Source organism: Canis lupus, chromosome 20 (assembly GCF_011100685.1).
Source record: "Canis lupus familiaris isolate Mischka breed German Shepherd chromosome 20, alternate assembly UU_Cfam_GSD_1.0, whole genome shotgun sequence".
NCBI lineage: Eukaryota > Metazoa > Chordata > Mammalia > Carnivora > Canidae > Canis > Canis lupus.
In genome coordinates this window covers 17,557,718-17,628,795 of record NC_049241.1, presented here as the reverse complement: position 1 = coordinate 17,628,795, position 71,078 = coordinate 17,557,718, and the positions used below count along the sequence as shown (strand labels likewise).

Genomic DNA, 71,078 nt, shown 5'->3' with positions numbered 1-71,078 from the left:
ATACTGTGGCTGGTAACTTAATAACAGAACAGACCAGGTACTGTTTTATGAAATCCCCAAATTCTAAAAGCTGAGATTAACCTTTATCAAAGTGTCCTAGTACTTGGTCAGTAGCCCTCTTTATTTTTCAAAAAAAAAATGTCAGGGCTCTGAAATATTTCTTTCTCTAAGCACCTGTCAAAAGTCAATGGAGAAAAAGAGGTTATAAAAGCAGATGGTTGGATCATATTTGTAATCTTAATGACTTTGATAGTTTGCTGAAAAGTATCTTGCTCTTGTTAAAGATTGACAAGAAAGAGTGCACCAAATGCTAGACATCTGGAAGTCAATATAAAAGGAAGGAAAGACAAATGCTCCTGGTAGGCTCTCTTGCCTTTTTAAGATACTGTTTGTTTCTTGTGGAAAGACTTGTAGTCAATAGGTCACTGTTAAATGTGCACTATAGCTTTTATTTTCTCTCATTTGTGAAAAATGAAGTGAGGTCTGATAGTTTACAGGCAGCCTAAATTTCTGGTGAGATAGAATGATAAACTTTGCTGGCAGAAAAAAAGGGAATAAAATAACATTCAAACACCTCAATGATCTCTTCTGTCTTCTGTCCTTAAGTCTTTCTTGTGTTACAGAATCAGATAGTTTTCAGAGAAATAATGCTTGGATTCATAGGTTTATTACGTGATAATGGTAGATGTTGTTATCAGTAGCTACAACCAGAAATGTATGTAATAGTAATGCCTAAGGCTTAAAGAATACTTCATTGCTTTTCAAGCTCTTTTAAAATCACAATAAAATGGATATACCCTGCAAAATTGTAAGGGCTGTGGGGTGCACACTCTCCTGTTTTATAGATAAGAATACAAAAGCTAAGAGAGGTTAAGTGTTTAATCCAAGGTCATCCAGATAGTCAGTGGCTAGCTGGGAACAGAATCTGATTATTTTATTTCTTACTCAGGGTTCTATTTCACTGCACTAACTCTCAGGACACATAAAATGACATCTATGTGGATGAATCCAAAGTGCATAAAAACAAAAATCTTAAGAAATTGTTTTCAAATCTTAACAATCTTTAGCCCATGTGAATATTGGCAAGCCACAATTTCTTTTTTTGTTTAAATTTTTAGAAGGGAATTTTCATCACATTGACCCAATAGAAATCATATTTAAGTTCATAGGACTGTGATTTCATTTATGTTTCCAAAACCATGGTGAGCTTCACACAAAACAATTTTTCCATCTTTTAAGTCTTGCTAATCCACTTTAAGCCAGGCAAGAGTCACACATCATTTTGACTGCTGTGATCACATACAAACCACCTCTGCTAATCTCTTCAAAGGGGATTTTCCTTTGCACAGGCATACTGCACAGCATGGGACTTACAGGCAGTACCTGCAAAGTTTCCCAGGTTCATTTATAATTCAGCCTTTATCCTAAGACTATAGCACGGAAGATCTCTTCCAAATAATTCCAGGCCCTTTCACTGCTGCCTTCTCGTTGTCTCTCCAGCTTTTTAATAACTGATGAAGTCGAGGATGCAGGCATTACAGAAAGGATTAACTGTGATTCACATCGTTTACTTGCAAATGGGAATAGAAAACTACCCTGATATTTGACACATTGAGTTTCCAGGATGTAGCTGAGAGTTTTGGTTGTTGAGTCTTCTTAGCTTAGTAAACCCTACATATATATGTAAAAAATCATAATTCTCTCATGTGTCTCTGAATGCTGATTTCCATTTTAGATCAGGTACTTCAAAATCTTAAGCATGATTTAGATAGCTTTTAGTACATAATGAATGGCATTATAAATAAATTTGAGTGAGCAAAATATAAGCACAATATTTCTTTAACAATTGGACAGAAAGCTAAAACTGAAAGAAGTTTATAAATCCCGACTTGACACACTTCATCTTAAGACAAACAAACCTTTACATAATTTATAAACATTCCAGGGGAAAAAAAGACAAATGTTGAATTGGTGAATTCCAGGATATGAATGTAAAAGCTCATTTTGCTATATGATTTGTAATGATATTTTGTTAACTGTGAGATTTAATTATCCATAATTATAGTTCAAAAGATTTACGTTTATAGTCTTGTGTGTTAGAACTTTGGAAAAGTTTGTCATTTAGAATCATCTTTATATTCAGGGTAGTATATCCCACATGACTCACTTCAGATCCGGTGGTAATTCAGTAAAGCATGCCGTAAGGAACATTATGATTGCGCATCCTTTTGTTGTTGTTTGGAAAAATTAATAGGTTTCTAATTTTAATCTGGTCCTTCTGCTGAGAATTGGTACTTGAAATGCTAAAAAATAAGGCAGAAGGTCACTGAACATCCTTTCTAGAGGACCTAAAATTGTATCATTAGAAACTCTTATTATTTTCTAAATATGATTATGGGGGAAAAAAAGTCTCAGCAAGAAGGCTGCCTGTGGAGAAATCCCTAACGCTTTGACAGACTTGTGGTGGAAGATGCATGAATTGTTAGGTTATTTTCTTTTTAAGAACGTATCTTAACTATTCTAAGAACTATAACTGGATTAAAAAAAAGGATAATGATTTGTGTCTTATCAAAAATATAAATTGCAATGTTTTTTTAAAGACCTCTGTCTATCGATGAATCTGTCTGTCTTTCTGTCTGTCTAGTATCCCTAAGAAGGAGATAAGCAGAATCTTCACCTTGGCAAGATAAATAAATAAATAAATAAATAAATAAATAAATAAATAAATAATTAAATATCATCTCATATTCTTAAATTCTTAATCCATTTATGACCAGATTTTAAATATAGAATGTGGGATATTAGAAATGTTAATTTTCTGAGACATTCATTTAATAAATAACACAGAAATACCCTAATTTCTTTAAATCAGCGGGTTTCTCCAGAAAGTAGGAGGAGAAATCACAGACTTGCAGTTCAAGCCTTAATCACTCCCCTGCTTGTTTCTTTGTGGTCCAGCCTTAGAATAAAAGGCTTGGTACCTTCTGAAGTCCTTTCTAGCTCTGTGATGTTTTTCACTTTCAAATGTGATGTGAGTCTAAAGAAGATAAACATGTCACGCTTTTAACAGGTGCTTTGTGGTAAGTGCCACAGTGATTTTACTTCACTATCAATTCTCCTTGGCTATCCACACTGACCCTCCTCCTTCCAGGAGGCACAAAAGTAATAAAATACATAATAACTTTGCTATTCTTCACTATGCTCTCACTTTAAATTGATACTCCTATCAGCAAATAGCTCATTGGAAAGTGATATTACCTTTTGGAGAAAGGGTAGAACCATGTGATGTCAAAAACTCAGTTATTACTTCCCTTGAGCTGCAAGAATGACTAGTAACTTTAGTTAGTTTCCTATTTTGTGTTTGGATGTGGTATTTATCACTAGTTCCTTTTTGCGAGGGAAAAATCTCTCGGAATAGAACAGCAATTCCTTAGAAAACCAGGTCAGGGATCCCTGGGTGGCGCAGCGGTTTGGCGCCTGCCTTTGGCCCAGGGCGCGATCCTGGAGACCCGGGATCGAGTCCCACGTCGGGCTCCTGGTGCATGGAGCCTGCTTCTCTCTCTGCCTGTGTCTCTGCCTCTCTTTCTCTCTGTGACTTAAATAATAAATAAAATATTAAAAAAAAAAAAAAAAGAAAACCAGGTCAGGTTAGTTTGGTTGAAGGATCAAAGAGAAGAGCCAAATGACAGTGGAGGGGTGGCATAGGATGTACCTCAGTTCTTAGTTCTGTAGCTGGTAATTCTCCAGAGATTGACAACTGATATCTTGATTTTGAGTGCATCTCTCTGGCTATATCCCCACACATCTGTATTCTAAACTTCAAGCCCCATTAGCATGTAGAATACTAGGTAGAGTCCTGATGAAAGTTTATTTGGCACAGTGTTCATCCTGTTATGCACAAGTGCATAGAATTAAAATAATAATTTCTAGTTGATTTCATGCTTCTGTAGCTTAATGGTCTCCAATGCTACTAGTAGATCCATTATACATATTTTTGTACAGAAAAGATGTACTGAAAGAAAATGTCAGCTTTTGAATAAACCTGTGTCCAAATTTACTCCAAAATGAAATTGAAAAGAAAATTGGAACTATGACTTTTAGAAGGATTTACTACTCTCTCCTTTCTGGGTAATTTGATACCACGGTATTCATAATGATCAGTGAAGTACTAAGGGCAATTTTGTGCTCATCTCTACACCAACCTGACATCTCCTGTTTTTACTTTAAGTGCAATGAAATGTAATTAGCCAACAGCTTGGGGCTTGATTAAAATGTCACATTTTATAAATTTATGGTCATCTTCTGTGCCTTCCTGAAAGGGAAAGACTCAGAATTCAACTCAACCTACATGCTGGGTAAAGGTATTCATTCATTAAAGAAAAGGGAAATGAACTCCCTGGTGGTATTCAGGAGTTTCTATGCACTTCCTTATAAAGTACATGCAAATGATTTATAAAAACTAAGCTTGAAAACCTTTATGTGGATTTTGATTGTTGATTTTTTAAAACAAAAGGCTTAGAATGTATTTCCTTAAAGATATATTGATTACTTAAGTCAGTAATAGTATAATAAAGCAAATAAGAACTAATAAGAAACTAACGAGAAAATTAAAACAGGTTTCTGATGACTCTGACTCTCCTACTAAGCTTTGCCAGGAAACTTGGCCGAATCTTCCAAAAATAGATGGAGTGGTATACCTTCCACTCCTTGACCTTTGGCTATACCATGAGACGTTAGCCAATGGAATGTAGGCAAGCGACAGTGCCCGCTTTGACAGTGCTGGGCTTTAGGAAGACTTGTGCATTTCTAATGGCTCCTCCGCAATCAAACGAAAAGATCTGTCAATCTCAGACTGACCTACAGCTTATTAGAGAGTTACTCAGACGATTTCTCTCTACATCAGCCAAACCACCACTCAACCGACTCACGGTTGTGTGACAAATAATTGCTGATGGTCACGGCTAAGATTCCATGGTTTGGGGTTAGGCAGCAATATAGTTAGCAATATATTTAACTGATACAGAAATGTAGGAAACCAATATGTAGAATGAACTAAATAGTGAACTAAACAATATGCAGGATGAACTAGTAGTGCTTGTCCAATTCATGGATAAGAATTGTGCCATCCAGCACAAACAAGTAAATTACTGATGTTGAGGGAATACACGTTTTAATAATTTAGTGGACTTTTCTTAAAGCAATGCATTTGGATCTTAGGGGTGCTGAAAGCAGAAGTTCCCTCTATCAAATATTTTTATAAAGTGAGCACTTTTGAGATATTAGTTGTTAGTCTAATTGATAAATAGGACAACTTATTAAAGTGAGTAGCAAATGACCTCATGATTTCCTTTTATCAGTGCCATGTTATATTTGTCAAGGTTCTCATTTGAAGACAATGGAATCTTTTCCTAGATTCAGCACCAAGGACTCATTACAGGACTTAAACAGATGATAGAATCTTTGGGAAAACTGAAGAAACAAACTTTATTTTGAGCTTCCACAAATGATTCTCAAAACTCGTTATAATATGGGGCCCCTAAGGAGGTTGCTGCCTGAGCCCGGACCAGGAAGGTGCTGTCTTACCAACCCCAGAACCACGCAGCCCAAGTGGTGGGCCACAAAGGTAACACAATTGCCTTTCTCTCCATCTAACTCAGTGCTAAATCAGTCTTCCTTTGGTGCATCTGATGCATTGAGAATAGAGCTAGAAGGAAGTCAGTAAATATTTGTAGAGTCGTAGAGTGACTACAATGTGCCAGTCCTTGCCTTAGGCACTGGAAAGACAAAGGAAACAAAACAGAGACCCTTGTCCCAATGGACCTTCCACTTATGGAGTGGGAAATAAATAAAAATATATAGTGTATTGCTTGGCGGTAAGTACTGCAGGAAAATAAAGGAAGAAAGAGATGAAGAGGTAGTGCTGTCAGTAAAGGCATACAACTTAATTTTTTGTTTGTTTGAAAATGCCTCACATTCAATGTGATAGCTGAGCAGAGTCCCAAAGGAAGCAAAGGAATACACCATGCAGAGACATCTGGGAGAAGAGCATTCCAGAAAGAGGAAACAACAGGTTCAAAAGCCCTGGGGAGTGTGGAAAAGAGAGCTGGGTGTTTAGGAAATGGGAAGAGGCTGGTGTGAAATGAAAAATGCTGAGATTGGAACACAAGGGCCTCAGAGAAAGAATAGAGAATCAGATTGTGTGCGTTCTCACAGGACACAGTAAGGATTTTTGTCTTTTACCGTGAGTGACATGGGAAGTCACTGGAAAGTTTGACCAGATGTGTGATTTGAACTGACATGTTTTCACCATTTAAAAAAAAGAAAAGGTGAAATCCACAGATTATGATTATCCATTTTGAAATGAACAATTCAGTAGGATTTTACCACACTCACAATGCTTCATAACCACTACCTCTATCTGGTTCCAAAACTTTTTATCACCCATAAGAAAACCCCATGCCTACTGAGCAATCATTCCCTACTGCCCATCCCCCTAGACCTGGCAAATACCAGTCTGCTTTCTGTCTATGGATTTGCTTATTCTGGAAATTTCATGTAACTGGAATTGTACAATATGTGACCCTTTGTGTCTGGCTTTTTTTTTTTTTCTTAACACAGTGTTTTTGGAGTTCATCTACATTGTAATATGTATCAGCATGTCATTCCTTTTATGACTCAGTAATATTCCATGGTATGTATATACCACATTTTGTTTAACCACTCATCATTTGAAACATTCATCAGTTGTTTCCACCTTCATCTACCAATATTCGTTTCATTATCTTTTTTTCCAACGCTTTTGAGTATATATCTAGAGGTGGAGTTTCATGGTAATGTGGTAATTCTGTATTAACTCTGAAGAACCATCAAACCTTTTTCAATGCAGCCACATAATTTTATACCCCTACTCTCAATGTATGAAGGGTTTGATTTTTCCATACCGTCACCAACACTTGTTATTTTCTGTCTTTTTGACAATAGCCGCTTCAGTGGATGTGAAGCGGTATCTCATTTTGCTGCATTTTTTTTTTTTTCAAAACGAAATCTCCCTGGCTGTTTTCCTGAAAATAGACTGTATGAAGGCAAGGGCAGAGGCTATATAGTATTTGTAAGAATATATATTCTTTTCAATAAAAACCACTGTGGTAGAATGGAAAATGAATTTGCATTGTCTGTTGATGTATTAATATACAGAATGTAAAAACATGAAGCTATATATTTCCCTACAGGGAAAGTCATGTGTAATGAAAAGTAAAAGTATTAACACCCTTAGAGAATGGTCACAGAATCTTGTGCACTGCATGTTTGAATGAGGTCATGCAGTTCCAGAAGATAAGGGCTATGCTTGGGAATGAATTTACAGCTTTTTATCAGTCATTTTCCCTTTAGTTGTAAGAAACAGAAAAACTAAATGAAAACCAGATTCAGTAATAATGGAATTGTCTCCTGCAACTATTACACCAGGGGAGCAGCACACATAACTCAGAGAAGAGGCTTAAGTGATGTCACCTGGGGACCCAGTCTCTCAATTTCATCTGCATCTAGTTCTCTTCAAGTGTGTCTATCACTGTAGCATTTGCAACATTTATTCTGTCTCAGCTTTAAGCACTTCAGAGAAGAGGGCAACTGTATGGCTCAGTCGGTTAAGCATCTGCCTGTGGCTCAGGTCATGATCCCTGGGGGCCGGGATTGAACCCCATATCGGGCTCCCTGCTCAGCAGGAAATCTGCTTAGCCCTCTCCCCTCTGCCCATGCTCAATCTCTCAAATAAATAATAAATAAAATCTTTTAAAAATAAAATAAAAATTAAATTAAAAAATAATACTTCAGAAAATATGTGGATAGATAGATGATAGATATAGATATCTTCACACACATACTACCTACTTGGCAATCCTAAGTAGTGGCAGATCTCAGATACTATATGTGGTCTTATAAATGCAAGTGTAACAAGTAATGGGTTACAGAGAGAGAGGGTGCTGATTCTGTTTACTGAAATTCAGGCCAAGACAAGGACAAAACAGTGATCAATTGCTGTAGAACAGATAACTTCAGACAGGATGCCCCTGGAATCTCATTTGTTCTTTTTTTCCCCAACAAGTTGAAGGTCAGTAAATTGAATCGACATAATTTTGTTTTTTTTTAATGTGTCAAGATTGTTCCAGCTTTGGGCTCTCCAGTACCAGAGCCAGTGGCCATATGTGGCTATTGAACATTTGCAATATGGCTGGTGCCACATAGAGAAGAGATAATACTTAAGAGATATATTACTGTATATTATTACATGTAATATAGTTTACATTTCACCAGTTGCCTTTTACTTTTTTAATTAAGTTTCCAGAAAAAAAATTATATGTGTTGTTCTTATTGCATTTCTGTTGGACAGCACTTTCTAGATACAGTCTAGAAAAAAGGCAAAGGCTGTGTCCTGTTAGACAGTTAATTCTAATGGATAGAAGGAAACAATTAACAGTAGACCCGCTGAGTGAATTATATGATACAATAGAAGTTGATGACGAGTTCAGGGGTGGGAAAAAAATCAGAGTGAATAAGAGGGATCAGGTGTGATGGGGAGATAGAATGTATTTTTCAAACTGAGTGTGAGGACAGATTGCTTTAAGAAATTGGAACATTTGAACAAAGAATCCTGCAGTATGAAGAAGAGTTTTGTGGGAAGTAGGAATAGTAAGTGCAAAGACCTTAATATGGAAGCTTGCTTGACTTGTTTGAGGAGCAACAAAGGGACCAAGGAGTGGGGCGAGATTAAAGGGAAAATAATAGGGACTCAGGTCAGGGGTGTGCGAGGTAGGACAGGTTATGGCATGTTTGAAGGCTTAGACATTTGAAGACAAACTCAGAATGAAATGGGGATTCACTGGAGAGTTTTGAGAAAGGAATAGCCCAATTTGACTTACATTTTAAATGGATTGCTCTGGCTGGTGTCTTTGGGTGTAAATCAAGAGACCAAATTGCCAGCTCAGCAGAATTCTAGGTGAGAGATGGAAATGGCTCAGACCAAGGGGCTGGCAGTATAGATTCTGAGAAAGGTCAGATTGCCAAGCTATTCAAATCTCCCCCAAAATTATTTTCAAACTTATGATAAACTAGGGAGATTCTAAAGTTATTAGCAGGTTTCTCTGCCAAAACAATATGGACTTATTTCTTGCCCCCGTTGTGTACAGATTTGAGCTCTGTGCCTTTTGTCCCCATGTAGGCTTTGAGTTATTTATATGTTACTTAAATAGGTTCAAGCTTTTCTCTGGAAAACAATTATCCTTAGGAAGTGGGAGCTTTGCATGTTTGATTATCAGATACGCATTTCGTGTTCACCGTCTTTCTGGAGATTCTATTTTCTGTGAAACCTCAGATGGATGGTAATAATAAATGTTTGTTCAGCAGCAGCTGGTCCCAGATTGTTCTCCTGTCGTGAACATATTTTATTTATTCATCTTCATTTTTTAACCTCTTTTGGTAGCCTTTGCTTTTCTCTAGGCATTATATGAGAAATAAAAATATGTAGTGCTTAATGTGTTCACTTTCAAGTTTCTCTCACTGAATTAAGTACAATTGTATTTATACTAAAAGCCTCACGAAACCTGCTGTGCATCACTGCAGATTTAAATAAGAACCTGAAAAATGAAGAAAAGATCTTCAAACATTGCATAATGTTAGGACAAGTGCTCCACTTTTTAAAGTGCCTTTGTAGGGAGGTCTTTAATGTTGACTTTGTACTAAGAATGTTGCTTTCAAAAGAATTTGTCTGGTGTTAGATTTGAAAGAGTTAGGGAAAGAATGGAAGAACCCATCCCCATAAAGTCTACTATAGCATCAATATATTTTTTTGGACTAAGTGAAATGAATAAAAATTTTTTAAATGGACCATAATGTTCTGTTTGTGCTTTTTTTAATGGGTGTCACACTTTATCTGGTGATCGTATTATCCAGATCAGTCTCAGATAATATTTAGTAACCCAAAACTGAATGAAAGTTATTTATTCTAACGCCTGTGTGACTTAGGGTTTTTTTTTTTTTTTCCCTGACTAGATTGATCTGAGATTCAGTATGAGTAATTCAATTGTTCAGATCCGTTAGGAATTACCACCAAATAAACTAAAAAGTTAAAAAGAGTTGTTCTTGTCTCTGGTAGCTTGCCTTTTGAAGATAAAATCTGAACAGTTGCCAAGGCTATGGTCTTCGGTGGCAAACAGATCTGTATTCTGACCCCAACTCTCTGACTTCTCAACTTTGCAACCTTGATCAGTATATTCAATATTTCTGTGCACCTTGGTGGCTCAGTGGTTGAGCATCTATCTGCTTTCAGCTCAGGGCGTGATTCCTGGGTCCCGGGATCGAGTTTGCATCAGGCTTCCCGCAGGGAGCCTGCTTCTCACTCTGTCTCTGCCTCTCTCTGTGTGTCTCTACTGGATAAATAAATAAAATCTTTTTTAAAAAAAAGTATATTCAATATTTCTGAGCCTCTGTTTTTTCAACCCAGAGCCAGAAAAGTTTACCTTAGTGTTGCCATAAACAGAAAGGGAAATACCATTTGTGCATCAGCTTTGGATTGCTGCCTCACAAATTACTGCAAACTTAGTGTCTTGACACAACACCCATTTTAGTATCCCTTCACTTCAAGCGTGTGTGATGATTTTGGGTTCACCTGGGTAATCTCGACCACTGTGGCTACTTTCATGCTAACTGCTTACGACCCTTCATTACATCTGTCAAGTACACTTTGCCACTTATTAGCACGGTCTCGGAGGTAACACCAAGGGGCAGAGTCATGGGGGACAAAATTCTGTCTCCCATATTTTGCAAAATACTTAGCATGCATTGTTTGAAACAGAATGCATGCTGATGATTGGTTGTTTACAGCAACAATGAGGACAACACACTTAGGGTGTGGGTGTCTCCACATTCTAAACAAATGTGCGATCCTGAAGTAAATTCCAAGGCACCTTACCTAGCTACTATGACTGTTTTTAAGATGCTTTGTTATGAAGTTGAATGATACCAGAGTATTGCAGTGACAACTTTATTTACCTAAAGTGCAGAACGGAAATTTGAGAAAAGGTTAACCCTTCTCTGAGGTTTGTGGGAACTGGGAACTGAGCGGATTGATAATAAGATGGTGTTATGCTCACAGGAAAGGAACCTTTTGAAGGAGCCCTTTTGTTAGAAATCACTGGATAAATGTGACAGGAGGCATTGGGATGGTGACAGCAGCGTTTGCTGGACACAGCAAGGAAAGGTAAGGGAAAGGGCATTCCAAGGAGAGTAGTTGAAGAGAGGAGAAAGGAGGATTATTGAGCTTTACGCAGCGTGAAAAGAAGTAAGGATAACAGCAGTGTGTACATAGAAATCAGATTGATTAACCAGATGTTTATTAGTATTTATACAACAGCACTTGGAAGAAAATTAAACACACAAGAAAGTGAAACTCATCATACAGGAGATGCTATTGATGGCCACTCTTACTTCTTTATCACTCTCCATCCCCAGGATTTCTCAACTTTGTCACTGTTGACATTTTTGTGGCCGGTTAAAATTTTGTTGCTGGGGCCAGGATTGGGGTGGTTTTGGACGTTGTAGAATGTAGAGCTGAATCCCTAGGCTCACCCACCAGATGCCAGTAGTCCCCTCCCTGTCCTAGTTATGAGGACCAACAGTGTCTCCAGGGGTTGCCAGATTGCTCCTGGTTGAAAGCCATTGAGCTAGATCAGTGGTTCACACACTTGAGTACATCAGAATCACCTGGAGGGCTCGTTAAACCAGATTGCTGGGCCTCAGCCCCAAAGTTTCTGCTTCAGTCTTGGGTACTGCTTGAGAATTTGCATTCCTTGTAAGTTCTCAGGTAATGCTGATGCTACTGGTCCAGTTACCATACTTTGAGAACCAAAATACCAAAAGCTTCCTGCTGCAACCAACTGACACTGTCCCTGAGAGTTTTCTCTGGCACTCTGCCCCCTTGAAGCAGGCAGAAAGTATTAGAGAATCAGTGACCTGGGAGTAGCCAGTTAAGGGTGGCAATTAGGTAGAGGAGTAGATAAGTACCTCATGTCTCTTAACTCTCAGGTATGGCTCCTCACAATCTCCCGGAGGTCTTCCCAGTGGCATACAGCAAAAATCTGTTCACTAACTAATCTCTACTGGCTTCTTCCCTTCTCTGTTTCACTTTTCTCCTCCTCTACTGGCACTTTCTGGTACCACCTTCCAAATAAACTACATTTGCCCAAACCCTTATATCACAGTTGCCTTCTTGGAGAACCTAAATTAAGGCACATATTATAACTATAATTTCTAGGTTTTTGTTTTGTTTTGCTAAGGACTGCTAGCTTTTTCCTCCTTTCAGCTCAGAGATTCTCAACGGGGAGCAAATTTTCTCCTCTCTGCCACAGGATATTGGCAATACATCTGGAGACATTGTTGGTTGTTACAAAAGGTGGATGATAGGTACCACTGGCATTTAGTGGATAGAGGCCACTATAAGAAAGAATTGTAGGAACAGGACAACTTCTACAAGAAAGAATTATCTGGCTCCAAATATTAGCAGTGCCAAAGCTGAGAAACCAGGTTCTAGCCTAAAGGATCCAAGGAAGGTGCATACCAGAAGTATGCAGTTACTCTCTCTGGAATTACAAGCTTAGGTTCAAGTTCAGAGATAGATACGATTCTGAGACTGTAGCCCTTCATCTACCTGAGAAATAGTAGGCTCATTCATTCCAAAGTACTTTTTCTTTTCCTGTGAATTGGAGTATTTTTATTCTGTACGATCTTTGAACGTTTTAAAAAAATCCTTCCCGAAAAGTAAATGTTCAGTTTTCAATAGATACACTTTTATGAAGGATTAAAAATGCAGTTAATATGTTAATACATATTTTTGAAAGCCTTGCCTTTTCTATTTTTCTTTCATTCTCCTTCTCCCCCTTAAGGAAAATAGCAGCTGCCTGTTACGTATGTTGAAAGGTATCCCAGGTCAATGTATTATGCAACTGTGCATGTGCATTAGAACATCTTATAAGAGAAGAAGGTGATCGCCAGGTTGTTTCTATAGAAATATCAAATTAATTTTTGGCAGAAGATTGAATTGCCATTGCACAGTTGGAAATTGGTGTATTTGGATAACTGCTTTCAAGTTTTCTCATCTGCTCAAATTGTTGTCATTCAAAGAAGTTTCTGGATACCTGACACATAGGGCATTTTTCTCAGAGTAATCTTTTGAAATGTTGAATGCTAATGAAAATGTTCAATCAATGCAAAAAAAACTAACACTTGATAAATGTGTAGTAAAATATAACAAAAGAAAAAAACAGAACGGCTGTATAGAAACAAGTGTTTCTTTTTTAAATACAAAAATTCAAAGTAAACTAACTTGTGAGCCATTGATTTGAAAAGGAGAGAAAAAATAGAAGTAGGACAAGGAGCTGAATTTAAATATATCCTCTTATAATAGTAATTTTTCAAAAACTTTCAGAAATAAATGGATCACCTCATTTTTTGAAATTGATAGTGTATTATTTTAAAAAATTCAACTTTTATCAGTGTTACAGTAGACAAGATGAGTAGGTGTGACTTATTTTTAGTCCCATTTATTTCTCTGAAATCTGACATCAGTCATTAAAGTTTTAAAATTCAGATCAGCGTTCATTTTTTTTAATATCACACAACCTGAAATGCAACTATTAAATAATTATAGCTGCAGGTAAATTCTGCTCATAGTAATTATACCAAAAAAGCTATTTAATATCATTGGGTTGCAGATTAAAATAGAAGTCCATTTTATGTCACAGCATTTCATTCACCAAACTTCTTACTTAAAAAAATCTGGTCATAAGACAGTCACCACTTTTAAAACTTTAGATTATTTGTGCTTCCATATGGAAGACAATGATTCATATAACAGCTTTTCTAGAGAATATACAGTGAAATAACATGGTGGGAAGCAAGAGAGAGGAAGCTGGGGGATGGAGAGATGATGAATGAGAGATATGGTTTTGGGCATCTAAATAGGAACAAAGATTTTAGGGAATACAGTTCTGCAAATTCCTTTTAAAATACTAATTTTACTCTATGGAAAATGTTACCTTTTGTATGTTGATATGTAAAGTAAAGTAATTATGTATCCACTATGTGGGGATTATGGATAAACGACAGTATGTCAGGTCCTCTTTTACTAATTGAAGAGAATAAGTGAAAAGTTGAAAATCTGTGTAATTTAAGTGAATAGTTTTGCATGTACATATTGTGTTGTGATTTATCTTTTGTTGTTCCTTACAATAAAAAGGTTTAATATCAAAAAACAAATTTCTGAGACTTTAAGATGGAAGGAGAATTAAAAACTAACATTCCTAGTGAAAAAAAAAAAACACCCTACATGTTCTTATTTGGAATCTCATTTCATTTTTCTGTATTGTTTTATCTGGAATATGATAGATAAGTGTCCCAAGGTATATTAGTGTCCCAAGCATACTTTGGGAATATGATAGATATATGATATGATAAGATAAGTGTATATGATATGATAGATAAGTGTCCCAAGGTATATTAGTGTCCCAAGCATACTTTTCTTTAACTCCCCTCAAAACCAAGGAGATGATGGCCATATTCATTACTTTAAACAAACTGTCATGCAAGGTGATTGGTTTGGGAACAATCATATCTTCCTTGAGGATGTACAATTGATGAATGGAACATAACAGAATTTAAATTCCCTTAAACAGACAATGAAATTCCTAAAAAATCACAGTAAAAATACATTTGATATGATTTATATGTCACACTAGATGGGGTCAGCTCAAGGGTTTGGGGCATGATTCAAGACAGTTTATCATCTCTTGAAGACTACTCTGAGAATCAGCATGGCAATATCTATCTAGAATAGACTAAACAAATGCAAATATTTGCCCCACTTGAAAAAAATTCAATTTCCTGAAGGGAAAATCAATTAGGTGAAGGGTGAGCTTTGTCTCAAAATAGCTGCCTTACCTAAGGCAAACCAACCACCATTCAGAGAAAGAATATTACCATCTGGAAAATGATGGACTAACTAAAATTAAACTTAAGGCTAGCTTGTTAAATAAGCATGATCAAATTCTCTACTCCTCTATGTCAGCCCTTGGTAAAACACCTGCAGTTGAGGTATACTACTTTTGCAGTATAGCACCATAAAATATTCACTGCCTGCAAAACTAATTTGAAGCATTCAACATCTATGGGAGAATAAGGAGACACTGACTATGTTTAAAGAAGTGGTTTGGACAGTATGGGAAAGAATGCAAGGTGCTGCTGTTGTGATTGTTGCTATCCACTAGAAGCTACTATGAGGGGATCTCTGGGTGGCTCAGCGGTTTAGCACCTGCCTTTGGCCCAGGGCGTGATCCTGGAGACCCGGGATCGAGTCCCGCATTGGGCTCCCTGCATGGAGCCTGCTTCTCCCTCAGCCTGTGTCTCTGCCTCTCTCTCTCTCTCTCTGTGTGTGTCTCTCTTGAGTAAATAAATAAAATCTTAAAAAAAAAAGCTACTATGAGAGTGAGACAAAGGTCCAGCCAAAAGCTGCTTGACTGATCTCATGACAACTTTTAAAAAGTGAAATTCTCATATGGCGATGTGAACACAGTATTGTCCACTCATGTTTAATCTCCAAATTAGATATAGTTATTATTGACTTTCTAATTTGTGGAGCTTTTTTTAATATGGCAGAAGCCATTGCTGAAATGTGTCTAGGTTAGTAACTAAGAATTATTCGGATTTGTTTTTCCTTTAAGGGTTCATTGAGAGAAAAGATCATGGATAAACAAGACTGGGGAGCATAGTGGTATGGTAGAAATTAAGGTGATTATGAAGCCAGTGGAGATGAATGGGAAAAAGGGGATATATTTTGAACTGGCCCATGTCTTTACTCATTATAGGAGTCATTATGGGACAGCTCCTTCAATCTCTAATAGCCCACTCTAGTCGTATCTCTACTTAAAGGGAATCAGAATGTATGAGAGTGGATGAGACTATTTAACACATTGGCTAAAATGGGATCCATTTGGAAGATTTTTATAATCCAGTTAAGTTTATAACTGTGAGGGAAGAAAAGTCATTTTCCCTCACTCTCTAGTTCTTGGCTGAGACCCCTGTAACAAAAAGACAGAATAACTAGAGACAGTTTATGAATGGGTACAGCACACATCACATGGGAGAAACCTAAACTGAGTAACTCAAAATGGCAACTTACAATTCCATCTTATAAAGCATCTTTGGAAAGAACAATAAATTTGTAGAGAAATGACATGACAAAAGAAAGCAAGAAAGAAAGTGTTTGGCTTTCAAGGGCAGCAAACCATGGGTAAATATATAGTAGGAAACTAATGGAGTAATGTTTGTGTGCAGATTCTCCCGTTGATGTTTCTGGGCTGGTAAGAATGTCTTCTTTCTCCCTGCTACAAGAAGAGTGTCCTTCATATGGGAGTTTTATCTCCTGCTTTCAGGAAGAAAAAGGAGGGTTCAGAGTGTCCTACCTACACCTTCCTGTCTCTTAAGTACCTTTAATTTGAGAAACCAATATGCCAAAGTGGCATATTTTGAGATGACAGGTCTGGTTTCCTTCAAAATCTTACCTTCAATTACGTGAAAAAAAAAAAAAAAAACATGCGAATAGCCACAGCTTTTTCAGATCTGAGTATTCAGAGAATTATAAAACATTCTTGTGCTTTACCTTGATGTCTTGCACTTTACTAGTTCTAGGCTGAAATAAGAGTGAAATTTTTGACATGTCAAGCCAAATTTTTGAAGCTATTGTTCAATGAGTGGAACCAGAGAACTGAGATAAAAATATAATACTTTCTTTTCACATCTAAAGCATGAGACCCATTTTCAGTGTGAAGGATAAAACCAACCCTTCTGGCTAACGGATACCATGCAGCTTCATTTTTATTTCAGTCCTTTGGCTACAGACAAACAAACAGAAAGCCAAATAATTTTATTTCCGTTTTGATTCTCTGGTTTGAGGGAAGAGAGGATAAGGATATTAGAGGCAGTGTTTGGTCTTTTTTTTTTTTTTTTCCTTACGAAAAAGATCCCAACGTATTTCTAGCTAATAAGATGAATAAGGTTAGAATGAAATGTGGAAGTATTTTTCAATCATGCAATTTGCTTTCAAAACAAAGACCACCATATGTGGGACATTGAGATCTTAGCCTGTGCAATCAGAGGCCATCAGAACTGAATAGATTAAAATTAATTTGAAGTAATGAGAATGTTCTTATTCCCTAGAACTGGGCTTCTGTTTTCTGCTCCTCCCCTGCAACTACCACTAAACCTCTGTTTGCTCAGTTGTAAAACAAAGCATTTGAATATATGAGACAAAAATTAAAGAGATACAACAAAAAGCCACAAGAGTCACATCTGTTACTGAATGTAATGTGGATCAAGCAATTGTTTAGGTAAATCCCAAATGATAAATAACATTGTATTTGACAGCCTTTTTAGGGGGAAAAAGCCCTCATTGATTTATATTTAAGTATGCTAACCCAGTTTTGGAAAATCCAAGGCATATTTAGTTGAAGTGAAAGAGAGTTAACTATTTTAATTTTAAAGAAAATTGCAAAGGTTAGTGGTATATTTTTATGAGTGTAACATGCACAATTACAGCAGGCATGACTGGCCAGAGTGGATTATATTTTACACATAATTAGTCTAGACACGTGCTGGAGCCACTAACAAGAGGGCAGTTGGCTGGTTTTGCTAACACTTGGTTCACTCTTGGCATATTCATTTAAAAAAAAAGAAAAAAAAAGTATTCGCCTTTGGATTTTCATAGTAAAGCAGTTTTTGTAATAATATTGGGTAAATAAATAGGTATCCTCCAAAGCTATATGTTATCTTAAGTAATCTAACTTGTTATTGATTTTTTTTCCTGTAATAAGAAATTTAATAGTTGAAATTGTATGTAGTTGCTATAGTAACTCACACAAGTGTGTTTCTCTTGAAAGGGAAGCATATGATTAATTTGCCTTTTAACCTATTTTATTATGACAACACCCATGAAATGCAGGAACAGACATCTGTAGTTCTAGTTATTTTATCTTTTTTAAATGAAACTCTCTAAATAATATTTTCAGATTAAAAAATGTTAATTAGTGAAAGTAGTTTGAACTTCAGGTAAAAGTAAGTATATCTCCATAAAAGAACATTTTCTAAAAAAAAAAACTTCTAAAATATTCAGTTTTTTATATTATTTTACATTTTATGGAGTTCATTAATGTCCTACCCAAACAAATTTTAAATTTATGAGTCTTTTATTACTTCACATAATGCTTTTAAAGTAAAAATAACATTCAACTTAAGATGGCAAATGTACCGTTGCTTCAGAATATATTAACATATCTTATTTTAATATCATGTATTATTTGGCTTAAATTTGCATGTGCATGTGTCTCTATTTCTATTTAAATATATAGATTTCTGTCACAAATACTACTTCCTGTAGTCTTCATAAACTAGTGTTAAGTAGTTCTCTAATGTTTTTTGATAATCTAATATCAATTTATGTTTTTTAAACCAAGTTGCACGTCTGAATGGCTATAGGAGCCAGCCAGGCAATGAAAGTGAATGAAATGGTCAAGGTGGAAGACAATAAGGAATAGAAGGAATGGAGATCAAATGTCCAGTAGAAAGGTGGACGCTCCTTCTCAAGCCCTGGTAAGTATTGATGTATGGAATTTATACCCATGTTTTTCTAATTTTCAAAGAAAAACCAGAATGCTGAGTGTTGATGTGAAATTGTTTGCATATAAATCTAGGAGATTAAAGTAATTTAATTTTTGAAAAATATACCATGAAGGGTCAAACCATCTGCAGTTTTTATCTGGATCACCAGCTGTCATTCTGCATAATCTACTTACCGCCAGGGGCAATTCCAACCTCAGGAACACAAAATCATGAGCTGTGGATGTCTTTGGATCCACTGGAAGGTACCAGCATTTATACTCTTGTTTTATAGATGCAGAAAGCATTATTTGACCGTGTGGCTGAAGTCAACATCATGTATCAACAGCAGTCTTAAAAGAATGGATTCCCTCTTGGTATTTTGAAGCAAGTTATGATCTTTGATTTAGTTATTAAAATTCCGTGTTGAGATGAATGGAGGGCTTCATGGGGAAGAAACGTTTTCTTCCCAGTAGAGCAGTAGAATGGTTTGGGTTTGGCCTATTGTGGTAGATGATTGAATTATGGACAGGTACTTTGTTCGATGAGGCCTGGTTGAGAGAAAGGACAGAGACAGAGAGTGATTGTTGGGGAGGAAGTAGAAGAAGTGAAATGGCTAGAGGAGTATGCCTGAGTGGCTCAGTGAGTTAAGCATCTGCCTTCACCTTGGGTAGTGATCCCAGAGTCCTGGGATCGAGTCCTGCATGGAGCTCCTAGCTCAGCAGGGAGTCTGCTTCTCTCTCTCCCTCCGCCTCTCTCCCAGCCTGTGCTCTCTCTCTTTCACTCACTCTCTCTCTAAAATAAATAAAATCTTAAAAAAAAAAAAAAAAAGAGGAGAAATGGGGGCAAGTTGATTGAAGAAGATTACTATTATGAGTCCAGGTTAGCTTTCTCCGTTTTCTAATAACATCTTCAATAAAATCTTGATTGTATTTCACCACTTTCAGAGGTGGGTATATGTTGGTACTATTTATTTAATGTTGTTTTTGCTTGATATTAGAACATCCTGAAGTTGATCTCTGGTGTAACCAGGCATTCTGAGAATGCCCAGTTTGACAGAGTTACCTTGGATTCTATCTCGTGCTATTCTATTAAGTAAGACAGTACTCAGGAAGCAATAGTTTTGAAATGAGAACTAATGGAGTTGTAAGGGTAGAGATTTATTGTAGCAGTTGGATATATGGGGAGGGAAGGAAGGGAGATTGAACAGAGAGGGAGGAGGAGAACTACCATATGGCACAGTTTGGGGAGTCACTGTGCTGGCCTGGGATGGAGGTGTATCTGCCACTACTGTTTTTTGCTTCCATCTCATATGGTTTTCTTAAACTATGTTCCTGGAAACCTGATACTTTACTTCATAATCGAATAATGAAATAAGATCTGTGCTATTTCAACCTATAAGGAGGCCCATTGCATGCTCCCTTCATTCTAATAATAAGGCAGTGCAGTAGATGCAGATCTCGGACAACAAGAGAGAATGTGGCTGTGATGAAGTGAGATGAAGTCCTAGGACTGGGTGTCGCTGAATTTGCTAAGGTGAAGTGTTTGTTTGTTTGTTTTTTAAGATTTTATTTATTTATTTGAGAGACAGCACTCATAAGCAAGAGAGAACAGGAGGAGGGGCAGAGAGAGATGGAGAGAGAGAATCTTAAGCAGTTCCCCGCTGAGCAGGGGGCCCAACCTGGGGCTCAGTCTCATGACCCTGAGATCATGACCTAATCAGAAATCAAGAATTGGACGCTTACCAGACTAAGCCACTCATGTGCCCCCTGCTTTTTTTTTTTTTAAAGATTTTATTTATTTACTTGAGAGAAAGAAAGCACACAAGAGAAAGCATGAGCAGAGGGGAGGCACAAGGGAGAGGGAGAAGCAGACTCCCTACTGAGCAGGGAGCAGGATGTGGGGCTTGATCCCAGGACCCCAGGATCAAGACTTGAGCTTAAGGCAGATGATTAACCTGCTGAGCCACCCAGGCATATCAAGATGAAGTCTTTACTAAAGCTATGTTAAAATAGCTTTTTGGGAGAAACAGTGGTATCTCAGGAAGCATAATAAATGTGGACTTTGTAGTCATGAATTTGATTTGAAGCTCTGCCTTTTTTTGTTTTTTTTTTTCCAACTTGGTCACCCAGGGCAAGTCATTTAACTTCTTTATGCTTGTAGGGGAGGAAAATTTTCCTTGACCTTCTTAAGGCCGCCCTCTGGATCTCAAGCTAAACTAACAAAGACAGATGAACAGAAAAAAAGCATATACATTTTAAGAATCTTCACAAGAGAATGATGCCACAAAGAAGTGTCCAGGACTGGAAGCTGTTATACATTTTAGACCAAGAAATAATAGATGTGTGGAGAATGACAAGACAGGGCAGCCCGGGTGGCTCAGCAGTTTAGCGCCGCCTTCCACCCAGGGTGTGATCCTGGAGACCCGGGATTGAGTCCCACGTCGGGCTCCCTGCATGGAGCCTGCTTCTCCCTCTGCCTGTGTCCCTGACTCTCTCTCTCTCTCTCTGTCTCATTAATAAAAAAAATAAAATCTTAAAAAAAAAAAGAATGACAAGACAAAGGGGTTTGGACTGGGGGTAGCAAACAGTGAAGAAGTAGCTAAGGGTTAATTTAACCAGGTTTGTTAGTACAGATTTTTCACCCCTTCATTCCCTATGTAGCAGGAATGTCTTCTTCCTTCTGCTATAGGAGGAATGCCTTTCCTATAGGAGATTTATCTCCTCTCTCAGGGATGGGCAGGGCAAGGTTGGGGTGAGGTCAGAGTGACCTTCCTGCCCTTTTCTCAGACTCCTTCAGCTTAGTCTTCAGGATGCCAAGGTGCCATATTTTGGGGTAGTGAGTCCTAAACCCCATCACACTGTTTCTCAGGATGTACAGGTTGTAAGTCTTATGATTGTTTTGGAAACATTGTCTTCTTTCTTCTTTCATAAAAATAAAACCATGCCTATTATGAAGAAAAGTGGTTACCAGATTTGGTTACCAAATCTGAACTATTATGAGGATGACTACTACAAATAATGATGCTACATTTCAACCGTTTTTTTTTTTCCAGGAATTGTTACTTCAAAATGCAAAAATCCAGTAGGAAAAATAATTCACAGTAGCAAACCATAGTCTGAAATGAACAAGTTTCTGCACAAATCATACTGTCAGACAATAATCACTGAAGCGATTTAATGATGTGAAACCACTTCTAAAATAGTTAACATTCACAAACAAATTTTACTGTGTATGCATAATATATATACTATATGCATGCATAATATCTAATGTATACTTTTACATAAAACATAACTCTAAAAAAACTTTTAACTTTGAAATAGTTTCAGATTTATAAAATGAAAGCAAAAAAATGGCAAAAATACTACATATATTTCCCATATACCTTTTACATTGCTTCCCAAACTGTTCTCTCACTTAAGCTTAGTGCAATTTATCAAAGTAAGAAAATTAATATTAATGTAGTATTATTAAGTAATTTGCAGACCTTATTCGAATTTCTCCATTTGTTCTTCTAATGTATTTTTTTGTGTCCCAGAACACAATCAAGGATCTCAAACAGCTAGAGGTTTCGTGTCTCCTCATCACCTCAAGTGAGGGAGAGTTTCTCAGTCTATCTTTGTGTTACTTTGTCTTCTAAGAGTACTTGCCAGTTGATCTGTGTAATGTCCCTCTCTTCGGCTTATCTGAGGATCTGTTGTCATTTGATTGGATGTTACTGGCAAGAATACCACAGAAGGTAATGTGGTGTCTTTCTAGTGTACTACATTTGGAAGCGGGTGAAGCTGCATGCCTCATTCCCAATGATTTGAACTTTGTCACTTGCTAAGGTAATTTTCATTTTTAACAAGCTAAAACACAAATGATGAACTTATCAATGTTTTCAATCTTCTCTTTAAAAATGTTTTTGAACAGTAAACCTGTTTTCTGATTAGATGTTATCTTAAATTGAACCAGTTGTAAAATATAGTAATTAGCCCTCAGTAGATTCTAGACTATAATAAAGTACCATATATATACTTTATATCTTTATTGAAAGTTAATAATAGTATATAATAAAAATAGTAATTCTTGGCATACTTTGATGTTTTCGTTGTTATTGTTTAAGTAGAAATGGAAAATAATGTTAGCTACATTATGGAAGAATCCAAATTTTATTTGTTAGTCTGAATATGGAGTTAGTAAAAGAATATAGTAACAAGGGACATATCTTTGCTGATAAAGTTTTGTTGCTGGTTATTAAAATGTTTTCTGAATGAAGACATTTATTTCGTTGCTGAAATGTGACTTAGGACTAGCAAGTTTTTAGGTCTGTTGTAACAGATTGAGAGTTAAATGACATCTTCTTCCATCTTCTTTGATTCTACTATCATCTCTGATGATTTCTTCCAAAATTATGAAGTAGGTTCTCAGAAATTTTTCTGGGACATTGATAGAGTGTCCCTTAAAAGTGGTTCCTATGGTTTTAATTTGCAACAGTCTCATACATTTGTTAAGACTATATCCTGTTCCCAGAGGGAGAAATATCTCCTCATCCTGTGGTTGGACAGATGGTACTTATTTTATCTAGAGAGAAATGGAGTAAAACAGAAGTGTGTCTTAAAAAAAAAGAAAAAGCCTTCAAAGCCATTTTAATACTTGGCCTTCCAAGATAAGATAAGTTAAATGCAAAATGCTTTGTTAATAGTCACTGAGTTCCCATGTTGGCACAGTCTCTTCTGAATCTTTCATAATTATAATTACTTATAAAGAATGGAGCCATGATGCGGAAGTCCAGTTGATTAAAGGGAACTGAGGTTGGGTTTGTTTTTTTGTTTTTGTTTTTTTGACAGCTCCTAGATGACCAGTGAAGCAGTGATAATCTAGCACGCCAGCTTGGTTTGAGACTTCGCAAAGCTAGTGCGCATTTGATGATGTGTGTTAAACATTGAGTAGACTGTGCCTACATACATAGTGGTGGTAGCAGTTTGGGAACAAAATAAGATGGGTGTTTGTAGGACTTTACAAAACTTTCATCTCCCCTCATCATGAATATCATATGACTCCTTAGAACATCAGCCAGAGGGAGGTATCCTTATTGAGGTATTACAGCCAGGGAACTGCATTTCTGAGTGAGGTCATCAGCCAAAGATTTCAGAATTACTTAGCAAGCATATTGAGACTTGAATCCAGGTCTTCTAATACAAACTGCTGCCATCATTCCATTTTCCATGCTACCTTCCCTTTTGTGATTTTCAATGTCAGACTACAACCTAGAGCTCTGAAGATTATTTTGAGTTTTAGATCTTTTCGAATGGGATTGATATGTAGAAATTGATTAGGGTATGTCAGATTACAAATGGGTCTTCATGTGGTTTGTACATCTAGAGCTACTCTTTGGATCTCTTCTGGGCTATAGAACTACATAATAAATCACCTATCAGACATCTTTACTTCTATGTCTCAAAAGCACCTCATAATTAGTCATGCTCAAAATCTATTGATCCTGGTCCAAATCCCACCAAATCCCACTCTTCTAGGGATTTTCCTTTAAGTGAGCAGTGCCACCATCCACTCTGGTAGGAACATCAGAAACAGAGGGCAGTGTTTGAAACTTCCCTCTCCCTTGCTCTCCCCTCCCATCCCCATTTCCAACATACCCTAAAAATCTTGACAGATTCTAACTCCTAAATATTTTTTCTAGTGGATCCTCTTTGAATATCTCCATTTCTATCACCCTAACTCAAATAGTCATCATCAATGCCTGGACTTCTGCCATAGCTTCCTACTTGAAACACTAGCACCTATTCTGGCCTTTCTCCAACATATTTTGCACTCCATAGATGGAAGATTTTTTTTAATGCAAATATGATCATGCTTAAAACACTTCATTGGCTTTTCATTATCCTTTGGATAAAGATCAAATTCTCAACATGGCTTATAAAATGCTGAATTGTTTGGCACCTGCCTAGTTTTCCAGCGTCATCTCATACCAATCCAAAACAAATCCAGAGGTAACTGGGTGGCTCAGTCAGTTAAGCATCCAGCTCTTGGTTTCAGCTTGAGTCATGATCTCAGGGTCCTGGGATTGAGCCCCACATCAGGCTCTGGCTCAGCAAGGAGTCTGTTTGAAATTCTCTCCCCCTTTTCCTCTGCCCCTCCCCCTGCTCACATTCTCTCTGTCTCTCTCTCTTTTTTTGCTCTCTCAAATAAATAAATAAATAAATAAATACATAAATATTAAAAAAGAAAAAGCAAATCCAAAATTCCCAGGCCTTCTCTCCATGATAGGAACTATCCTTCATCATCCCTGGCTTTCCTCTTTTCCTTGAACAGGTCAGTCGCCATTTCATCTCAGAGTTTTTCCAAAACCTGCCCCTTTAATTGGTACATTCTCCTTCACTCACATTTTACCTGTTTAATTTCTATTATTTCCTCAGATCCCATTGTAGTTGTTCTTCCTTTAAGGAAGTCCTCTCTGACTTTGCATACATGGTCAAATTCTCCCTCTCATAGTATAGCAGACCTTCTATTTTGTAGCACTACTCAAAATTACAGTTTTCATTCATTTGTGGTAGTCATTAGCTAATGTCTGTTTCCATCTCTCAAGTGTAATCTCCATGAAAACTGAAATGTTGCTTTTATTTAGCTCACCTACATGCCACTTCCCCACCTGTCATAGCACCTAAGCTAGCACCTATCACATTTAATGAAAGGGTTGGTATGTGAACAGCTTTTTCCGTGGACCCTTTTCATTGAGCCAGAGTAATCTAGACACCAATCATCAGCATGGAGGGCACCTGTTGGTAGGCCAGGCTTAACAGAAGATTTACATGGAGTAAGTTTCCAACATTAGAGAGAGTGAGAGTTGTAACCTAGTAGGAAGCAAAAATCAAAAGTCAGAAGAATACTAAGTAGATTTTAAGGAATGAAAACAAGATGAAGTTATGAATTTCACATCCAGGAAGTCTGGTGATTAGGTTGTGAAGCTACTATCACTGGGCCCCTGGTCAACAACTACCTTTGTAAATTTCTTAAGGTTTTTTTTTTTTTTTTTAATTTATTTTTTATTGGTGTTCAATTTACTAACATACAGAATAACACCCAGTGCCCGTCACCCATTCACTCCCACCCCCCGCCCTCCTCCCCTTCTACCACCCCTAGTTCGCTTCCCAGAGTTAGCAGTCTTTACGTTCTGTCTCCCTTTCTGATATTTCCCACACATTTCTTCTCCCTTCCCTTATATTCCCTTTCACTATTATTTATATTCCCCAAATGAATGAGAACATATAATGTTTGTCCTTCTCCCTCAAACAGTTAAAAATATACCTGCCCTACGACCCAGCAATTGCACTGTTGGGGATTTACCCCAAAGATACAAATGCAATGAAACGCCGGGACACCTGCACCCCGATGTTTCTAGCAGCAATGGCCACGATAGCCAAACTGTGGAAGGAGCCTCGGTGTCCAACGAAAGATGAATGGGTAAAGAAGATGTGGTTTATGTATACAATGGAATATTACTCAGCTATTAGAAATGACAAATACCCACCATTTGCTTCAACGTGGATGGAACTGGAGGGTATTATGCTGGTTTTTTTTTTTTTTTTCAGTAGTAGTAACTCTATAGTTTTTGCTTAAAGAATTAAAGAACTCCTTCTTCTATATTGAAAGCTATCTTAGAAGAGTAATAGACACTAATCTAGGTTCTTTTTCTCTCTTTATACCTATCTTTTCATCCATCCATCTATCTAATCTATCCATGTAGGTTTAAGATGGCAATGTTAGTTTCTTTTGCTTGTAGTAATATGCATGTTAAAGTCACTGCAGGGTCAAGTCTATAATTCAATAATTGCAGGGAATTACATGTCTCTTGTGAATTAACATCTCAGGTTTTAAAAACTGAGGATGATAAGATTAGATGGAAAAATATATATTATAGATTAAATATTAGCCCCAAATGAGAGATAGAATATATAAGATGTATCTTTTATGGCAGATAATGTTCTTTCATTAAAAAAACTGTAATAAACTAAATTTAAATATTTCTGGCAGGTGGATATATTTTATGTTTGTATATATTTTAAATGAAATTATGATGGGCCATCTATTCAAGTGTGTTGGCAAAACTGCTTTGACAGCTCAAAGGAATGAGAGGCTAACAGTGAAAAGTAAGCCACATTCAGTAGCACAGGAAGAAAGGAGATGTGGGGGTCACCTCAAGCTCAGATTGAGCCCCTGACCATGTGGAAAATTGAATCCTTTTTTGTTTTAAATTCTCTTTCAACTTAGAGATGAAACTTCCAAAAAATTCCATTTACTTATCAATCATTTGTGGGCTTTTTTTTAAAGCCACCTGTGTACTCACTCATTTTATTTTATTCTCTGTTCTAGGATGTCATTCTCATATTAGAAGGTCTCCCAAAGATGAGAGAGAGTCTAGAGAACAAAGTGATGCCCTGATTCTAGCAGATGACCCATATTAATAGACATTCTACAAGAAGAGCACAACAGAAATTGCTAGTTTAAATGAATGATACCCTGTATTAAACACAAAGACTTCCAGTGACTTCTATATGAATTCAATAAACTTCAATTACTATACACTTGAAAACATCTAAGTTGTTAATCCAATGGACCAAATACTCTCAGAATTTCTACCTTTCTCAAGTCTTCTACAACGAAAATTCAGGTTGTTTATTATTTTCCAAAAACTCTTTAAGAAGTGACAGTATTAGCGTGATTCTTTCTTTTATTACTTTGAAAGTTGTTCACTTTATGAATTCATTCAACTAGCAGTGTTTGAGAACTTACTATGTGCTTGGTATGAGACACTGAAGGTACAAAGATTAGTAGGATGGAACCTATGTCCTCATGTTACTCAAAGTTTAATTTGTTACAAAAAATACTTGCTGTTTCTAATATGATACTTTTGGTTGTATGAAACAAAACCTGTGTACTTTATGCACAGTAAAAATTAGAAAATTCAGCAGCTCAAAAATGAGAGGAGTGTTTCAGAGTTTTGGTTTTGGTTTTATCTCTTCTCTCAGCCATATGTAATGAACTGTCTTTTTTCATCGACTTTACATTCATAGCATCAAGATGGCTGCAGCTCCAAGCATAACATCCTCACACAATTGCATCCAAAAACCAGAAGGGAGAGGGTGAATAGAGGGTCATAGCCATCTCAAGTTCTTCCTTTTTTTAAGTAAATAGAAATTGCTCAGATATCTCCCAGCAGTAAGCCCTCATTTGTCAGTGGTCAGAATTGTATATCCTGTGATGATTTCTATACTCATCATTAACAAGGGCAATGGAAATACTAATTTGTTTTTTAGAGTCCAAATTTCAACAGTCAAAATTCACCAAGTGAATTTAGTATATGGTATTGGTGTTGGGGAGGGACTCAACATCAGTGGAGGCACTTGACCACCTGAATTTTGCACAAATATTAACAAAGAAGGGGATATGGAATGGGTTGTGTGGTCCATCAGAAGTGTACTATATGCAGATAATTATAATTCAAGATAGTTAATATTTTGGTAGATGTGTGTACAACATCCTCTGAAATTATGTACAGTAATTTGAGGGTGAAAACCTTTAATTTTTTTTTTTGTAATGTTACTAGTGCAGACTATAAGAGCAAGAGGAATTCACAGGATGAACAAATCTAAAATCCTAGTCAGTTTTCATGAAAACATCATTCCTTTATTAGCAAAATCTTCAATTCCAGTGGAGTGGAAAGAACATTGGAAAAAGGAAAAAAAAGAGAGTTTACTTCTCTGCTCTAAGTCTGTATCAGTGGTTAATGTCACTTAACCATGTGTAAACTCTGGATAAAATTTCTTACCTCATAAGTGGTATATATAACTTAAATGAGATAAGTGTATAAATAACCTGTGAACTTTTGGTTCTTATGAAAATACAATATTTATTAATGTGTATCACATCTATTTCTCTGTCCATTTATTCATCTTTTTCTCTCCCTAGCATATTCAGTCCATAGACAGGTAATGCCTCTCCCTAGCATATTCAGTCCATAGATAGGCAATGCCACGCCTGTTTTTACAATGTCTCCTTGTTAGTGAATGCTATGTAATGAATTCACAGAGCTGCCTGCAGCCAATTCCATCATCATATTCAGAAAATCAAAACTGTTTAAGAGGGAATAAAATCAAACTGACTTTTCAGCCAAAGAGAACCACCGCATCTAAATGGTATATTAACAGCTTCATGTTCCATAGAGAGGCATGTGAATCTCTGCTGCATTATGATACCTTTAAAGAAAATAAGAAAGCACTCTCCAAGTAATTATATACTGGTCTTTGCCTTACCTTGTGTCGTGTGTTCTTGAAATTTGGAAAAAAATTGTTATCCAAGTATGTATGAACTTTAATGCTCTGAACACAAATGTTGGTCAAAGAGAAATTTATGAGGAGAACCCCAAGGCCCTATATTGTGCTTTCAATCATCCAAGTCCTTATAATATGTTTTCTTTACATTTCTTCATTCTCTAAGGAGCCAGAATTATTCCTTCAATGATAGGTATTGTCAAAGTGACAAAGAAATTAAACATGTGAATTGATGTCTTCAATAATTGTGCAAAAACAATATCAGACTCATCCACAGCTTATTAAGTTTCAAATCTCATTCTTTTTTTTTTAAGGATTTTATTTATTTATTCACAAGAGACACAGAGGGATAGAGAGAAAGAGGCAGAGACACAGGTATAGAGAGAAGCAGGCTCCATGCAGGGAGCCCGATGTGGGACTTGATCCCGGGGTCTCCAGGATCATGCCCTGGGCTGAAGGCAGTACTAAACCGCTGAGCCACCCGGGCTGCCCTCAAATTTCATTCTTATTTGAAAATGACTTTTTAAAAACCTTAGGAAAAGAGGGATGCCTGGGTGGCTCAGTCAGGTTAAGCATCTAACTCTTGATTTGGGCTCAGGTCATGGTCTCAGGCTTATGGGATCGAGCCCCACATTAGACATCCTGTTCAGCAAGGAGTCTGCTCAAGATTATTCTCTCTCTCTCTCTCTCTCCCCTTGACCCTCTTCACTGTACACTCTCTCTCTTTCTCTAAAAATAAATAAATACATCTTTAAAAAAATCTTAGACACAACAGCATTTCATAAGGCTGTCTAGAGACTGGTAAGGAACAAGAGAGGAATCTGAACTTACTGGCTCATATTTTTAAAAAAAGGACAAAACGAAACAAGGTGTATTGGCTTCATGCATGGTTGTATGCAGACCCTTAAATAACATTATTTGAAATCTTTCTGTTTTATGCCCTGCGCCCAGCTTTCCATTGCACTGGTTTTACTTATAGGCAGCCTAGATCCATGTGATAATGCCCAGGCATATATCTTCCTAGCTTTAATAATAGAAAATCTCCTCTGTTCACAGTTACAACAAGAGATCCCAGATGGACTCCCTGGCAGTGAATGGCCAGAGCTGATTCACAAACTCACCTCCAGAGCTTGGTGTGGCTTCAACCTCAGAGTCATTACAGGAACTGAAAGTGAAAGATAAGTGTCTCCTCAATGAAATGGAGATTCTGTTGCAAGAATAGGTGAATTGTTGCTGGGAAATCTCTCAACAGATTTGTACTGCATCAGGCACCACTTGTCTATCACTACCCATTGGCCTAACTACTCTTGTGGTGGCTAGTGCCTTGAAAGCATAAACAAGTTTTGTGAAGGGGCAACCCAAGACATCCTGAAGTCCAACCTTTATTTCATACACTTGATTCTTGCTCTGAACCTTTTTGCTTCTATGGTGAAGGTCACATAGAGGAAGCATCTCAGCCTTCACACATGTGGAACCTGGAAATGTGAAGGAGTTAACCCTCCTTAGGTCACTCTTGATCACTGAGGTAGGAGCTAATGGCTTTTTATCCTTCACCCAAGGTCCTGCAGGACTGAGTATTAGTCACCCTTGGTATTGAATTCTTGTATTGGCCTCTCCTCCTGTCTCTCATTCCTGCTAATGGTATTATTCTTCCCCTAGATTACCTGTATACAAGTATCTACCTTAGTAGCTGCTTTAGGAAAGCCTAAGCTAAGACTGGTATCAGAATTCACCCTGGAAAATAGACCTTTCAGATAGATTTTAGAGCTTGATCACTCACTGGACAGATGGCAAGCGTGATGGTGATAGGTGAGGACATTACTCCTGGCCTGTGCCAGTATACTGGCTGCTAAGATGCTCCTGCCTGGATTGGAGGAAGTGCAGGAAGAAGCAGCACTAAGTTTTGAAGTGTCAGTGACAATTACAGTGGTATGGAGGCCACCACAATTGTATGGATTAGGTAACAATTTTGGAAATCTTGAAAAAATGAATAGTAGCTTTAAAACTTTGACAGGTTCAATAAATATCTCTACCCAATGCCAGAAGAAAATACCCTCACAGATATATATGACTCTGGTTTTCTTCTTTTGTTTCCATGTTTGTATATTTTTATTGTAAAATACTTCCTACATTTAGAAACTAGCATAAAATAGTGTCACACGTTTGAGAATAGCTATACAGTGAATGACTGTCACCACTTCCCAAGTAAAGAAGCATAGTATCACCAGCCCCCTGAAAGTCCTCTTGCTACATTTATTTTGTAGTACTCGCATTTATCTAGTGCTTATTGATACTCTTCTAGGAGACTTATAGGAGTTTTTAATATCTGGCAAGTTTTCTATTTATTTAAACCAATGTCACATCAATTATTAAATATTTGTGATATAGCCTCTGGATTCATTCATATAGTTTTGTTAGCTGAAGCTCATTTATTTTCACTGCTATGCAGTGTTCTATTATAGGAGTATACCACAATTTATATGTTTCTTCTATCATCATGGACATTTGGGTTACTCCTGTTTGTTGATATCTATGTACATTGCTGCTATTGACCTCCCTACCTGTATCTTGGTATAGGAATTTCTCTAAGGTGTATATCCAGTGCTGTGTTTTAGAGTATACACATCATTAACTCTAATGGATAATGTTAAATTATTTTTTCAAAGTGCAATTTGCATCCCCATAAACAATATATGGGAATTCTCAGTTGTTTCATATGCTCACAAATGCTTCAGATACTTAAATTTTTACCAATTTAACAGATATATAGGTAGATAGTCCATTATAATTTTAATATTTATTTTCTAACTTGCTAATGAGGTATACAGATTTTAATTTGTTTATTGAACTTTGGATTTCTTCTTTTATGAAGTGTCTATTCTTTTGTCATTTTTCCATCTGTCATTTTAAAATTATACTTGGAGGACTTATTTTATATTTTGGTTGATATTTTTTTTGTTTATGAGGTACAGATATATTCTCCCACTCTGTGGCATGGCTTTCTCTGGTTAACTTTTCACTGAAAATATTGGAACTAGCATCAATCACTGTATGTATTAATTTTTCCCCACTTAAAATCAGAGAAGCTATCCTTATTTTGAAGAATTGCACACCTAAGGGTCAGCTTACCTGCAGGATGAATAATTAGTCTTTGGCTTAATAGTTTTCGTAAACACTGAAGAGTGAGTTTAATGAGGAAAATAGATCTAAATAATCCCTTGTCCATATTCCATGAGTTAATTTCACCTTGCTCCTCTGGAAAGGAATAAATATGCAATTGCTTAAGGACACAATGGGTTTTGTTTTGCTAATTTGTCTTAGGAGGACAGAGATAATCTCCTGTGCCTAAAAATGAGCACGCTTTATTTTTTGGCCTCATATTTTTCTGTTTCCTAAAGGGAAATTACTAGTTTCTCTGGAGCTGAAAATTGAAAATTGAGTAGCTGGTTAAAAGCAAACTGGTGTCACCTCACAAACAAGATTTTTGGATGCATCACATCATTTGCAAGGGGAAGCTTTGGCATCCATATGGGCATATTAACACTACTTTTCTCCATCCCTCTGTAGCTAGTCAGGCAAGTGACAAGTAGGTATGTCATGACCACATATGACATATAAATTACAAGTTCTCTGCCCCTCTAAAACTTTATTCAGCATCAACCTTTGCACCAATACACTAAGGCATAATAGCCTATAATTTATGAGTGTAATTTGAAGGAAGCAATTCCGCTTTGTGACTATGGTAGTAAATAAAAGATTCAAATCCTCATTGACCCAACATCAAATTTAGCTTTACTTTTTTCCCCCCAGTGATGTTGTTTATGGGAGTAAACAAGCAGAATCCAAGAAAGGTGACAGATTAAAGAAATGCAGTGATTGCAAGGGACAAAGACAATAGGCATTAGAAATGATGGAAATTATTAGAAGAAAACAAGTGTTCATGGGTCCAAATTTTATGATTTAGGGTTTTTTTTTTTCTGCTTTTGACAGAAAAGAGTTTTGGAAACAAAGTCTGTTGCATAGCCAGGTGATACAGCTGATAACAGAAATGATAGGCTGGTGAGAGCCAGGAGGGAAGACTGGACGAGGACTACTTTATGATTTCTTGATTAAGATACATTGAAGAAGAATTTGCTTCCTTAATGAATGAGATCTACTGGTGTGGACCAAGGGAATCACCTGAGACTCTCAATAAAATATCTACCCTGCAGACACTTCAGCACTGGCCACAATTTGGCAGCAGTTAATTATACTTTCCCTTGGGATTTTAAAAAATACATTTCCTCCCCAGTTATTCTTTTAGGCTAGAACTCAAGTAGGGATGACAGAGCCTTTGTGAATATGAAAGGGTGTGCAAATACTGAGTTTGCCAACTGGATCCATTCAAGTTTGCATCAGCCTGAGGTCTGGAATCAAGTTCAGATCAATTCAGAGATGAAATGAGATGAATGTGACTCTTTACCCACAGATGACAGCATGATCTGAAGTGGAAACCAGGGGCACACACAACTTGACAAGGGCTTGGAGCTTAGGAGTTGACTCATGTGTGACTTTGGTTCAAATAGTCTCAGAATCCCATCTTAGTAATGCTGTATTTTGTTCTATATAAGAGCTCAGAATAAGTGATAATTACTGATAACAGTCTCGTTACATGACATTCCTGCTAGGATAGACATTGGTTTACGTTCATTACTCAGTAGGAGAATAGTGCCCTACATGATGGTTTGCTTGTTAAATATTCATTTTTTTTAAGTTTTATTTATTTATTCATGAGACACACAGAGAGAGAGAGAGAGAGAGAGAGAGAGAGGCAGAGACACAGGCAGAGGGAGAAGCAGGCTCCAGGAAGGGAGCCCGACGTGGGACTCGATCCTGGGTCTCCAGGATCACAAGGCGGTGCTAAACTGCTGAGCCACCCAGGCTCCCCTGTTTGTTAAATATTTGTATGATAATAATATGTATCTCTTCAGCATTATTTTTGTTTTTCCATAGTGCTTTAACATATACTCAAAATTTCTCTCCTAACAACTTTGTGAGGAAGAAAGGCAATTATTACAAGTAAGAAACTAAAACAGAACTATGTAGTAATTTGCCCCCTGCAACACAGGTACCAAAGGGCAGGTAACAAGCAGAATTTCTATTCTCTAAGCCAGTGTAATTTCTTTACTATTTTTTCCCATGGAAGATAAGTTGAGTAGTAATATGCAGTAGCTAATGATTAGATACTGTGGCCCAGTTAAAGATGAATTATACAGTACATGTTTATTTCTGCCTAATAAGTACTCAAGAAATAGAGGCTACCTTCTCATTTGGTATTTTGCTGTGACTCCAACTTACATCTCCCTTCTATTTCTTGGTCCACCTTCAACCTCTCCACTTCCCAATTCTGCCTCCCATTCTGTCAGCCACTCATGCTCAGATATCAATGAACTCTTCCTTGAGGATTAGGTAATAAAATCTCTCCAAGTAGTGATTGTATTTAGCAGAAGCTTTGAGAGCCTTGGGAAACACAGATATCCGTGAATTTGTCAGAGGGCCTTGTTGATCACCACTCACATGATGAAATTTATGGGTGTAAACCTTAGAATGGCATTTACTATTTCATGTTTATGAATCAAGTGAAAATGAGGGTCTGAGGATTCCTTCTTTCCTCTCACCTTAATGTGTGTGTTTACAGATGGTGAAAAGGAAAGTCCATGGGATTCAGAGATAGGAATCCAAGCTCTGCCCCTTACTGAGCTGTGTGACCATACATATTTCTTTGTCTAAACTAAGATTACATTAATACCTATTTTGAAGAGCTGGTGGGAAGACCAAGAAGGTTCTCTTGTCAAACATTATGGGAGGGTACTATGTTTTGTCTTTGCACTTGATGCTCTGATTTTGTCAATCAAGAAAACCCCACATCTTTTGAACTATATCCAATGGAATCTTTGCATATCCAAGAGAAAGAACAAGTGTTCCAGGGTCTCAGCAAGTACAGCAGCAGCTAGTGATATTTTTTGAACAGGTTGCCATGAGCCAGAAATGGGTGGTGCTAAGTGCTTTACATGTATAGTAATGTTTAGTCATCACAAAACCCCAAAACCCCATCTTATACATAAGGAAGCAGACCTTGAATATTAAATAATTTGCTCTTTGTCAATCAGCAAGGACTGGTATTTTTTTTAAAAATATTTATTTATTCATGAGAGACACAGAGAAAGAAGCAGAGACATGGGCAGAGGGAGAAGCAGGCTCCCTGATGGAAGCCCAATGCAGGACTCCATCCCAGGACTTCAGGATCATGCCCTGAGCTGAAGGAAGACACTCAACTATTGAAACACTCAGGTGTCTTGCAGGACTGGGTCTTGAACTTAAGTTGTCTGACTCCAAATTCCAAAATCTGTGAATCTTAGAACTATTAAAAACAAGCCTCCGTTCTAGTGTATGGCTAATAAAAGAGTTGAGTGAGCATTTCTAAAAGTTTTCTGGATTTTGTGATAATTAAATGAAAGCTCATCTTTGTTTTTCTCCTGGTCTTACAAAAGATTTAAATGTAGCTGTATTGGTCCAAAATCTGCATCCTGTTACCTATCCGTAAACAACAGATAAAATGTCTTTGACAGGGGTTTTCATTTTCAGTTTGAGATTAATAGATTATAATTATAACTAATGTAGTTAATTTAGTATAAATTAAAATTAGGAGGTGGTGGAGTTTAAATGTCTCTTAAACATAAAGATTCAGTTATTTCAAGAATCATTAAAGGTCAGTTATTTTAAGATCCAGTTCTTTCAAGTTATTTCATGATCACTAAAAATACTCTTATTTGTGGTCATGACTGTTACGATTAATAAAGTAATAACCAAGCCCTAGAAAAGACACTTAAAAAATTTCAGGAAAAAATGAGGTGGATAAATCCCTTTCCGAATATTCTGCAATATTTACAGCATAAGATAAAACTTTTCTAAACAAGAAAAGTGTGCCTAATGTGGAGCCTTCCTACCATTTGATTTGTTCAGATGCCTCTCCTATTTGTATTATTTTTCCTTTATAAAAATAGTGAAGAAAATCTTAGGGAAAAGCCATTTCCTAGGACATTATTTTAGAGATTGGTTTCTTTCTCTAGAGGAGTAAAATCTCATTGTCATCTTTCACGGGATAATTTTTTGGAATATAAGCAGGAGACTAAATTTATTGTCTTGTGTTTTGTTTGGCTTTAGATGGAAAAAAAAGCCTATGTTGATATGAACTGAAAATAAATGTGAAATAAGTTCCATTAGCAAATGCGAAGGTGAGTTTGCTGCTTATAATATGCATATGTATATGCATATGTGTATACACATATATTTATATATTTAAGTTTTGTAATTGGAAATATGTGTTGTTGAATGATTTAAAGAGGTTATTTGACGTACAGACTAGGGAGCAATTGAAGGCAAATGAGGATTTTAAAATTTACTTTAGGAATTAGAGAGGGAAGCATTTTCACAGGGTAGTTTGGCAAACTGAAAAGAGTCTACATATATGGAATTCTTGAAGCTCGTGAGTTTCTTCTACATACTGTCTGTCTAAAAGCAATAAAATGCAAAATAAAGTAGACAAAAGATACAAAGTCAAACAAACTTGAGTTATATAGAATTAGATAGAATGCATTTGCTCGTGGGTGGGAACTCACATGTGCATAATATCTAAGAGGACAAATGATGACCAGCTGAAAGCCTGAGTCTCACTTTTCGTGGTTAATGGATTTGTCAAGGGCAAAGATTGTTTAGTTATGAAGTGTGACTTGCTCATTGTATACAATGTGAAAATAATGTAAAAATCCATGGATGAAAGATGGAGGAAATAAGTAGGTGAAAGATAATGCTATCCGGAAAAGAAATTTATTACATTAGGCAGTTTGTGATTTTACGCTGTGTTAGAGGTTTATCTTCTGTGGTGAGGATGCCAGCTCAGAAGGAAACTTATCATTCACCTTACATTTTCATCCTGGAAGAAAATTTTATGTAAGTAATAATACTAGATGGTATTGTGCAATATTATTCTATCTGTAAAGTAAAGCTAGGAAAGAAAAGTTTTGACTTTTTTTAAATAGGGTTGTATCATTTATCCAATGGCAAATTAATGTAAACATATTTTTTGGAAGATTGTTGGGCATGCATTTCTAAAATGGAGATGCTGGGACATCCATACAGTGCTATATTGTAGCAGCTAAATATATTATTTTCTGCATAAAATTGACAAAATAGTGTACTAAACCATACAGTCAGCTCCGTTAGAAGCCAAATCGTTACATGAAGTGTTAACTAGAATGCAATCATTTCTGAGTGATGTTTCATGCCTTCATAAATGTCTTTCTTCCTTGATTTACTCATCAGTGGTTTTCAGTTCTAACAAAATAGAATTTATTTAAATCTTAAGCAACTTAAGCAGTTGCTTTTAAGTAACTTAACATCATCCAATCTTTGCCCTCTCACCATTTGGAAAGCCATAAAATAATGTAAATAGAATATGTGACCATCTAAAATGAAGATGATTTTATTATTCATGAGTACTTTAATATAAATACTTTAGAGACTGCATTCCTCCATTCTATTAAATTATTGTGCAGCATAAAACTGTCAGACTAGGTTGTAGACTCATAGTCTCCATGGAGTTTTCTTATGTTTTCCTTTAAGATTTTTTTCTCTCTGATATCTATAAACCTAATTTTTGGTTCATATTTTCCATCTGATATTCTAAATCCTTATTTCCTAGTATTTCCCTTTCTTTTGGATTTGATATCAGTACTGATAATGACTCAGAAGTAATAGTTCTATAATAACAGAAGGTGATAAAGTCTCAGAGTTGGAACAGATTTTAGGGATCTACCCTGATATAAATGTCTCCTTGGAATGCTGTGGCCTTTTCAAAGGAAAAGTTTCCTCTAATCCAGCACTTAAGGGAATATGACACCTGACTCTAGATAGATCTATTGTCAGTTATGAGCATTGGCCTTGGAATAAGATAGTATTGCAGGTGGGGGGGGGGCAAGATGACAGAGGAATAGGGTTCCCAAGTCACCTGTCCCCACCAACTTACCTAGATAACTTTCAAATCATCCTGAAAACCTATGTATTCGACCTGAGATTTAAAGAGAGAACAGCTGGAATGCTACAGAGAGAACAGTTTGTCCTTCTAACAAGTACAACTCATTTTCAGCCACTCTGCACTGAGCAAAATGACTAGAAAGAATAATTCACACAAAGAAAGAATCAGAGAGTACTCTCTGCCATAGAGTTACAGAATTTGGATTACAATTCGATATCAGAAAGCCAATTCAGAAGCACAATTATAAAGCTCCTGGTGCCTCTGGGAAAAAGCATAAAGGATTCAAGAGATTTCATGACTGCAGAATTTAGATCTAATCAGGCCAAGATAAAAAATCAATTAAATGAGATGCAATCCAAACTGGAGGTCATAACGGTGAGGGTTAATGTGGTAGAAGAAAGAGTGAGTGATATAGAAGACAAGTTGATGGCAAGGAGGGAAACGGAATAAAAAAAGAGAAAAAAAATTAAAAGACCATAAGGAAAGGTTAAGGGAAATAAATGACAACCTCAGAAGGAAAAATCTACATTTAATTCAGGTTCCAGAGGGCACCCAGGGGACAGTGGATGAGAAAGCATATTTGAACAAATCATAGCTGAGAACTTCCCTAACTTGGGAAGGGAAACAGGCATTCAGATCCAGGAGATAGAGGTCCCCCCTAAAATCAATAAAAACCGTTCAACACCTCGACATTTAATAGTGAACTTGCAAATTCCAAAGATAAAGAGAAAAATCCTTAGAGTAGCAAGAGACAAGAGATCCTTAACTTATATGGGGAGAAATATTAGATTAACAGCAGACCTCTCCACAGAAACCTAGCAGGCCAGAAAGGGCTGGCAGGATATATTCAGGGTCCTAAATGAGAAGAACATGCATCCAAGAATACTTTATCCAGCAAGGCTCTCATTCAGAATAGAAGGAGAGATAAAGAGCTTCCAAGATAGGCAGGAACTGAAGGAATATGTGACCTCCAAACCAGCTCTGCAAGAAATATTAAGGGGGACTCTGTAAAAGAAAGAGGAAGTCCAAAGAAACAATCCACAAAAACAGAGACTGAATAGGTATTATGATGACACTAAATTCATATCTTTCAATAGTAACTCTGAACATGAATGGGCTAAATGATCCCATCAAAAGACGCAGGGTTTCAGACTGGATAAAAAAGCAAGGCCCATCTATTTGCTGTCTACAAGAGACTCATTTTAGACTTAAGGACACACAGCCTGAAAATGAAAGATTGGAGAACCATTTACCATTCAAATGGTCCTCAAAAGAAAGCAGGGGTAGCAATCCTCCTATCAGAAACATTAAAGTTTATCCCAAAGACTGTAGTAAAAGATGAAGAGGGACACTATATCATACTTAAAGGATATATCCAACAAGAGGACCTAACAATCATGAATATTTATGCCCCTAATGTGGGAGCTGCCAAGTATATCAATCAATTAATAACCAAAGTTAAAATTGACTTAGATGATAATACACTTATACTGGGAGACTTCAACATGGTGTTTTCTGAAAATGACATATCTTCTAAGCACAACATCTCCAAAGAAATAAGAGCTTTAAATGATACACTGGACCAGATGAATTTCACAGATATTTACAGAACTTTACATCCAAACGCAACTGAATACACATTCTTCTCAAGTGCACATGGAAATTTCTCCAGAATAGACCACATATGGGGTCACAAATCAGGTCTCAACTGATACCAAAAGATTGGGATTGCCCCCTGCATATTTTCAGACCATAATGCTTTGAAACTTGAACTCAATCACAAGAAGACATTTGGAAGAAATTCAAACGTGTGGAGGTTAAAGAGCATCCTGCTAAAAGATGAAAGGATCAAACAGAAAATTAGGGAAGAAATAAAAAGATTCATGGAAACTAATGAGAATGAAGATACAACCTTTCAAAATCTTTGAGATATCGCTAAAGAAGTCCTAGGAGGGAAATACATCACAATACAAGCATCCCTCAAAAAATTGGAAAAAAACTCAAATACACAAGCTAACCTTGCACCTAAAGGAACTGAAGAAAGAAGAGCAAATAAAACCTACACAAAGCAGAAGAAGAGAGTTAATAAAGATTTGAGCAGAACTCAATGAAATAGAGACCAGAAGAACTGTAGAAAAGATCAACAAAACCAGGAGTTGGTCCTTTGGAAGAATAAGATAGATAAACCATTAGCCAGCCTTATTAAAAACAAAAGAGAAAAGACTCTAATTAATAAAATCACAAATGAAAAAGAAGTGATCACAACCAATACCAATGAAATACAAACAATTTTAAAAACATATTATGAGCAGCTATACGCCAATAAATTAGACAATCTAGAAGAAATGAATGCATTTCTAGAAAACCACAAACTACCAAAACTGGAACAGGAAGAAATAGGAAACCTGAACAGGCCAAAACCAGGGAGGAAATTGAAGCAGTCATCAAAAACCTCCCAAGACACAAAAGTCCAGGGCCAGATGGCTTCCCAGGAGAATTCTATCAAATGTTTAAAGAAGAAAAAATACCTATTTACTAAAGCTGTTCCAAAAGAGAGAAAGGGATGGAATACTTCCAAACTTGTTCTATGAGGTCAGCATCACCTTAATTCCAAACCCAAAGACACCACCAAAAAGGAGAATTATAGACCAATATCCCTGATGATCACAGATGCAAAAATTCTCAACAAGATACTAGCCAATAGGATCCAACAGTACATTAAGAAGATTATTCATCATGACCAAATGGGATTTATCCCCGGATGCAAGGCTGGTTCAACACTGGTTCAAGCAATTGATGTGATAGATCATATCAACAGGAGAAAAAATAAGAACGATATGATCCTCTCAATAGATGCAGAGGAAGAATTTGACAAAATACAGCATCCATTCCTGATTAAAACTCTTCAGAGTGTAGGGATAAAGGGATCATTCCTCAGCATCCAAAAGTCATCTACGAAAAGCCCACAGCAAATATCATTCTCAATGGGGAAACCCTGGGAGCCTTTCCCCTAAGATCAAGAACATGACAGTGTTGTTCACTCTCACCACTGCTATTCAACATAGTACTAGAAGTCCTAGCCTCAGCAATCAGGCAACAAAAAGAAATAAAAGGCATTCAAATTGGCAAAGAAGTCAAACTCTCCCTCTTTGCAGATGACATTATGCTGTACATAGAAAACCCAAAAGACCCCACCCCAAGATTGCTAGAACTCATACAGCAATTTGGCAGTGTGGCAGGATAAAAATCAATGCCCAGATATCAGTGACATGTCTATACACTAATAATGAGACTGAAGAAAGAGAAATTAAGGAGTCAATCCCATTTACAATTGCACCCAAAAGCATAAGATACCTAGGAATAAACCTAACCAAAGAGGTAAAGGATCTATACCCTACAAACTACAGAACACTTCTGAAAGAAATTGAGGAAGACACAAAAGATGGAAAAATATTCCATGCTCATGGATTGGAAGAATTAATATTGTGAAAATGTCAATGCTACCCAGGGCAATTTACATGTTCAGTGCAATCCCTATCAAAATACCATGGACTTTCTTCAGAGAGTAGGAACAAATCATCTTAAGATTTGGATGCTGGATTTCAGGTTGTACTACAAAGCTGCGATCATCAAGACAGTGTGGTACTGGCACAAAAACAGACACATAGATCAATGGAACAGAATAGAGAACCCATAAATGGCCCCTCAACTCTATGGTCAACTAATATTTGACAAAGCAGGAAAGACTATCCACTGGAAAAAGGACAGTCTCTTCAATAAATGGTCCTGGGAAAATTGGACATCCACATGTAGCAGAATGAGACTAAACCATTCTCTTACACCATACCCAAAGATAAACTCAAAATGGATGAAATATCTAAATGTGAGACAAGAATCCATCAAAATCCTAGAGGAAGAAGACAGGCAACACCCTTTTTGAACTTGGCCACAGCAACTTCTTGCAAGATACATCTATGAAGGCAAGGGAAACAAAAGCAAAAATGAACTATTGGGACCTCATCAATATAAAAAGCTTCTGCACAGCAAAAGAAACAGTCAACAAAACTAAAAGACAACCTACAGAATGTGAGAAGATATTTGCAAATGACACATCAGATAAAGGGCTAGTCCTTTATCTGATCTATAAAGACTTCTTAAACTCAACAGCAAAGAAATAAACAATCCAATCATGTAATGGGCAAAAGACATGAAGAGAAATCTCACAGAGGAAGACATAGACATGGCCAACATGCACATGAGAAAATGCTCCACATCACTTGCCATCAGGGAAATACAAATCAAAACCACAATGAGATACCACCTCACACCAGTGAGAATGATGAACATTAACAAGACAAGCAACAACAAATTTTGGAGAGGATGTGGAGAAAGGGAACCCTCTTGCACTGTTGGTGGGAATGTGAACTGGTGCAGCCCCTCTGGAAAACTGTGCGGAGGTTCCTCAAAGAGTTAAAAATAGATCTGCCCTATGACCCAGCAATTACACTGCTGGGGATTTACCCCTAAGATACAGATGCAGTGAAATGACAGGACACCTGCACCCCGATGTTTCTAGCAGCAATGTCCACAATAGCCAAACTGTGGAAGGAGCCTCAGTGTCCATAGAAAGATGAATGGATAAAGAAGATATGGTCTATGTAGACAATGGAATATTAATCAGCCATTAGACACGATGAATACCCACCATTTGCTTCAACGTGGAGAGACCTGAGGGTATTATGCTGAGTGAAGTAAGTCTATCAGAGAAGGACAAACATTATATGGTCTCACCCATTTGGGGAATATAAAAAATAGTGAAAGGAAGTAAAGGGGAAAGGAGAGAAAGTGAGTGGGAAATATCAGTGAGGGAGACAGAACATGAGAGACTCCTAACTCTGGGAAACGAACAAGGGGTGGAAAGGGAGGTGGGCGGGGGGTGGGGGGTGACTGGGTGACAGGCACTGAGAGAGGCACTTAACGGGCTGAGCACTGGGTGTTATGCTATATGTTGGCAAATCAAACTCCAATAAAAAAGTATACAAAACAAAACAAAACAAGACAGAATTCCATTATGTCTCTTTTTAGGTATATGATCTGGACATACCTTCTGAGCCTCCCCTTCCTCACCTATATAATAAGGTGAATGCACATCATTTTTATAGTTGTTGTGAGGATGATACAAGGTAATTCATGTAAAGCACCTGATATGGTCCCCGGTACATGGTAATCATTGTTTTTATTTTTTCTGGATCTGTAGGCTATTGAATTCAGTAGACCATGTCCTTCCTTCCTCTTTTGGATTTTCACATCCAGGATTATTGACTAAACCTGTAGGAGGATTTCCTGGAAGAATTATCATAGTTGCAGTATTTTAGGCTAAGCCTCCGGTTGCTATGTCTAGAGAAGAGAGCACATGCCTGCTGCCTAGACTTGTCACTCATAGCAGAGGGGCTCAGGAGTCCCCTATACAATATGCCAAGAATCTACCATACCATAGTTCTAAAGGCTTAAACTAAATAATAATAATAGCTTTACAATAAATATAATAGCTTTATAAAATAAAGCTAACCAGGTATCAAATGTAATGTTCTACCTTCATAGTTTAATAAATATACCTTCAATAGATTAGGAATGCCAAGTGAAAATTGAAAATGCTTCTTGAATTCTTTGTAAACTCTTTGAAGTCTCATGCTGAAACCTAGGGGTACAGATGGAACCAAAATGTGGACTGTCACCCATTCCCCTTCCCTGCCTATCTCAGGCTCTGTCCTGTACCATGAGAGGCCTTGTATGCATAAGTGGAATCTTTCTGTATGCACAACCAGACTTGGTCCACCGTTTTGAGGATGGCATTCTGGGACACTCCAGGAGCCTAGGTGCGCACACTCAGTGCAGGATGCCTTCAAAATAAAGCAGAGAAGAAGCTTACATATACCTTGGGATTGTACAGTGGGGCCAGGTACCAATAGCATGGTATTAAAAGTGGGAATATAGGCTATTGGTGGGTGCATCTCTTTAAACCCCTGGATTCTTTGCCCTGTAGGGTGGGATGTGGCTGTAGAAAGGCTAGATAAGGACTCTTTACAACATAAGATCTAGGGTAAGGTCACTCTTGTCTAGCTATAAAGCATTTATTACTCTTGATTACTAAGATAGAACATCAACTTGTTGATATGTCAACTTGTACTTCTTCAAGACCCTACCATACATTGAATGTTTGTGCCTCCCTCAGAAAAATTAATGTTGTAAACTAACCCGCGATGTGATGATATTAGAAGAGGCTACCTTTGAGAGGCTGTGAGGGTGGAGCCCTCATGAATGGTGCCTTTGGTTATGAAGGTGGAATCCTCATGAACGGGGTTAATGCTCTTGTAAGAGACCACAGAGAACTTCCTTGGCCCTCTGCTATGTGAGTACATAGAGAGAAGACACTGTCGATGAACCAGGACAAGTGGATATCTTCATTATGTTGACTCTACCAATCCATGAACAGGGTATATCTCCCCATTTATTTAGATCTTCTTTGAATGTTTTCATCAGCATTTCAGAACATTTAGCATACATATCCAATATATACTTCCTAAGGATATACCTAAATATTTCTCTTTTTTTTTTGCAACTAATGTAAATGGTACTTTTAGTTTATGTTCATTATTATATGTAGAAGTCAGAATATTATATGTAGAAATGAGAATGAGTTCTGTGTGTTGGTCTTATAACCTGTGATGTTGAACACAGTTATTAAGTTCTATAAGATTTTTCATTTGTTTGCTTTTGGATTATTTGGGATTTTATGTGCTTTGTGATTTTTATTTTATTTTATGTCCTTTGCAAGGTTTATTTCTTCCTTTACAATCTATATGTTTTTCTTTTTATTTTCTTGCCCTGTTCTGGCTAGAACTTTCAACATGATGTTGAATAATAAGGATGAGAGCAAAAAATATTTCCCCAGTGCTTAATTGGGAAAGCATTCAGTCTTTCACAGTTAAATGTAATGATAGCTCTAGGATTTTTAAGATTTTATATATTTATTCACAAGAGACACAGAGAGAGGCAGAGACATAGGCAGAGAGAGAAGCAGGCTCCATTTAGGGAGCCTAATGTGGGACTCTATCCCAGGACTCCAGGATCACGTGCTGAGCCAAAGGCAGATGCTTAACCGCTGAGCCACCCAGGTGCCCCCAACTCTAGGGTTTTTTTGGTTGTGATTCTTTATCAAGTTGTGAAAGTTTCTATCGAGTCCTGTTTTTATAAGACTGTTTTGAATAGGTATGAATTTTTTCAAGTTCTTATTTTTGAAGCAACTGATATGCTAATATAGTGTTTTCACCTTTACTTTTTTGATGTGATGTATTATATTGATTGTAATTATTTATTTCTAAATATTAAATTGCTTTGCATACCTGGAATAAATCCCATTTAGTCCTGCTGTATAATTCTTTCCACATATTTTTGGATTTCAATTTGGTTTGCTAAAACATTGTTGAGGATTTTAGAGTCAAGTTTATTGTAATTTCTCTTTTTTGCAGTATTTGTCTGGTTTGGTCTGAATTAGGGTAATGCTGGCCTACAATGAGTTCTCCTATTTTCTGAAATAAAATATGTAAATTGGTCTTAATGGTTCTTTAAATGTCTGGTATAAATTTCCAGTGAGACAAAGTGGGCCTATATATTTCTTTGGGGGGAACTTTTAAATCATGAATTGTATTTCCCTGATTGTTGTTGGGGTATTCAGATTGCCCATTTCATCTTGGTTGAGTTTTGGTAGTTTGTGATTTTTTTTTTTTTTTTTTAAGATTTTATTTATTTGAGGGCAGCCTCGGTGGCTCAGCGTTTAGCGCCACCTTCGGCCCAGGGCCTAATCCTGGAGACAGCGGATGGAGTCCCACATCCAGCCCCCAGCATGGAGCCTGCTTCTTCCTCTGCCTGTGTCTCTTCTGCCTCTCTCTCTCTCTCTCCTCTCTCTCTCTCTGTGTGTCTCTCATGAATAAATAAATAAAATCTTTTTTTTTTTTTAAGATTTTATTTATTTGAAAGAGAAAGCATGAGCAGTGGGAGGGGCAGAGGGACAAGCCGACTCATCACTGAGCAGGGATCCCAACTCGGGGCTGGATCCAATGACTCTAAGATTGTAACCTGAGCTGAAGGCAGATGCTTAACTGACTGAGCCACCCAGGCACCCTGGTAGTTTGTGATTTTTGAAGTCTTCATCTATTTCTTCTAAATTGTCAAAATCATGAGCACAAAGTTGTCTATAGTATTTTATTACCTTTTAATGACTACATACTTTATGGTGATAGTCCCTATTTCACTTATGATATTGATAATTTATGCTTTTTATGTTTTAAATTTTTACTATAGATTTCTCAATTTTATTAAGTTTTTTGAAGAAAAAAGTTATCTGCTTCATTGATCTTCTGTGTTCTTTCTCTATTTTTAAGTTCCATTGACTTCTACTTTTTATTATGTCCTTTCTTCTATTTACTGTAGGTTTATTTTGATCTCCCTTTTCAAGTTTTTTAAAGTAGAAACTTAGGTTATTCATTTGAAATATTTCCTCATTTTCAATGTGCTATAAATTTCTCTCTCAGCCCTGCTTTAACTGTGTCTCACAAATTTTAATATGTTGTGGTTCATTTAGGTCCTTTTTCCTCCCCATTTTTAAGTATAATTATCTTGGGTATCAGATGGTGTAGTAATTTTTCTTTTCATTTCAAACATGATTTATAGAACTCTTGAGGAGAAAGAGAGTCTATTGTATGTGTCCGTAATTCTGCTCTTTCTGTCATTTCTTTCTTCCTGATGTTCCTAGATTTCTTCTTTTATTATTTTCCTTCTGTTTGAAGAACTTTCTCTAGTCAGTTTTTAAAGAAAGATCTTCTGGCAACAGATTCTCTAAATTTTTCTTGATTTGATAATGGTTTTATTTCCCTTTCATTCATGAACAATAGTTTTGACAGAGAATTCAGTTGACATTTTTCTCCCAAAACTTACGAAATATCGTGCCACTTACTTTTGGCCTCCATGCTTTCAGGTAAGAAATCTGTCATTCAATTTGGCCTTTGCCTTTTGGTAATGCATCATTTCTTTCTGACTGCTTTTAAGATCTTTACTTTTTTAAAAGCTTAACAACAGTGTGTCTTGGCTTGGATTTTTTTTTTTTTTTTTTAGATTGATCTTCTTTGAAGTATTGACCTTCTTGTACCTATAGGTTTATATTTGCCAAATTTGGGGAGTTTCCAGTCATTATTTCTTCAAATACTCTTTCAGCCCTAATGTTTCTCCCTTTTGTTTTTCCAACGATATGAAGATTGGGTCTCTCTTAATATTGTCCTACGGTTTTGTTTTTCTTTTTTCTGAGTCTTTTCATTTCCATTATGTTCTAGCATCATGCTTTATCTTTTAAACATTTTACTATTAATTAATTTATTAACCACAGAATAAAAATAAATCAAGAAAGATCAATGAATTGTATTTTTTTTTTTCAATGAGGCTGTTGAGCAACTCAAAAGATATTTAGGACTAACTATTACATATTACATGAGAAATACTGTCTTCTTGAGGCACCTGGGTGGCTCAATTGCATAAGCACCCAGCCATTGGTTTTGGCTTAGGTCATGATCTCAGGGTCGTGAGATGGAGCCCCTTACCCCTGACAGCCTCCATGACAGGTATGGAACCTACCTAAGATTCCCTCTCTCCTTCTCCCTTTGTCCCACCTTCTGCACATGGGCTCTCTCTGTCTCTAAAATAAATAAATAAATCTTTTAAAAAAATTGTCTTCTTCATTACATGCTAAATATTTATTGCAAAGAGTAGGAAAAATAAAATTAAGAGTAAAGCATACACTTGTACTCACAATTTCATCACCTAGTGATGATAACTTTTCTATTTTCATTCCATAAAAAGAACATTTGTTCTCAATTTTTTTTCTTTTTTACACACATGCATGCACACACACATACATATACACATACGCATATGAATATAAACTTTTTAATACACTTGAAACTGCCTCATTGATAATGTTAATACTTTTTTAATATTCTGAGTTTTTATATTTCATTATCTTCCAAAACTCTGTGTTGAAAGCAGTTTTACTTGAGGCAGGAACATTAATAAACGAAATAAACAGAGATAAAACATGAGTTAATAATCCCAATATCATGATAGGAATAGAAAAGAAAATAATAATATTTCTTTATATTGTTTAAATACCACACTAATGCCTACACCTACCTTAATAATTCTAAACTTAAATTTATGGAAAATGGAAGTTAACTTACAAAGAAATAAGGAAAGTAAATAATGATTGATAGAAAATAAATATTAAAGTTAAATAACCAACATCTTAGAAAGAAGCAAAGTAAAGCCATTTGTGCCACCATAATTCTTCATTGCAAGAATAAATTGGAACTGATGGTGATGTACTGTCCTTTGGACCATTATGAGATGTAGTTTCCTGTATAGAACCACTGTCTTTCATGTGGCCCTATAATCATAAAAGGATATACTATTCATTTATATTTACAATACCTTGTTTTGATATTCCTTTTCTGCCTTTTTATGAATTCTGTACTTCTATTGAACTTATTCAAGCATTATAATGATAAGGTTGGATTGAGTCATTAATGCAAAATATAGCTACCTAGATATTTATGACTCTGTATTTGATAAATGTTTTTGTTTACCACTGTGTTCTCTAAGTGGAAAAAAAAAGAGAAAACCTTTAAGTTGATTTATTTATAATATTTGTCAGCTGAGTCAGGTTTTGAGTTAGGAATACAGAGCTCTTTCAGCTGTCAGAGTAACTTAACAGATTGTTTTCCTATGTACTCATATCACCTGAATAGCTTGGATAGATAACTCAAAGACATTCAGTTTCTTTCATTCATTTGTTCATTCACTTATCAAATATTTATTGAGTTTCTATTGTTTTTCAGGCTCTGTGCTAGGTGCTAGGGCTAGAGCGGTAGATATATGTTAAAATTTTATAGTGAAGATTTTATATATACACATATACAACATATGCTCATTGACATAATTTTATTGTATTTGAATACACGCACATGCACAGATACGTATGTACTTTCAACCTGATATTTTAGATTCTTATCTTGACCTCTTACCATGAGACATTATGGAAGTCTATAAGATCACCACATTGAAAAGTACATTAAGGAAAGATAAGTCAGAGCAAATGCCTTCTGAAGTTTTGGCCTAGTATTCCTGATGCATCTGTCAGTGGTTATTCTTAAAATATAGAAGCTTCTATTTATAACCTAGGACTAGAACTAGAACTCAAGAATTCTGTGAGATAGTACCATTTGAGAAAAGACACAGGATAAAATCTTTTTTTTTCTTTTAAATATTTTATTTATGTAAGAGAGAGAGAGAGTGAGAGATAGAACAGGAGTAGGTGCAGAAGGAGAGAGAAAAGCAGACTCTCCTGTTGAGCAGGGAACCAGACATGGCTTGATCCCAGGACCCCCCAGATCACAATCTGAGCCAAAGGCAGATACTCAACTGACTGAGCCACCCAGGTGCCCCAAGACACAGGATAAAATAAAATCTTGCTTTACTATATTGTCTCTGACTTTCCCATCTTATTACTTAGTTTGTGCTTATGACAGAATGGTCAAGATATGATGTGGTGTTTATCTTTTTTTTTAATGGCCCAGTGTCCATCCTGACACCCTCTCCCCAGCACATACTTTTCATGATAACAAAATCCTTCTTTTCTTTGTAGAACAACTATTTCTAAACTCTCAGAACATGTTATTTAGATAGGGCCAATTCATTAATCTGACTTCAGTGTTGATTACATGACCAGACTTGATCTCATCTTGTTGACTAGAGTTATTTGTTCAGAAATGGGAACAAGACTCTATTGAGACCAGTGTCTATTAGTCACAAACATTTGCCTGCAACCCTTGGGAAAAAAAGTAGGCATGTTCTATCTTCATTAGATTTTTGAACTTAGAAGATGTATCTGTGAAGATGCTGGGTGCCATCTTTGATCCTTTGAAGGGTTATGCTTCAAGGATTTTATTTTTCCAGAAGCCCTATGAGAGGCTTCTGTTACATCTCATTGGCATAGAATTGTGTCACGCAATGACCCTCACATGTGGAGGCTAGGAAATAAAAGATTTTACCTGCAAGTGAGGAAGAAAGATGGCTATTGAGTAGGTAATTATCTGTCTTGACATAAGATGCATTTTGTTTACCTGTGTTTTCTCATCAATGGGTGGCTTGAACTGACTAGATAAACACACTTAACTGGTTACAATCCATCTCCAACAAAGACTCTGAGTTGGTCTCTGGTGGTGGTGACCAGGAATCCTTATTTTAACAAGCTCCCAGAGTGATCTCACTATAATCCCAGTAGGATAGATTTGAATATATGAGATCTAAGTTTCCACCAAGTATTTAAATATAATTCTGTAATTTAAACTTTCTATCAGTTTTCTTTCATATATATTTATATGATTAAAAGAGTAAAAACATCCATATTCAACACCACACCCTAAACTATCTTAAAATTTAGAGCATTTATCGTTCTCTTTGTGTAATATTTATTGCTGCATCTATTTTGGCTGATCTATTTTGTAATCTGATATAATGTTTAAAAGAAAATCCTAGCTCTTAATGACTGATCTATTAAAAGTGAATTTGTCTCTCTTGAAAGAAACAGACTGAGGTACAGTCCATAAAAGCAAGATGAACAGATTGCTCAGGAGGCTGTGTCTATTTTTCCTGTCATTGAAACTATAGATTTGGGAATAGGAGAGACTCAACAATTCCAAAAATGCAGCAGTGTAAGCAGAGGTGGGAATCTCATGCTCTGTGGGACCCCTCCAAAGTGTAATTGGTCTAATGGAATAACCCAATGACAGCAAGCAGACCAAGCTCATTTTCTATGTTTGGAAGTAGTTTGTTCTTTTGTTTTGAGGGATATCAGAAAGAGAGCTAGTTGCTGAATTTGAGGCAATAGAGGAAAAAATAGCCTAAAGGAGTGATCCAGAAATCCCAAATTTGTCAAAGAAAAAAATATCCTTAACAGAGTAATTTATCTAGTAGCAGGGATCAAAATCAGGGAAGCCAAAATGTCATCTAGTAGGTTGGGCATAAGTTACACTCAAAATTGTGGTCTTCAGAAAAGATCAAGAGTAATTCAAACATGGTACTCATGAAAGTACTGAGAATAAGTTCTGTTGTTGTAATTGATTCTCATATATCCTTTAATAACGTGTACTTGATCAGTCTATACAGATGTAAGTTAACAAATGATTAGGAATTTTTAAAGCCATAAACAAGGGTGACTAATGTAACTAAACACGTAAGTGTGAAATGTAAAACTCTAAACATAATAGATAATGTAGGAGAGTATCTTTATGACCTCATAGTGACAAGGGACTATTTTAATAACCCCAACAAAACACATAATACAGGGAAAATAATAATAAATGGATTGAATAATTGATCACAGTTAAGAATTAGTTGTTAATATTTTTTCTCTTCCGGGATCCCTGGGTGGCGCAGCAGTTTGGCGCCTGCCTTTGGCCCAGGGCGCGATCCTGGAGACCCTGGATCGAGTCCCACGTCGGGCTCCCGGTGCATGGAGCCTGCTTCTCCCTCTGCCTGTGTCTCTGTCTCTCTCTCTCTGTGACTACCATAAAAAATTAAAAAATATATATATATTTTTTCTCTTCCTTTATAATTACTTGAATGGTTTATTGTCAGAAGTTGTCATGCCCTTATATAGTTTGAGAATTGAACTAAAACAGTATGGTGCCATTTAAAAAAATAAGGATTATTTTTTTCAAAACATAACACCAGATACCATCCACAAAGTTAACAGATGATAGTTTGGGAGATGATATTTGCAATGTCTAAGTGTAATAAGGAACTGATCTCAAGAATGCAAGAAATTCCTGAATGTGATGTAATTAGAAAAATAGGAAAAGGATGTTAATAGACAACTCACAGAACAGGAAACCTAAAGCATATGAAGAGATCTCAATCCATTAGTCATTAAAGAAATTAAATTAAAGCATCAATAAGCTCAAATACTTTATAAAGTGGATAAATAAGGCTGACCAAGATGAAAATCATTTGTATCACTTTGGAGTGATAACCCCAACAAAACACATAATACAGCAGTGTAAGCAGTGCTTAGTCTAATTGCACAATCTCATTTATGTAAAGTCAGAATACATGCAGAGAAAACAAAACCATAATACAATCTATCTAAGAACACATGTAAATGGGACACAAATAGCAAATAAAATGGTTACCAGGGAGAAGGAAGGGGAGTGAGAGTAAAGAATGGGGGATTTTAAAGGGTCTTTCACTTTGACACTGTGCCTTGAACTGAAATATAATCAACAACAAAAAAATCCTTTCTTGAATCCCTAATGGGGAAAAATAATAAAGGTTTTAGTTCTATTTCTTCAAAACCTCTTATTCTATATTGTTCACCCAAGTAGATCTAACGTAATGGGGTCTACTTTTGGTGTACAATGTAGCTGGAGAGAAGTACTTCACATTTAATACAATATAGTACAATAATATAAGCGAGACATTGGTACTTTAACGTGTATAAATAGACTGAACTGTTATACCTACAAACAATAATATCATTATCCAATATTTACTGAGGTCTTACTTCCCTGAAATTTTTTAACTAAGTGCTTGTAAGCTTACAAAACTCATATCAAAATAAGTAAAAATATAAATTTCCCCCTAAATTTTCTTTAGACTGTTCTTATTGCCTAATTAGATACATCACATTTTTGCATATATTAAAGTGTTTTAAAATATCTCTTTGCCTCAAGAGACCCTCCTAGAAAATTGAAAGAAACTTGACATTTAAAGGAAAGAGCCACATTTACATAAATTATCTCAGAAATCTATATGCATACTTACAAGAAAGAATATTGTTATTACTATATGTCAAATGAATAAATCCATTACCTCTTTTAACAAAGGAGTGTAATCCATTTATATTTATTGTCATTAAAAACGATATATTTGTTTCTTCCAGAGTATTTCTCGTCTTGGTAAATGGTAACTTTAATTTGTCCTTAGGCTAAAAACCTTAGAGTCATCTCTCATTTTTCTTACTGCCCACATGCCTTCTCTCAGCACTTCTTTTCAAGGCCCCATACAATTGGGTCTTTGTTCTCATTCTGCTTCACCTTCTCCATCTTCACTCTACTCAGCCTTGCTGACCTTGCTCCAGTATTTTTTTTAAGTAGATTTATTGAGATATAATTGAAATACCAAAAAAAAAAAAAACCACCCATATACATATTTAAGTGTATAAATTGTTCTAATTTGATATAGGTATACTTCTGTGAAACTAACACCACAATTAAGATAATGAACATATCCAATACTCTGAAACATTTTCTCATTCCTTTTTATTTTATTTTTTATCATAATAAACATCACCAATTTTACCCATCCTCCCACCTACCTTCCCTCTAGTAACCATTGGTTTGTTCTCTGTAGTTAAGAATCTATTTCTTGATTTGTCTCTCTGTGTCTTCTAGGTCTTTTTAAAATGTTTCCTTCTTAGTGAGTTTTTTGCCGGCTACCCCATTACAGATTCTCCTTCCCACTGACACTTTCTCTGATCTCTATCTTCAATGTTTAAAATAGTTCCAGGAAACTGGTACGTAAATATTATCTGGAAAATGAATAAATTATTATTATCTCTTACAAAATATTTTATTTTTTTTGCTTAACTTACATGTTTTCTATTAATTGATAGTTTTCTAAATTTTCTTCTCTAGGCTTGGACTTTTCAGATTTTATTATATTTTATGCAAGGATTTCTCTATTTTTTGTAGTAATTTTAATGTGAAGCACAATAACATGTATTTATAAGTGAAACAGCTAGTTAAATTTCATGACATGAACACATCTGTGTAATCAGCACCTAGATCAAGAAATAGCACATCCCTAGAACCCCAGAAGCTATTTTGTGCTCCCTTCCAGTTTCTACCTGTCCCCCTGCAACCCAAAAATCACACTATCCAGACTTCTAATTCTATAGGTTTTACCTATTCTTTAACTTCATATAAATAGAATCTTTTAGCATGTGCTCTTTATTGTCTATCTTCTTTTGCTTAGCATATGTATGTGAGATTCATCCACACTATTATGTTTATTATTATTCTCATACATGTGTAATATTGACCAGATATATAATATTGACATTATTATAACAATGTATCCATTCCACTTGTGCATGGACGTTATGCCCATTTGAAGTTTTTGGACATTAACAGTGCTGCTATGAATATTATTGTGGATTTATTTGATAAAAACATATGTATATTTATGTTAGATATAAAACTAAAATTGCTAGATCATAGAAGATTTGTATATTCAGTGTTACTAGATAATTGTCAGTTTTTTTCAGTGGTTTTATCAGTTAATACCCACGTCATCAACATATGCAAATTTTATTATACATATTTAACAATTCAAACTCACAAATTCGCAAAACATGATTACTAGTTTTAACTCTTTCATCTTCATACTTTAGCATGCATTAACTCAAAGTGACATTCCCATGGCCACCATCTCTGTTTTATATATTATATACATATAATTTTAGTTCTATATTATTCAGATTTATGAACACAATTTACTGAATTATTTTTTTCACTACTTTACCTTTCATTTTTCTCTTTATCTTGTTAATCAGTTCCTCTGGACAAAACACTTTGGTAGTTTTAGGGTTTTTCTTTTTTCTTTCTTTTTTTTTTTTTGGTAGTTTTTCTTTCATGTCTATGGATGATAAGTTATCTTGGCTGCTATGTATAAAAAGTTTTTAATTTTATTCTCTACTCCTGTTTCTAGATAGAAAATTATTTTTCCTTAGAAGTTTAATGATGAAACTCCCTTGTCTCTACTGTTTGATGAAAAGTCTACTGTTAGACTGTCATATATTTCTAAATAAAATATTCCCTCTGGTAGCATTTAAAATTGTTCCGTATCACTGATGTTCTGCAATTCAAACTATTTCCAGGGTTTAAACTATTTTTATTTATCTTGCCAGAATGACAAAGTGCCAGTAGCCCAGGTGTATTTTTATTGTTTTAATAACAACCCCCAACTAAAATACATTCTCATCCTCTAGTGTACTGACTTAAATCCTAATATTATACTCATTAGATAAATGTGTGTTCTTTGGGCAATACCTACATCCTGAGAATTGGAATAAAATTATTGGTCAGACTTGGGTCATGTGCCCATTGCAAAGTCGTAAGATTTGTAATTAGTTCACCTTCACTGTGTGGACTGAAAGCAAAGGCAAGGAAGTTCCAAGATTCTGAGTGGAATGATAGATATGGGAAATTATTACTAAACAATGGGGCATGGATGTTGTTCAAGAGCAGTGGATGTCTCCTATAAAGAAGGATTAAAGAACATTTGATCTAAGAGCATTTGGGAGCAGTGGCAGGGAGGGCGTTTCTGCCAGAGTTGATGGAAGACCAATTCTTTGTTTGGCAGATCAGAAGTAAATACAATGTTGTGGAAAACAGAAGGTGATGAATGCCAGGCTATAAATTTGAACTTCTCTTTGGAAATGGTGGGATCCATTGAAAGATATTCAGGAAAAAAGGCTATGGTCAGGAACATGCTTGATAGAAGAAGAAAAACTTATCTAGAAAAGGGATTTGGCATACAGAGAAACTTGGAGAATGTTATGAGCAAAATGGTATTCTCTCAAATTTGTATATTAAAGCTGTAACCCTCAGTTCCTCAGAATGTGACTGTATTTGGAGATACCACCTTTACAAAGGTGATTTAGTTAAAATGAAGTGGTTAATGTATGTCCAATCTGACTGGTGTCTTAATAAGAAGAGGAAATTTGGAAAAAAGTTACACAGTGTGCACAGAGCAAAGACCATGTGAGGTCACAGCAAGAAAGTGGCTTCTGTAAGCCAAGAAGAGAAGAAACCAAACCCGCTGACACCTTGATCTTGAACTTCTAGCCTTAAGGACTGTGAGAAAATAAATTTTTGTACTTTAAGCAAATCCATCTGTGGTACTTACGATGGCAGCTCTAGCAAACTAATATAGGCAGTGATTTCAAAATTTCTGATATTACAATAGTAGAAGCATGGAGAAGTTATTTTAGAGGTAAAAATCTACCAGACATGACAACAGATTGGATGCTTGGCATAAGTGAGAAAAAGAAGCAACCCTCTGTTAAATACCCTTTAAAATTAAATTATAAAGTGAACTCACACATATTGTTTCGTTGATAAATTCTTAGGGTAAGTATGCAAAATCCGTGATAATACACCATGTGGCAGTGCCAGTCTATTATATCCCTTAGCATATATGGAAGTTTGTTGTTTCTTCATCTTGCTTAAAGGCAGGAGAGATCCATAAAACAGCACTTCACATTTATGATACTAAATTCACCTCCCTTGAATAGTAGGCTATGCCAATGCCTGGAAACAAAAGCAAGCTGAGTAGTTTTACAAAGGCTCAGGGTTGTTCCTACAGCTGCAGCTTGATAGTGGCATTGGGAAATTAAAACTTTTTAGCTCTCCCTAAGCTGTTTTCTTACAGATGGTACTGGGAGTTGAATTTTGTATGTGTGTTGTATATGATGGTGGTTCTGGCCAAGAAGAAAAAGCTCATAAGACCATCCACTCTCTCATTCAATTTCCTAGAGCAAAAATCAAATTAAGATAAGAATATTAATAGGTAACTGCAGTCTTTTAAAAATATAGGTTTGAACTGAGGATTTTAAGTGACTTCTTTGGGGTTTACTTACTTCATATATACTCTATAAATCATGTAGGCATTTATTACTACTGTAAAATGGAATTTGTAGAACTGACTGTATTAACTCATAAGTTTGAAGTATACATTTTCTGTAATATATAGGCTGGTTTATAAAGTGGTATACATAAAAATGACATAAGGCATATAATTAAAGAAAACTTTCAAAATCTGTGATTTCTTCTATTTTAGATATTTTTATTTTTGTGGAGGGATTACCACATAATGCAATAAAACACGGTACATACATCTCATTTTATTTGGATATACTGGCTAACTTCTCTGCTGAAAGTGTCTACTGAAAATATCTTTCTGCAAAAAAAAGAAGATAGGCTTTAGATTTCTTGTTTGCATTCACTCTATAAAAATCAATGCCAGGTTGGCAGGTTTGTAAATATTTACTCTGGGTAGCAGCTCCAAGGCAGCCATTTCTCCCCATGCACAATGCTCTCTGTTAAGTTACTAAGAAAAATCTGCATTCAAGAAATTCTGAAAATTTTCATGAATCAAGAAATGATATTGTTGAGAGACTGGTAGCAAAGATTTCTGTTAGGCTTCTAAAAAACTTAATAAGAACCTCGTCCTGTGTTATGTTTTGAGTTTAAGCTCTCAAACAATTTTCAGGAATCATTAGTTTTGCATTTACCCCTTTGAAATAAAAGCATGACAGATTTTCTATGGACAGGGAAGGAGAAGATTTTAAGAATTAGTTATTTGTGGATTGTTTTTTAAAAATGAAAAGGACAAGAATCAATAGCATTGGAATGGGCACTACATTTTTACCCAAACATCAACTTTATTTTTTTTTATTTTTTTATTTTAAACATCAACTTTAGAAACAGAAAATAATTGCATGTTTAAAAGAATTCTGGAAAATATACTATATAAAAACATCATTTTGAATCAGATTTTTAAATTGATAATCCTTCAGAATTCCTAAAAATAAGTATTTATATTGTTTTTTTGCATTTTTTAGCTTAAAATTGAACTATAAAATAAATAGTTACTATTTTAGAATACCACATTGTGCAACATGTTTCTCTTCCCTGTTGTAAGTCTTTTGGTGTATATATTTTCAGAGTACAATAATCCTCTCCTTATCCATGGGGAATACATTCCAAGAACCCTAGTGGGTGCCTAAAACCACCGGCAGTACTGAACTCTATATATGTTTTTTCCTATGATAAAGTTTAGTTTATAAATTAGGGACATTAAGAGTAACAACTACTAATAGAACAATTCTAATAATATTCTGTAATGAAAGTTATGTGAATGTGGACACACTCTTTCTCTCAAAATACCTTACTGTACTGTACTAACTCTTCTTTTTGTGATGATGTGAGATGATAAAATGCCTGTGCGGTGGGATAACATGATATGAATGATATAGGCATTGTGATGTAACAATAGGCTTCTTCCGAACCATAGTTGACCACAGGAAACTGAAACTGTAGAATGCAAAATCATGGATAGGGAGGATTAGTGATTATGCTAGTAAAGTTCCTCAACAGTGTCTACTAAGCAATAAAAAAGAGTATTTTTTTTTTCTGTAATGTTCTTTCTCCATTTTTTTCTGAAATAATGTTTATAAACATAGATTTGCACTTCAAGAATTGAGATAAAATTATTCTGTAATCTGTGACAACCCATTCCCCTTATTAATAGCCTGGGAGTTGCTGAAATGTATTCTATATCATGCATCAGATAATTATGATTTTTAGGGGCCATGAATGAAATGTATGCTGCCTACTAATTCTGAGTATACCCATATTAAATCACTAAAATCTAGTTCCAGAGGACAAAGTGTGAAAAATCAATTTAGAAAATGTGATCTGGGAATGAGGAAAGAATCTTTTCACTGGCAAGCAAAGCAGCATCCAAGGCTATTAGCTGGGCAGAGCTGAATTTCTCATTGGGGCCCCTGGAGCTCTTTGAGGTATGTTAGTTAAAAGTCAGCTTTGAGGATACATTTAACCACATTGTCCCTTTTCCCTGTTTAATAAAGAGACATACTGATATACTTGTGCCATTTTCAAACTGAAAGCCTTAAATATCTGCTCGAATGACCACAAATTGCACATAGCTCCTTAAAAATTAAATGTGATGCTATTTAGACACAAAACAAAGTGTCGTTCAATTTTGCTGTTTTCTGAGAAGACTAATGGTCTTTGTAATCAGAACACTGATGCCCCTAAATGAGTAGTTCTCATCAGTGAGCTGACTTAACAAACAGTAGTAGATTCTCATGGAGGTAACCTCTCCAGGACAGATATTTATATTGATTACTTGGGTCAGGATTAAAGCAAATCCTGTTGATCAAACTGACTAATGTTGAAAAATGTGGAGGGATTTGGTCTTCAAGTAACACCTTGGATAAAATTTGTTATTATTATATAACATAACACATGGTGGTGATCCTGATGCTGCCCAGTAACATCACTGCACCTTCTCTGCCTGGCTTTGAATACATTTTTTATTAAATCTTTTTTTTTTTTAAGATTTGTTTATTTTACAGAGAGAGAAAGAGAGCATGAGTGGGGAAGGGCAGAGGGAGAGAGAGAGAGAGAAACTCAAGCAGACTTTACTGAGCATGGAGCTCAATATGGAGCTCAGTCTCACAACCCTGAGATCATGACCTGAGCCAAAGCAAATTATTGGATGGTTAACCAACTGAACCATCCAGTCACCCCTGAATACATAAGGCGAAGGAGTTATACAGATGGGGGTCAAATATCTCCTTTCTTATTGGTGAGATTGAGTTTGAAAAATGTGTATTAAATTTATAGGTAAATGTGATTTCTAATGCAGAACCTCTGACATAGACTGATTTCCCTTCCAGAAACAGAAGAAATGGACCATCCTAGGCTGTCTTTTGTTAACTTGCAAATAGCAGAGCAGAAAAGACAAAATACTTTATGAGGAAAGTCCTGCTGCCTGAATGGGTAGGGCTTGTACACACATTCCCAGCTTCTTCAGAGTCCTCAAAAGAGAACATTAAATATACTACTCTAAGAATGAATGAGTGAAAGGGAAGATAAAAGCCAGTTGCATTATATGTATGGAGCTCCCTCCTTATCCAGGGAAATATAGAGAATAGTGAGGAAACAGTCCACTTAATAATGGCGGGCTCTATCTAACTGTATTTTGATGGGCTTCAAGTATGATACTTTAGATAGGAAGAAATGTTAAGATTGTTGAACGTGTGTCCAGAAACCTCAGATCCAAAATAAAAATTAGAAAATATGATTATACACCTTAATTTCTGAGAAACCTGGGGGTGAGAGTGGGTAGATAGATGATTATACACCTTAATTTCTGAGAAACCTGGGGGTGGGAGTGGGTAGATAGATGATTAGAGTTATTTCTTCTCAAACTAAGAACACAGCCTGTTGTTTTATGGTTAAAAGAAAATCCGTAATTTCCCTACTCCAAGTATATGAAATGAGATACTCCACATGCTGAGTGTATAGAGTAAGATTCATGTTCACTTTTGGATTATCGTGTTTAATTTGGGTGAAGAAGACAACAGAATGACTCATACCCAGACAAAAGTGTTTTAGATATGGGACCATCATAAAAATAAAGGTATCTTATGATGGTCTATATTGGTTAGTTGAACTTTTAGATCTATGCATATACTAGGCAAGGAATATAATTGAGTGAGGAAAGCCAAGTTAAGAAAAACACCAGCATATATGTGAGGCAAATAGGGATGTAATGGGTAATGGCAAACTGATGCTCAGTCTAAATGGGTCAGCCAGGGCAGCCTGGGTGGCTCAGTGGTTTGGCACCTGCCTTCAGCCCAGGGCATGATCTCGGAGACCCAGGATCTAGTCCCACGTCGGGCTCCCTGCATGGAGCCTGCTTCTCCCTCTGCCTGTCTCTCTCTCTCTCTCTCTCTCTCTCTACTCTCTGTGTCTCTCATGAATAAATAAAATAAATAAAATAAAATAAAATAATAAAATAAAATAAAATAATAATGGATCAGCCAGTATTAAGGTCCATATAATTTTCCCAACATTCCAAGACAATCTGAAAATTCATTTAAAAAATTGCATTTTAAAGTTAGCAAAGTCATTAAAAAAAACAAAAACAAACAAACAAACAAACAACAACAACAACAAAAACAGAGCTCCAGAAATGTGAGAAGCCAAGAGTAACATAATGGTGTTAAGGCAAGAAAAATGTGGTCAGCATCTTCCCATTGTTACAAAAAATGGCTTCCCACATTCTTTCTTCCTTATGTTATTTACTCCATCTTCAAAGTCCAGACAAACATTCGGCAACATTCTGTAACCTCCATCCCTTCCGTTTATCATAAAGAATGGAGTAGAAGGTTCGGAGACCTTTAGCTTCATTACTAGGTGTCAGTACTTGGAATTTGATTTATAGCAACCTCAAATACAAGGGTTGGCAAACTGTGGCCCATGGCCAAATCCAGATCATTGCCCGTTTTTATAAATAAATTCCCTGGGGATGCAACAACATCTATTCATATATATGTTGTTTATGGCTACTTTTCTGCTCCAGTGGCAAAGTTGATAGTTGTGGCTGAGGCTGTCTGGCCTACAAAGCTGAAAAGATTTACCATCCAAAGTTCTAAGGAAAAATTTTGCAGACTCCTGCAAAAGAAAAAAAAAAGGGGGGGGATAAATGGATAAACGGTAGCAAAAATGACATATATCCACTACATACTCTAAAATACTCCATGATTTTAAGATCTGCTTCTAATTCATTCATGCAACATTTAACAAATACAGATGTAATGTGTTTTTGCTTTGCAAAACCGTGCTTAATGCTGAAATTAAAATCACATCCTTGAATTTAAAGACTTCACAAACTAGTGTGAAGAACAGATTGAAACAACTGATTATAGTGAATGATATTAGAGGTAAGTAAAGAACAGTCAAAAGGGCACATCAAAGACACGAGAGTGTAAAACACAATATATTTCAGAAAACATGAACACATTGTATTTTTACCGAATATATCAGACATCTTGGCCAATTATTAAAGCGTAAATAATATTTTTTACACTCTACTTCTACATTAAGGTTTTTATCCTAATCTTTTATTTTGTTTGGAACATATTTCTGTTTCTTCATTTTGAATCACTATCTGTATTGGTTTCTATGCATTATGAAAACAAAACAAAACAAACAAAACCAAAAAATAGCCATCTCTCCCAATCTTGAAGAAGTGACGTTGTGTAGGAGATGAACCTTATGGTTCAACCTTGCCTCAGCTTTCGGTTGTCTGTCAAACCTTTGTGACTGTTTTATTTTCAGTGGCTCCCAATAGTTGAGGATGTGCTAAAGCCAGTGTCCCAGAGGGAGGATCACCCTCAGCAGGGAGGTTCAGACTGATGAGAAGCCAGACCCTCAGGCAGCAGCTTCTGAGGAGTGCAAATATCTCTATAGTTAGGTGAGGGCTGCAGGTGGAAGCGGCCCTGCCCATCCCAGGCCGGTCATCTGGAGGTGTCCTCTAGGCGGCAGTAGTAAAAATCGGGGCCCCAAACAAGTAAATCAGCTCTTTGAACGTTTTTTTTTTTTTTTTTTAGTCTTTTTTTTCAATTTTCACTTATTTATGATAGAGAGAGAGAGAGGCAGAGATGGCAGAGGGAGAAGCAGGCTCCACGCACCGGGAGCCCGATGTGGGATTCGATCCCGGGTCTCCAGGATCCCGCCCTGGGCCAAAGGCAGGCGCCAAACCGCTGCGCCACCCAGGGATCCCTAAATCAGCTCTTTGATGGGCACTATGAGCTAGCTGGAGCAAGGCAGAAGGAGAAGGCATACAATGGAATATTACTCAGCTATTAGAAATGACAAATACCCACCATTTGCTTCAACGTGGATGGAACTGGAGGGTTTTATGCTGAGTGAAGTAAGTCAATTGGAGAAGGACAAACATTATATGTTCTCATTCATTTGGGGAATATAAAAGTGAAAGGGAATATAAGGGAAGGGAGAAGAAATGTGTGGGAAATATCAGAAAGGGAGACAGAACGTAAAGACTGCTAACTCTGGGAAACGAACCAGGGGTGGTAGAAGGGGAGGAGGGCGGGGGGTGGGAGTGAATGGGTGACGGGCACTGGGGGTTATTCTGTATGTTAGTAAATTGAACACCAATAAAAAATAAATTAAAAAAAAAAAAAAAAAGAAGATGCCTTCTGGGCTCGGCTCCCTGAGAGCATGCTTACTCCTCAGGCTGCAGGACATGCAAATAGGCCTCTTTCGCAGAAAGACCTAGGATATGTTTGCTCTGCTGCCTGTGCACGGCGCTGGGGCTGGCAGTCAGCCGAGAACCATCTCTCCGACTGTCCCAGCCTCGGGGACTGGCAGGTGACCCTGCCCCCACTGCCACCAGGCCCAGGTGTCCCCCAGCGGCAGCTGCAGGGAAGGGGGCACCAGTCATGTGTGAGCTCCCCTCCCGAGATAGTGGCCCTCTGGAGCACGCAGAGGGAGCACTTGAAGATAGCATCCAGCAGCTGGAATGGGGCAGAGGGCCAGTGTGTTTGTAGGTGATGCTTGCTTGCCAGGGAAAGAAGATGGCACCTGCTGGCTGGAACCAAGCAGGGTGGGGGGGGGGAGCATGGAGATGGCACCTGTAGGGAAAAGAGAGAGACAGAGACAGAGACAGAGAGAGATTGGGCATCCTCTGGCTGGAGCAAGACAAAGGAAGAGCTGAAGGAGGTGCCCACCGGCCCCAGGCTGTGTGCTGCTGCAGTAAATGCTGCTCCTCAGGCCACCGCTTTAAGATTAGCAAATGAGCCTCAAGCCCATTCAGTCCTGGTGTCTCACCTTGGCTGCCTCTCTGCTGAGCCCTGGAGCAGATGAGTTTTGTTTCCTTTCAGGTCTGTTTTTAAGAGCATTACTCAGACTGTTCTAGCCTTGTGGGTCTCCTGCTCCTGAGCTCTGCTGGTTTTCAAAGCTGATTTTGGACATTCGTCTCGTAGGTGCATGTGGAAGGTTGAGGTGCCTGATGTGGTGTTCAAATCCTTCATTTCTCAGGGAGAAGCTTCAAGTTTTAAGTTCCCACTGAATTGTGGGTCACTGCCCTGGGGATTTATGGTGAGATCAGATCCCAGCCTTTCCTGCCAAAATGCTCAGGAGTTGCTCAGAGTTCTTAGATTCTTGGTTGTTAGTTTGTTTTTGTTTGTTTTCTCAGAGGAAGTTGTCCAGTTTGTAGCTACGTATTAGGTGTGTTTGTGAGAGGAGGTGAGCCCAGGATCCTCTTGTATCATCATCTTGAACCAGAACCAGCTATTTGTTTTAAACTAACTACAGTTTAAACTTAGTGTAAAAATTTCCCACCATTGCATTTTCCCTTGGATCCCGCCCCCCACCCCCCAAATGACCAGTTTTAGTAGTTTGGATTAAATTTACATGTGATGGGACTACTAACATGAAAGAAAATTGCTAAAAATCAGAATAAAATTGTGTATTAGTTAGGAATCACACATGATAGATAGCAGCTGAGAAATGATCTGACAATAGCATCAAAAATATGTAAAGAGTTCATTTGTTTCAGGCAACAAGAAGCCTCAAAATAAACGTTCGGAGTTGGTGCAACTCTTCAGTGATGTCCTCAGAGATCAGAGTCCCCCCAGTGCTTTGTTTGTATATTTATTTCTTTGGTTTCCAGGTTTTATCTTCACAGTCTCAATCTGACCATCGTATATTGATGATTCACATTTATGTTTCAGCTGGAAATGGGGTGGTAGGACCAAAGGGAAAAGAGAAGACCCTACTAACCAAATTTTCCCTCCCTCCTTTCCTATGTATCTCATCTATCCTTTTTCTTCCTCTTTCTCTTTCAGTAAACTTTTACTTGAGGTATAACATACCTTCTAATTGTTAGTGCACAGAGAATTGAATATTCATAGATTGAAGGCACCTATGTAACCAATTAAGAAACCATTAGTTTCTCAGATTAAGAATTAAAACAGTATCAGCCCCAAAGATCCCCTGTTGCATTCCAGGCAAGGATAACCAATGTCTTGACTTCTAACTCCATAGATAGTTTTTCCTAGTTTTGAACTTTATGTAAATGTACAATTACTCTTTTGTGGCTGACTTATTTTACTAAATATTACAGTTATGATGGTCATCCTTTTTGTTAGGTAGAGTTAACAAGCTGTTAAGCTTGTTGAATTCTCATTGTAGTCTAGTAACATATTTTATAGTTATTCATAATTTATCCATTTTGCTGTTGATAAATATTTGTTATTTCCTGTATTGGACTACTGTAAATTGTGCTACAAATAGTCTTGTGTGTTTAGTTTGTGGTTTTGGTAATCATACATAGGCATTTCATCTGGGAATATACCTGGCAGTGTAATGCCTCATTCACAGGCTTGTTAAGCATTAGCAGATGCTGCCGGTTTTCTGAAAAAAAAATTTACCAATTTATACTCCCAGTGAGAGTGTCTGAGAGTTCCCCTGCCCCACATCCTTGCCAACACTTTATATGATCAATCTTTCTTGTTTTAGACATTACAGCAGTTGTAAGATCGATCTCTTAGAAGTCTCATCCAGAAAATTCTGCTTACTATTCACTGGCTGGAATGCTGTCATAAAATCAATCCTAGTTACAAAGGATGAAAATATTTTTGCTCGGTTATGAGGAAAAATTGAGGAGCATGTGGATGACTTCTACATAGCTAATCCTCAGAGACTCTCAAGAGGGAAGATTTTGAGAAATGGACCATAGGGTCACCATATGAATATTAAAGAAAGATGCTATTAAAGTACTAGGATTCATTTTTCTTCTCCTTGCTCACTCCTGGTGAGAGAGTGATCTCTGCTACAAATTGAGAAACTGATGGTTTAAACATGAAGTATTTATAAGCATTAAGTGTTGACAAAGAATTATGTACAAATATGCTAGAATTTTACTCATAATCAAACGAAGTGGAAAAAAAAAGAGAAAAAACTAGGAATCAGAGAGGAGAGATTAAATTCCATTGGGCAAGAGCAGAAAAGTGCCTCCATTACTGCTTTGGGGTAACTGATTTTGAACATCATTTAGTATAGCATAAAAAGGTACTTTAGATAAGGAGTTTAGATTTCACCCATTAAAGATATGTTGTATTAAGGGAACACAGAAACAAAGTATACTATAATGATTTAAATCCCAGAACAGTTCAGAAGTAAGACACTTAAAGAATCCTACCAAAATGAACACATTTTGGAAATGAGTTAGTGGTCTTATTAGTATCATGAGGCAGCTCTGAGTTATGTCATAGAAAACATTCTTATGTTAATCTCCACTTTAATATAATACGGCAGGGAAGCCACTTGGACTGGTACACAGGTCACAAACTCAAACAACTGCAATGGGTGGACATGTAACACAGCTGAATCAAATGGGCCTGGCAGGGACAGTGACATAGTCAAGAGGGCATATCTCTTCTAAATTTAGTTGCCACTACTTAATTCAAATAATTTTTTAGAATTTTGGGTCCATAGTTGCAAGATCTTCTCATTTTTTCCAGATTTTTGTCTTTAAATATCTAAATATTATCAAATCAGTTCATTGGCAAAAGAAAACACCAGAAGCCAAATAAACTTGTCTGCATGTGGAATACAAGCTCCAGTGTATGACCTCTAGTGAAAGAGGAGAGAGCTCTCAATGAGAAGCTTGGCTTCTGTTATCCATTCCATACCAGTTATGTGATTTTAATAAAGACCTTAACAGTCATTCATCACTAGTTCCTCCATGATTGAATGAATGGTTTAACTCATTGATATCTAAGGTCTCTTCTCCTACTTGAATATGGTGACTCTGAGATACTTAATATTCTTAATTGAGGCTTTCTAAAAATTTGATGATCTCTTTCAGATTTTTGCCCCACATTTTAAGAAATATCTTAGTGTTTCTTTCAAGTTTCCCCTTGTCTTGGTGAGAAGATCATCATCTTAATTATTCCAGGACAAAATTGAGACCATGCCATTTTGCAGTTGTTCTGCACAAGATAACTCTTTTTTGAATATCAAGCAGAAATATTCACACTTCTGGATAAGAAATGTACAGCCTTAATTCTCTCAAGTTGGCTTTCTGAGGTTTACAGTCTAAAAGAAGAGAATAGTATAATGGGATGTTAGTAAGCACATCAGAAAGCCACTTAGGAGGTAAACATGAATACTCAGGCTATATTCATTCTTATCTGCTCAGAGATTCATAAACTTTATAGGAATGATAGTAGGATTGCCATTATGCGTATATTAAATGTTTAAATATATAAATATATACATATACATATATAAAATACTTAAACATATGGTTGTAAGTATAGATAATTGCTGTATGTATATATATAAAACATTTAAACATGAGTACAGCTTATATGTGACAGACACACATGTATACACATACGATATATGTATTTAGTGCATTTAAGATCTAGTTATTTTCACTTAACCCCTATGTGTGTGGTTTTTATATTTTCTCTATACTCATTTGTTTAATGACTATATATCACTTTTATTTTAATTTATTATTATATTTTAAGGATTTTATTTATTTATTTATTTATTTATTTATTTATTTATTTATTTATTTATGAGAGACAGAGAGAAAGAGGTAGAGACATAAGCAGAGAGAGAACAGGCTCCCTGTGGGAGCTAGATGCAGGACTCAATTCCAGGATCCTTGGATCACATTCAGAGCCAAAGGGAGACACTCAACCACTGAGCCACCCAGGCATCCCCATCACTTTTATTTTTAATTTATTTTTTATTTTAGTTCCAGTATAGTTAACATAGAGTGTTTTATTTGCTTCTGGTGTATAATATAGTGATTCAACAATTCTATATTCAGTGCTCATCATGATAAGTGTACTCATTTTTTAAAAATATTTACTTATTTATTTGTTTAGAAGAATGTGAGCATGCAGTAAGGGGCAGAAGGAGAGGGAGAGAGAGAGAATCTCTAGAAAACTCTGAGCTAAGTGCAGAGCCTAGCACGGGACTGGATCCCGTGACTCAGTTGCCCCAGTAAATCTTAATCCTCATCATCTATTTCTCTGCATGTAACAATCAGTTTGTTCCCCATAGTTAAGAGGCTCTTGTTTTGTTTGTCTTTTTGCCTTCATTTTGTTTCTTAAATTCCATATGTGAGTTCATATGGTATTTGTCTTTTTCTGATGATTTATTTCACTTAGCATTATACTCTCTAGATCCATTCACATTGTTGCAAATGTCAAGATTTTATTATTTTCTATATTTATTTACATACACACACACACACACACACACCACTTCTTCTTTATCCATTTATCTATTAATATATACTTGGGCTGCTTTCATAATTTTGCTATTGTAAATAATGCTGCAGTAAACATAGGGATGCAGATATCTTTTTAAATTAGTGCTTTTGTACTCCTTGGGTAAAGTAGTAGAGTTACTGGGTCACATGGTATTTTATTTTTGATTTTTTGGGGGGAATCTTCATATAGTTTTCTACAGTGGCTGTGTCAGTTTGCATTCCCACCAACACTGCAGGAAAGTTCCTTTTTCTCCACATCCTCTCTAACACGTGTTGTCTTTTGTGTTTTTGATTTTAGTCATTTTGACAGGTGTGAGGTGATATCTCATTGTGGTTTTGATTTGCATTTCCCTGATGATGAGTGATGATAAGCATCATTTTTCATGTGTCTGTTGACCATCTGGATGTCTTCTGCCCATTTTTGGATTTTTTTGGATTTTTTTGGTGTTGAGTTGTATATATTCTTCATATATTTTGGATACTAACTCTTTATTGGGTATGTCATTTGCAAATATCTTCTCCCATTCGTTAAGTTGTCTTTTATTTTTATTGTTTCCTTCACTGTACAGAAACTTTTAATTTTGTTGTAGTACCAGTAGTTTATTTTTGCTTTTATTTCTTTTGCCTCAGGAGATGTATCTAGAAAAATGTTGCTATGGCTGATATCAGGAATAGTACTACCTCTGCTCTCTTCCAGCATTTTTATGGTTTCAGATCTCACATCTAGGTCCTTAATCTATTTTGAATTTATTGTCATACATGATATAAGAAAGTGGCCCAGTTTCATTCTTTACCTTAAAGGCATCTAATTTTCCCAACATCATTTGTTGAAAAGACTATCCTTATCCCATTGGATATTATTGCCTGCTTTGTCAGAGATTAACTGACCATATAGTTGTGGGTTTATTTCTGGTCTTTCGATTCTGTTCCATTGATGTGTCTGTTTTTGTGCCAGTATCATACTGTTTTGATTACTACAGCTTTGTAAAATATCTTGAAATCTGGGATTGTAATATCTCTAGTTTTGTAATTTTTCAAGATTGCTGTGGCTATATGGGGTCTTTTGTGGTTCTGTGCAAGTTTTAGGATTATTTGTTCTGGTTCTGTGAAAAATGCTGTTGGTGTTTTGATAGGGATTGCGTTATATCAGTGGATTGCTTTGGGTAGTATGAACATGTGTATAAATTACTTTCAAAATTCAAAGATACTAACAGATTACCTATTCTTAAATAAATAAAAGCTTTTTAAAAAGAAAAAAGAGATGCTACATAGTATAAAATATATTTATCAGCATAGTTTATGCCAAATAAAATGTAATTCAGCATTTTTATTAAAGATCAAGATGAAAAGAAATCCCATACTAATATTATCAATTCAGTGTGTATTTATTGAATAATAGCAAAATCTACTATGTACTCAGCCATAATATTTTCATAAATAAATTAATATTTTTTTAAATTACGAGCATCAGTTAAAGTAGGGAAAGGAGATATGGATTCTACACACATGTGACCAACAGTGTGAACAGTGACATTTGTTAAGTGGAATAAGCTTCATGAGAAATAATAAAAGTGTTATTTTTTTCTACATTATCTAGCCCTGCAAGGAAGACAGAAGTGAAGAGAAAAGTACCTGTGGATAGCAAATTAGATGTGGATCTGCAGTCTGTGCTGCCAGTTAAAAATTGTGGTGTTATTGGGGTTGAAAAGGCATCATGTCATGAACCAAGACGAGAGGCAATTGCCTGCTTCTCTCCACTGTTGAGCAGACTGTACCTGGAATACTATATTTACTTCAGAGAAGCACAATACCAAAACCCTAAAATTATAGCAGTTTTAAAAAAAGAACAGAAAAACCTAAGAGGAAATGAAGCTTTAACTGAAAATTAAAAACAAATTAAGTATGCATGAATAAATTAGTAATGGGGTCATACGAAAAAGAACTGCAAACGGTGAAACAGAAAAAAATGAATACAGAAAATCCTGATGGAAATGTTTGCAGAAGAGTCTATGACAATTACAAAGGTAGAGTTTGGAAGTTTCAGAAAACCTACTAGTCATGAGTATTATTGGACAATATGTTGTTTTCCATTCATATTTATTATTTGTTGATCTTTAATCTACATGTATTAAACTGAATGGGGTGAAAAGATGATATCCATTCAGCATGTTAATGAAGAGAATTAAAAATGCCCTTTTGTTCTCTTAGTACTTACAAAATAAATAAAATCAGTGGTTTTCTACTATCAACATTCCAATTGAATAAAATGCTAGGAGTAGAATCGCTGCTGCTTGAAATGATAATTAGTGTTTTGTAAAATAAGATGAATGACCAGGATCCCAGAGGTAATGCTCAAAATATATTGAATACAATGCCTGCCATTTTGAAGGTTATATACTAAATAAGTGAAAACATACTGAATGCAACTTTATAAAGTTCAATAATCATAGTTCTCAGGGAAATAGGGAAAACTCACATATCATCTCAGTGCCTATGAGAATGTGCCTCTCAGACTTCCACATTCAAAGATAAAATCTTTGAAGCACCTCACAGATCCAGCCTCATGCTCATGCTGAGGTTCTCATCACAGAGGGCTTCTCCCAGTCAGCAAGGGAGTACAGCAGTGAGAGAGCACGGCAAGGCGAGATCCATTCTTGGGAGATACAGGAATCCTCTGAAGGCTGACTTTGGTTCAAGGACCCCCCAAAAGCCTTGCCAAGTGTTTTTTTTTTTTTTAATTGCACATAATTGAGGATGCTTCTGTACAACCTTTCTTCTCTTTCTCCTTTATTCATTGGGGTTTGCTTTTTCCTTGAGACTTTTCCCCCACTGTCTTCCCTTTCTCCACTGAGAATTGTCCTTAATCTTTTCATGTTTAATCCCATCTTGATATA

At 36.3% G+C, this 71,078-nt stretch overlaps 1 long non-coding RNA gene across 4 annotated transcripts; it reads left to right on the top strand.

Moving 5' to 3' along the window:
- Positions 1–17,267: 17,267 nt before the first annotated feature.
- LOC111091264 lies at positions 17,268–57,055 on the top strand. Of its 4 annotated transcripts, XR_005374713.1 has the most exons (7): positions 17,268–17,429; positions 18,552–18,687; positions 22,456–22,526; positions 27,070–27,367; positions 30,084–30,552; positions 36,231–36,301; positions 36,967–37,003. It is a non-coding gene; the product is annotated as an uncharacterized LOC111091264 (long non-coding RNA). The 4 variants fall into 4 exon arrangements; XR_005374714.1 differs by lacking the exons at positions 22,456–22,526; positions 36,967–37,003 and adding an exon at positions 55,981–57,055; XR_005374712.1 differs by lacking the exon at positions 22,456–22,526.
- The last annotated feature ends 14,023 nt before the right edge of the window (positions 57,056–71,078 follow it).